Source organism: Squalius cephalus (genome assembly GCF_949319135.1).
Source record: "Squalius cephalus genome assembly, chromosome: 15".
Lineage (NCBI taxonomy): Eukaryota > Metazoa > Chordata > Actinopteri > Cypriniformes > Leuciscidae > Squalius > Squalius cephalus.
Window position 1 is genome coordinate 8964719 of NC_137136.1, and position 72089 is coordinate 9036807.

Sequence of the window (72089 nt, forward strand, 5' to 3'; positions counted from 1 at the left end):
TTTTCCATTGTATACAAAACTAGTTTCAAAATTGCCAGAATTGCTTTTCTAACAACTTCTAAGATAAAAAATAACAACCAGTTCACACACTATGCTAACCGTGTTGGTGAAGCACCTCAGATTAGCAGGTCAGTATCCATGTTGCCCTGCGCTAAACAGTTAGTATAGCAGAGCCCGCCAGTCACAGTCAGGGGCAATTGGGCCTAGGGTTTGTTTTCCCATGAGTCATCTATAAACTCCGCTCAGGTGCGCAGTGCCCTCATCCAGTGTTTTACACACATCGTGTGATGTCATCCACTCACTGGACAGCCAGCGCAGCAAAAATAATATTTAGCCTCAAAAAGTGTTTCTTGGATTGGTTTCTATGGTTACTTAAATATTGTGAAGAGCTGGTGGGACACCCATAACACTATAGAGGACAAAGGTTAAGCTTTACTTCAAATCGTCTGCCAGTGTTGCACTAGACTTTAGGCTCTGGATGATCTTTAAAGGAGCTTTGAAGAAACATAAACGCAGCTGGATATTTTAAAATACATCAATGGAGGAATAAATAAATAACTGATAAAGATCTACCGACCAGAAAATCATAGTGTAAAGTACAGAGAATACTGCTGTAGGGCAGTACTGTCCAACACTGTATATGTGGTGATTGAACATAGTCCATGGTATTTTTCATGGAGGATTACCAGGTTTACCTCTGTACTGAATTTTGTGAGACGGCACAATGGTCTGCAGCGACTCAAGTCCAAGAACTACCCCCTTCTGCTCACCCCTTAAAAATAGCCTTAAACAAGAGGTTCTCTCACTGGGCCAACATCAACATCCAATAAAGCTGAAAGATAAACATGGGGCGGGCTCCATGGCAGAGTAAATTTCATCCCTTGGGAATCGTGGCCAATTCTCCCCCATCTGCTCAAACACAAACCTGCTGGCTTTTACGCCAAACAATTACTCTCGTTAGAAAACATTACCTGGAATTTTTATGTGATTGTCTTCATGCTGCTGGGATCATTATATAATATATCATAGTGACCTTCAGTTTTGATTGGCTTGTATCAGTGACAGGTCCGTTTCTCTTGGAATCGCCCGTTCATATGATTCCCTCCTGCACACTTTTGAGAGAGAGAATGGTTTGAGTTTAAAAACATCAGCAATGTTGCCATCTCACTTTCACAATGTCCTTGACTGTGCACCAAGATAAAGAGAACAATTTTATGCTGGAGCAAGTTCAAGAAGTGGACGAGACGCAGGTGTTGCACTGCAAACAGAGGAACTTTGTTGAGATAAGGCCAACACTTAAATAGGGTATAACATTAGGGTATAAACATTGCAGATAACTAACCATGCATAACTTCTCACACCTTGGATCCGCAATGTATCTGACCTGTAAAAACAATTAGCTCAATAGAGGTTAGTCATTAAAACATGAACCAGTTGTGGCAATGCTATTTTTGTTCAATTATCTGAGAACTAATATATTTAATCAAAGGCAAACGACCAAGTGCAACAACTAAGGAACATGGTTTCGTGTGCATCTGCGTAATTATATTATCTAATCATCTTAACTGATTGGGTTGAACCATGTGAAAACTTCTAGAAGGTCTTCTCCCATCATCTGGACCTTCGGTGTGTTGTTTGAAGTCAAATATCAGGCGAATTGGAGTATTTCGGCCATTCAACACACTCCTCCCTTGTCAACAGATGTTTCAAAGCAAAGAAGCAGCAGGAATCATGTGACACGGGAAGAGTGTGGGAATGAGCTCGAAAAGACAACTAAATGTGTGTGTTTTTTTTGTGCGAAAGTCAATTCGTGCATTACACCAATCTACTGCAGATCTGTCATTATGTGCCAGTGAGCAGATGTTTGGCTTTTTTAATAATGCAGCATCTGGGATTTCTTACAACAGTATATGATACAATAACACAACCATCATTTACACTGAACCCAAAATACTTTGAGAAGTACAACGCATTACATTGAGTCTTTACAAGTGTCTCTTTTAGGCATGTCACAAATTACTGAGCTGTAATTTACAAAAGTGACTTCTCAGAATCAGTTTTATTAGATCGAAACTGCTGGTACAACATGTGTATGTGTATGTGTGTGTGCTACGGACAAGAATGACTCAAATTGTGCAGATTTTTAAGGAAAGGTGCGTTGTTAACTTACAAATTTTGCTTGGCAGACAAGAACAATTATGGAAACCCTAGCATCATGGCTGAAATTTCTGCATGGGTAATGAACACACACAAAAAAAAAAACATTTGCAAGCCCTAATGCATGTTGATATTAAATTATTTTTGATTACCAATCGTAATGATAGCAGTAATAAAGTTCAGCTCAGGTACAGAGGGCTAAATTAGATGATCCGCAAAGAGCGGGTTGGGAGCTAGATGAAAGAAGAATACAGACACACGGGCCTTCCAAATGTTCTCCACCTCCAATAACTCTAATGAAGATCTGGAACTGCCTGTAATCAAATGCACCTGAATCGTGCAGGTTCTAATTCTCTCTGAAGATCATGTTAATATTAAAATCCCTGTTATTAGAGAATGAGGTCCAAAGAATTTACCAGTGCTGCTTAGGGGTAAAACCAGAGTAAACAGTTGTTATTTAGCTCTGGCATACTGAATTGTTTTGCACTGGAATCAACCGTCTAGGAATAAAAACAGCTGGTTTAGAGACTAAAAACAAAATTTCCATGTGGATCAAGGAGATCCTGCAATATTGACTGTTTATGTACTGTAGTTAAATTATAACTGGCATCTTGCCTAAGACAAAGGAAAAGAGGATGAATCAAGAAAAAAAAGTATCTGTTACTGATATGGTTTTGGCTTCAACCCAGGGTGTAGACAGTTATATGGGTAATCCCATTACCCATCTAAACATTAGGCTACAGGCCAGAAGGATCTAGAGCTTTAGCTGTGATTGATTCCCCCTCATCTAACACATATAGGCTCTTAAAGTAAAACAAAACCATTTTCTGAAATCAAGGGCCATTCTGCATCTGTGCTCTAGAGGGATAATTTCACATAAAGACCTGGGCTGCATCCACAATCGCATACTTCCCTATATAGCAGGTGAAAAATAGTATGTGACAAAAGTAGTATGTCCAAATTCACAGTACTCAAAAAAGTACCCGGATGACCTACTTCTTCCGCCGGGATTCTGAAGTGTGAATACGATGGACACTTTACTATCCCACGAGACCACAGGAGAGGATTTATCAATGAAAGTGAAGCGACGTAACTGACGCTAGTAGGTCACATAATGGCGAATGTAGTATGTCCAGACTACATTCATACTACACATACTCATACTATACTGCTCAAAAAAATTAAAGGAACACTTTGAAAAGGATTTGAGGATTTGAAGTCAAGGCTCTAGAATTTACTACAAGAATAATATTAGATTACTTCTCTATTGATATACGGTTATATTAATTTTCATTTCTTTTTTCTTTTTTTTCCCGTAGATTAGAAGACTTTGGAAACAGGATGATTATAGCAAATGTAAGTTTTGAATACTGGAGAAGGGGTAGGATTAAATAAGTTTTTACTTCTTCCAACCCCTTTTCAGACATGTTAAAGAGTGTTAGTGTATATGTGTTTGTGTTTATATGTATGCATTTGTGTATATATGTAAGCGTTTGTATATGTAGGTATGTTTATGTACCTGTATATGTGTGTATGTATATGGGTATGTATGTATGCACGTATGTGGGGGTAGGTGTGGATATATATATGTAGGTACATATGGATATGGATGTGGGTTTCTATGCACATATGTGTATATGTGCTCAATTTCTTGTGCGAGTTAAAGACTGGCTATATATGATAGAAACAAAGTGTATGAACTTGTTAACATGTCTGAAATTAATCTAATAAATAAATAAAAAATAAAACACATCAGATCTCAATGGGGAAAAATATCATGCTGGATATCTATACTAATATGGACTGGGTAATGTGTTATGAACGAAAGGATGCCACATCGTTTGATGGAAATGAAAATGATCAACCTACAGAGGATTGAATTCAAAGACACCCCGGAAATCTAAGTGAAAAAATGATGCAGCAGGCTTGTCAATTTTGCTGAAATTTCATTGCAGCAACTCAAAATGGTACTCAGTAGTTTGTATGGCCCCCACGTGCTTGTATGCATGCCTGACAACGTCGGGGCATGCTCCTAATGAGACGACGGATGGTGTCCTGGGGTATTTCCTCCCAGATCTGGACCAGCGCATCACTGAGCTCCTGGACAGTCTGAGGTGCAACCAGGTGATGTCAGATGGACCGAAACACAATGTCCCAGAGGTGTTCTATTGGACGTAGGTCAGGTGAGCGTGGTGGCCCTTCAATGGTATCATTCCTTCATCCTCCAGGAACTGCCTGCATGCTCTCGCCACATGAGGCTGGGCATTGTTGTGCACCAGGAGGAACCCAGGACCCACTGCACCAGCATAGGGTCTGACAATGGATCCAAGGATTTCATCCCGATACCTAATGGCAGTCAGGGTGCCATTGTCTAGCCTGCAGAGGTCTGTGCATCCCTCCATGGATATGCCTCCCCAGACCATCACTGACCCACCACCAAACCGGTCATGCTGAACGATGTTACAGGCAGCATAACATTCTCCACGGCTTCTCCAGACCCTTTCCTGTCTGTCACGTGCTCAGGGTGAACCTGCTCTCATTTGTGAAAACCACAGGGCACCAGTGGCAGACCTGCCAATTCTGGTGTTCAATGGGAAATGCCAATCGAGCTCCCTGGTGCTGGGCAGTGAGCACAGGGCCCACTAGAGGACGTTGGGCCCTCAGGCCACCCTCATGAAGTCTGTTTCTGATTGTTTGGTCAGAGACATTCACACCAGTGGCCTGCTGGAGGTCATTTTGTAGGGCTCTGGCAGTGCTCATCATGTTCCTCCTCGCACAAAGGAGCAGATACCGGTCCTGCTGATGGGTTAAGGACCTTCTACGGCCCTGTCCAGCACTCCTAGAGTAGCTGTCTGTCTTCCTGGAATCTCCTCCATGCTCTTGAGACTGTGCTGGGAGACACAGCAAACATTCTGGCAATGGCACGTATTGATGAGCCATCCTGAAGGAGCTGGACTGCCTGCGCAACCTCTGTAGGGTCCAGGTATCGCCTCATGCTACCAGTAGTGACACTGACCCTAGCCAAATGCAAAACTGGTGAGTTTTATTTTATATTTTTATATTTAATATTTTTTTGAGCAGTGTATATATAATGTACTTTACGACTAGCAGTCGTAAAGTTATTACTTATTCAAAATAAGTACCTACTCAAGGGAGTATGCGATTTCGGACGCAGCCCTGGTCTCAATAGCCACGTTTTCATCCACATTTTAATGTGAATTTTAAGATATTGAATTGAAATGCTGGATTGAAACACAGGGATGAAATGTCCAAAATGTGTTTCATTAGAAGACGTGAACATAAACTGTGATATAAACACATTTACTGAATACATTCCCAAATATGCATTTAAAAAAGACATATGACTGTGCCTCAAGTCATGTGACTGAATAGCTAAAATCTTAGAGCTTGGTGCACGCGACACTAAGATCATGGGTTAAATTCTTAAACTGAAAAATGAGAAGGAAAAAAGCATCTGCCAAAAGGCATAAATGAAAATGAGAGAAAAAAAAACATTATTCTGGTCATTCTCAAAATGTCAGAGCCAAAGGCTTTCATCAAAAAGGAATGGATATTCTGTTTTATTCGCAAATAGTTTTTTTGATATTCCAATATATAACTTTATGGATATTTGTAACTTGGATGGAAACATTGAGCTTGGTTTCAAAATGGGGTTTTAGACAATATCTGTGCAAATCCTTACCATTTCTTGACATAAAATTGTTTTTCTATGTTTTGAACTCGTTTTATTTTTATGCACTGACATGAGCTTCATTGTTTATGTCTTCTCTTATCACTGCAAAGTCATCAGAAAATGCTGATATTTTCCAAACCCCACTTTGCCTTAGGGTGATTCCAGAATTTTAAAAGACACTGTAGCCACTGACCACACTGGGCTCTCCAGGAAGAATATTGTAGTCTTTGTGTATATGCAATTATTTAAAAAAAAGAAAAAAAAAAAAAGAAAAAAAAAAAAAAGCTTCTCTTTTTTTCACAAAAGTCGCTGGCTGCAGTCAAGCCACAAGTGCGTGCTCCAAACACCATGTCCAATTTCAATTCTTCAGCGTTTTCATTGGGTTATCAAATTAAATCTGCATGCTTCGAGTTGGTCCCGGGCATTGTAAGAGCTATGTGGGATTCTGGACAAGTAAAACAACCAAGACCCTAGAAAAGTGAGATTAGAAGCAGGCCAGTCATGTGCATTTAGAGAAGAGGCAGATCTGAGAGGGCCTAGGGGCATGAAAGAGTAAAAGAGCTATATACCACAGCCCAGAGACAAAGAGGTGGGCCGTGAGCCAGCTGGTTAACTAGTGAGGTAAGGAACAGTGTTAAACTCCTTCACCTGGAACAGCATCTGTAAATATCCAGCTGTGCAAATACATATGTTTTGAGAGTGCTCCAGGCTGGGTGCCTTGCATCAGGGCATGTGTAACACAAACAAACAAATGCAAAGCCATTTAAATGTAATGACTTCTGTGGTGTAATGAAACAAAGCGTGGGAGATACGTTTCAATACTCTTCTTCTGCCCATGACCTGCAGAAACAGATTTACTAAAAGCTGCATCACAGGGTCTAATCTGTTTGTTTTGATTCATTCTTTGCAGGTTCATATTTTAGTTGGTACACCAAAAGATTTTATAGCTTATCTAAAGTAACTTGAAGTTAACGGTTTGGAGTGGCTCCAATGAGTATCAAGATAGTCACATTAATAATAAAAAAAAAAAAAAACACAGCGCAGGGTTTAACAATAAGGATTGCCCACTGGCCCAAGGCCATGTGCCAGAGTTTTGGGCCAGTTCACACATCAGGAAGAATCTGTTGAAAATGGGAACACATTCGGTGTGACGAATGTCTGAAGCCCTTATACATCACGCCATTTATTGGCCAGTAGCGCTTAGCACTGTCCCAAGAACACGTCACGTTTGCTTCATATCAGCGTGCTACGCACTATTTTATCAGATTTCCAAGACGAAGGAAGCTACTTATCGAAGGTAAGAGAACGGCCGGCGTCACAGCGTTCCGTTCCCTACTCAGGGAACCAAGGTTACATACGTAACCGAGACGTTCCCTCTCATAGGTTCACTCAACACTGCGGAAGCAGTTATTATGGGAACAATATACCATAATGCCTTCACATACCTGAGAGTAGCTGGAAGACCGGGGAAAGCGTCCGCTCAAGCAGATAAAACCTTGGAGCCAGGAGCCATCCTCATGTGCAGACCGTATAACTTGATAAAGTTGTACGGAGAGGACCATCCTGCAGCAACACAAATATCCTCCAAAGAAGAGCCTTTAAAAAGAGCCTGAGAAGAAACCATTCCTCTGGTGGAATGAGCACACACAACTGGAGACGAAGCCAATCCATGTGCCTCATAGGCCACAGAAATAGCTTAGATCACCCGATGAGACATTCTCTGTTTGGAGACGGCAGCTTTTTTTTTTTTACCGCCAAAACACACAAACAATTGCTCTGCACACAAACAATTGCAAATGGGTGCACATTGCTCCCGGTCTCCGAATCAGGAGGGGGAAAAGCCTCCAAGACCACTTGCTGGCAACAAAAAGGAGTCAAAGCAACCTTAGGAACATAACCTGGCCTAGATCGCAACAAGACTTTAACCAACCCAGGACAAAATCCATACAAGAGGGCTGATTGAAAGAGCCTGTAGATCCCCTATTCTCTTAACCTTTTCACATGCAAGTTTAAAATATTCTGGCTGACCAACAGAAACAGCCCCCTTAAGCACATGCTCAGCAGATATAGCTGCCACATAAACCTTAAGAGTGGCTGGGGCTGTCCCTGCCGAAAAGCGACTCTGCAAGAACTCCAGTATTGAACCGACAGGGCAATGAACTGGGTCCAGGTCACGTTGCCTGCACCAAGAGGCAAAAAGATTCCACTTAAAAGCATACAGATGCCTCGAGGAAGGGGCCCTAGAGTTAAGATTTAGAATAGTATCTGTAATCTCAGCCGAGAGACCAGAATACATTAACGCGCCCCGCTCAGGGACCACACCCACAGATTCCATAAGTCTGGAAGGGGGTGCCAAATCATACCCTGGGTCTGATCTTAGGGGAACCACCCAAGGAGGACTGACTAACAGACTGAACAGGTCTGAAAAACATATCTGAGTGGGCCAGAACTGGGCCAGCCAACAACAGATGTCCTACTTCATCTGTTCGTACTCTGAGCAGCACCCACTGAGAGTAAACAAAATGGTGGGAAGGCAAAAAGTCTGGTCCTGGGCCACTCCTGAGCCAGAGCATCTATTCCCAGAGGCATGCTCGAAGCAAACACATCCACTTCCGCTCGGCTGAATCTCTGCCATATGAGGATATAGCCTTCACTCTCTGGGTTGCAAGCCCTTTTTCATCGTCAAATGGGCCACAACCGAAAGAAATCGAGTCACGAGGTTCGGGGAGATGTGCTCTGCATGTGCTCCGACTCATAATCACCCCAAGCGTTTGTCTCGTGCGGAGTCTCGGCAACCGCAGAAACGGAATGGCGGGGGTTAGACAAACCTTTTTTCCTCAGAAAGGAGGTGAGCCTCGAGCGCAAAACTTTTGAACACAGACTATCGCATTGTCGACAATCAGATAGGCCGTTAAGCTTGAGCATGCTGAAGGCTGAAGCATTGCACACACCTGTCATGAGTGTCTCCTACTGCGATGAACCTGTCGCACAGGTCGATGCATCTCCTGTAACTCGTGTCCACTTGAGAGTGAAAACTGCTCTGAAATGCAGCAGAAAATTCGCTTCCTGAAGGAATTAAATATGATGAAATAGCATGTAGCACGCTGATATGAAGCATACGTGACATTCTTGGGGTGGTGCTAAGCCCTACTGGCCAAAAAAATGCTGTGATGGTATAAGGGCTTCAGACATTCGTGACACCGAAGGTGTTCCCATAGCAACGGCTTCCACATCGTTGAGTGAACCTATGAAAAGGAACTACTGAACAATAAACTTAATGAATAGACAAAGTGAAAATATAATATATTATAGAAAAACAGAAAAGTTGTCAAAAAACTAAATTACAACAATAATAATCTCTTAGTGTTCTGTGATGGATGCTATTGGTACGAGAGTAATATAAAATAAAACTGGAAAATTTGCAATAAATTTAGTAAATCACACTGAGCTTTAAAAAAGTGTTTTGAGAAACCAGCTTTGTCTTAAAATGTAAATGATCAATGTTCTATGGCCGAGAAACATCACATGTATTTTACCATAGTGAATATCTTTCCAATGCATCATGGCACATAATTTGGAGAGTAAAGGTACGTTTCTAGCTCAATAATAAAAGCTAAGTGCTTTGCAAGCCGCGGTTAAGTAAAAAGAATAACCTATGCATGGCACCCATCTGGCACATGAACACCTTGCATGACATCAGAGGGCCTGGAGCCCTTTTAAATCATGTAATGCCAAGGGTCAGTGCAGATCGCTGGGTAACATAAGCAGGTGGGGATGAGGAATCCCTACCACAAACCGCAATGCCACAGAGGGTCAGCTTATATGGCATCACCATTACGCTACTTCAAAGAAGGGATAGGGAGCGTTTGGCTCCTGAAGCTGGTTTGGGCTGGGAAAGCAGAAGGACCATCTCCCCAAGAGGACCATCACCATACCCCATCGCAATGGCAGTAAGTTCCATTAGCTCAGCGCTGCATAAGTCACAAAAACCTTAGGAGTTTGCAAAGACACATCAATAGACTTGTTTCTTTGATAGACTCTGGACTCTTTGATGAAGCTAGTCTCTAATATGACTATATAAGACTCACATCTACACTCTCAGACAAAAAGGTACAAAATTTGTCACTGCGGCACTCCTTTATCAAAAAGGTACCATTTAGGTACTAACATGTACACTTTAGGTACTTTTTAATGGATTATAGTATGTATTTATTATAAATGATTATTCTGTACAGATCATTATTTGTTTTAAATTCATGTGCCCTCATAATCTTTAATCAAAATAACTTCCCCTCCCTCTTGCAGCAACATTTCTTCTCTTCTCTAATGACGTGTTTACTGACGCCACAAGGGCGGGAAAACCTGTCACTCACATGAGATCACGGCAATAGCAAATCACAACGATCAATTCAATCAATTCCCAGTGGATGAGATAAAGTTCTGCTCTACATTTTATCTAGTTCGAAAAGCCATCTCACTCAGATATACATTACAATAGGGAAGAAAAGACTATCACAACTTCCATTTCATGACGACTTTAAAGTAGCAATATGCACCATTTAGGGGTAAATAAGGTATAAAGGTAATTTTTTTCTCTCTAAAGGGTACCATCCCAGTGACAGCTTTTGTTCCTTTTTTTTTCCATATAATGATCATATAACACCAATTTTATCATCACTACATTGGTTACCTATAAAGTTCCGTATAAATTACAAGGTATTGCTACTGACATATAAAGCCCTAAACGGCTTAGCTCCAGTTTATTTAACGGATCTTCTATCGCCCTATAATCCATCGCGCTCTTTAAGATCACTAAATTCGAGGCTTTTGGTCATACCTAGGATATCCAGATCAACCAAAGGAGGGAGATCATTTTCACATTTAGCTCCAAAACTCTGGAATAGCCTTCCTGATACTGTTCGTTGCTCAGACTCGCTCTCCCAGTTTAAAACTAGATTAAAGACGCATCTCTTCAGCCAGGCATTTATATAATATTTTTAATCTTATAGTTAAATCCGGTCTCTAGTTCATAAACGCCAGAGGAGAACTGGCCCCCGACTGAGCCTGGGTTCTCCCAAGGTTTTTTTTTCTCCATTAGGTCACCTGATGGAGTTTTTCGGTTCCTTGCCACTGTTGCCTTTGGCTTGGTCAGTTGGGGATACTTAATTTAATTAATCAATCAACAATACTATTGATCAGCATTACCAAACGTGGACGTTTTACACTAGAAACAAACACTGATGTACTATTTTATTTAATACTGTGAAGCTGCTTTGATACAATCTGTATTGTGAAAAGCGCTATATAAATAAAGTTGACTTGACTTGACTTTCTTGAGAGTATACCTCCTCAAATTGTTAGCCAGATGACAACATACTCTTTTGATTGAAGAACTATAGGATACTCCTTTTCCATTGAAATGGTCCAGAAGCCGATGCTTAACCAAGGAATCTAGGAATCTCTCTCATTAAAGAGGGATATAAACAAGTCACAACTAACTCTTCATTATGACCAAAGTTGAGACAATGTATACGTAACCCTACTTTATATCCATAAATGCCCATAAATGCCCAACAGATTCTATATAGCATTGAACATCAAATATAATAATAATAATAACAATACACCCCCAACACTTAATGGCCGTTCTGGACATATGGATCTATATGGACTGTGAGAAATGTCTTTAAATGTTAAAAGTTATATTTACATGTGTGATATCCATTTTTAACAGCATTCAGAGAAACAGACAATTTAAGTATTTAGTGTGAAAAAAAAAAAATTGTCTACATGTTGGATATATTCTCATTGTTGTCCTCGTCTGGTCATGCATGACAAGGCTAATCATGATCGCTTTCCCAGTTTGCTCCTGTCAAAGAGACATACTACATCTCAAAGAGCATGATGATGAAAAAGTAGAAGAATAAACAGCACTGTTCCCACTGTGAGGATGTAGATGGGTGAGGATGAACAGGATGAAGATGACACATGAAAGATGAAGATAAGAGAGGTGGATTCAGAGGTCTGGAGAACATTCTAGACTGTTATCAACAGGCAACTCTTCTCAAAACTCGAAGGCGGGCAGAAAGAACAAACACTACACTGATCAATCCCTGGCAGCCCAATTAATTCTGACAGAAGGATTAGAGGAGAGTGACTCCCATGTCCCGTGATCATTGGTGGGATACAACCGAAAAGTGAGACCCAAACATTTACTTTCCTGTGGTCCTGGGGTCAGGTCAGGCCCTATGGTCCCACACAACATGGAGCAAGATGCATGGAGCAAATGCAAGCACAGAACTGACCGACACCTGAAGAGAACAATTATATAGAAACTACTACTGTTCAAAATTTTTTTTGTGAATGAAATTAATACTTTTATTCAGCAAGGATCAAATTAATCGATCAAAAGCGAAATCAGAGATACATTGCTACAACAGATGTCCATTTCAAATAAATGCTGTTCTTTTTTTACTTTCTATTCTTTAAAGAATCCTGAAAAAAAGTATCAAGGTTTCCACAAAAATATTTACAACATTGATAATAATAAAAAAAAGTATTTCTTGATCACCAAATCAGTAAATAAGAATGATTTCTGAAGGATCATGTGACACTGAAGACTGCGTAATGATGCTGATGTATCACATGATGTATCAAATGTGCTGATTCAATTCAGCTTTACCATCACAGGAATAAATTACATTTAAGACATTAAAAAAGAAACAATATTACTGTTTTTATTGTATTTTGGATCAAATAAATCCAGTCTTGGTGAGCAAGAGACTTCTTTCAAAAACATTTAAAAATCTTATCGACCCTAAACTTTTGAACATGTCAGAAAAACTAAAAAAGGACTATTTTCATAGATACTGATTTACCGAAGTATTTTCTTATAGGTCAGTTAGATAGTAGCGATTAAATTTGAAATGAAAATTACAAGATGTCCATTTGATACTGAGTCAACACAGGAGAGCGAAATATCATCCGAGCAAACTTTCCTGCTAAAAACCTGCTTTCGTGAGCAGCCACTGATAATGGTCCCAATGTTGTCAGTGGCCGAGAGCCAGATATCTTGTTGCTTTACAGAGCGAGGAAAGAAACACTGCACGGTTACTCAACCATGTGCTACCCAAGTTAAGCGGTACAAATTGTTTATTAACAGGTATTAAGTCATAATATGATCCAAAGAGATGAGGGACACATGTGTTACTTTAGATATCTGGCCTAGATACTGTCTATCATTCATGGTTCACACAAATTTTAAAAAGCAAAAGTTCAACAGTCATGAAGAAAAAATTATCATGGATCACAGCCTAATAACGGGCCCAACTTGAGGGAATATATATTCCATTGTACACATAAAAAGTCGTAAGGAAATAATAGAAGTTAAATGTTCATCTTCACCAGTCCCAAATTTGTAGTGTGCTTCACACCATAGATCATACATACTAAAGTCTTTAAGTAAATTTAAGGTCACAGGGTCAATGCTGTAGAACAAACAAAGGGTTGTGGTGGGGAGCTCCTGTTATCCACGTTATCCACGTGTGCTCTTTAACAGTTTCTGTAACAAAGAGAAGAAATATAATTACTTAGAGCAGGGGTCGTCACCGGAGGGGGAAATCACAGAGGGGTAATCATTGGCACGAGATAAATAGCCTGTTTATTTGTTTTATTTATACATTTTAAAAAGGACATTTGCACCTGTATGTCAATCTAATTCTTGCAGTAATCCTTCCTCGGTTCTTAGCTATGAGCTGAATGGAAAGCCAAACACTATCAAAGGGTGATGAAACTGAAATATTCAACAAACTTCAGCATCACAACCCTTTGATCAATTTGGGCAGCACTGCACTTTCAGTGGGTAATGCAAGTAAACCAAAGTGCTTTGCATGGTTGATAGCCTAGGGTCTGTTCAGCTTTTTGCTTTCTGGAAAATACTTGGAAGTTATCAGTATTTGAGTGTTCATATATATTCATGTATGTATCTATGTAAATCAAATGTAGATCAAATATTATATATCATTAATATTAAATGTATTTTAAGATATACGATGAACTGAAATATATGTAATTGTGTTTATGGATTTAATAGATTTACACTGTGAAACTACTAAAAATGCACTTCATGTACAGAGAGTTGCTGACCCCTGATTTAGAGAAACTACTAATAGCCTATATCGTGTGGTAACACCCAGTTTCTCAGTCATGCCCCCATTTTTTTCCTCAAAATCCCACTTTCCATGGCAGAGCTCAACATTACACACCTGTTTTCAAAGGCGGCCATGCTGAACCAGTCTGCGCCTGAACTCTGCAAAGCGTGTAATTCCTAACATGTTTAGTTGTGACAGGCCATCATGACTTAGTCTTGATTTGGAACAAGCATCGAATTTTTCATGCCCCTGCTGTTCAAGTGCATCTGTACAAGGAGCACTCTGCACACAATTACATCTTAATCAAATAAGCTGCCTTCCCTCGTGAAAATAAACGCAGCACGATGACTCAAAATTGGCCGGATCTCTGTTCAGTGTTATTGTGACTCATTTGATGTGGTGCCCTGTTCAAATCTATAGCGCTGGAGAACAAATATCCATCAAAGGGGCGGTTGCAAGATGATGTAGCCGAATACCGGCTGCAATATGAGCAAGTTCATTTGCTGCCTTAATTCCTTTTTCAGGTCATGAAAGGCCTGAACTTCAAAACAATAGATGAATAAATAAATAGAAATTACAGGAGATTCAGCTGGGCCTAATCTATAGTAAAACACTATATCTAAACTAAATCCAACAGCAATCAACACGTCAACTCTGCCAAAGCATGGACTGCATTCACGATCAAACACATGCGTTCATTCCTGAAAACTGAGTAAAAAAAAAAAAAAAAAAAATTGTTTAATCACTTTAGTGTGAATGTCACTAAGAACATCTACAGGTCAAAACAATGTGTCAGTGGAAAAAATCGTAACGGTCCTAAAATTAGACCTGAATTCTTTATGGAAAATATAATTTGTTCTCTTTTTTTTTACCTGTAATTGAACTGGTGAGTGGGAGTGTGTTTTTCTGCTATTTTGTACTGATTTTGTTTAAAACTAAATTCCATGCACTCCAGCATGGTGTTTAAAGTTATATTTGAATCTATCGTAATCAGCACAGGGGTGCACACAGCTGCCAATTTCTTCCCATTTGTAAGCGTTGATGTGAACTCTAACAAATAGTCTGCAATGGGAATGGTAGACTAGACCTGGAGATAAGCTGCCATTCACATAATGTATCTCTTGGCAGTTCACTAATGACCAAATTGATTGCTGTAACACATACTGTTGAGAAGATCAATAGGGCGGCCACGGGTGACATCTGCTAACAATGCAGCCTGATTAAATTAATATGCATTGGAAACCTAACCCAGCCAAATCTTAGGTACCCACTGTGCTTGTTAGAGAACATCACTGCCTCAACACATTGTTGGACCTCAGGCTAAAATAAATCAACTGAAGAATAAAGGAGGGAAGTTAGAAGTACACTTTGTTTGATAGCTCAACGGCGCAGAGACCAGAGATAAAAGTCACTTAAACGCAACTAAATGTTTACATAAGAGACCTACACTCACAGAACAAGGGTTCAAGACCAAATATGTGGATAGTCCTCAATCTAAGTAGCATATTTTGTGCATAAGACCATGTTCAATAGATCTGGGGGAAAGTAAAGATACAGTATATGCACAAAAAATAAAAAATAAACTATTTTAACATCATTTAACAGTGTTGCCTTGCATTCAACAATGAAAAAAATGGCAATAAATACTACAAAAATGCTTTACAAAATAAATGATATAATAATAATAATAATAATTCATACAAAAATAAAATAAAAATGTGGTAATAAAATCTACAGTATAAATGTATAATCAAAACAAAATATCTGTCCATATAGAACCCGGCTACAAAAAGTGAATGCATCTTATAGGGCTCTTAATTAGCTAATTTATTATGGTGGTGCTGGATACCTTTGCAACAGCTCTGACGTGGTGAACTTTGATGGTTGCTGATTTCTCCTCAAAGGCCTTCACCTTGGACTCCTCTGCTAGACGATGCAGGACAATCAGGAGGTTGAGCTGGGCCTGTGGACACAAGGGAAAGTAAATTAATTTGTTATTTAGCTGACACTTATGTAAAGTAAATTACAGTACACTAAGGCCCTGTCCCAAATGGCACCCTAAGCATGGCCGTCTTCCTACGAGTCTGCACTTTCGTGACGTAGCGGCGCTTTGACTGTCGGGAAGATGTCTGTTGCAAAGCTCGCATCAGTGCGGGCTTGGCAAAAGTGCGCATATTGACCGCAAAGGAAGCGCTCGTGAACACGCTTCTGAAACTTAAAATGACAAATGGGACACCCTACATACATATAATACACCCTAAAGGCTGTATTATGCACCAAGAAACCCTGCGAACACGTATCATTTTCAAAACCTTGCACTTTGAAACCTGTTTTTAGACGTTTTCAGGCCCCAAAAACGTCATTGTCGTGTAAACGAAAGGCCAAAAATCATACAAAGTTTTCCGTTTTCAGTTGAAAACTGTCGTGTAAACATAACCTAAGTGTCTTTCTCAGGGACCACAGCATGTGAATGGAAAACACAAAGAACAATTGTTAAAGCTCCAATATGTAGGAATTTTGTAATAAAATTTCCAAAAATAACTTGCACAGGGTGATATATTTCCTCCAGTTGTGTACTTACAATATCTCAAAAGTCTCCAAAGATTTTTTATTTCAGAGAAATTCCGATTTTAAATAACTGGCCGTCCCGGAAAAGAAATGTCGCGCCTCAGTGACGCAATCCTTTTTCCGGTGTGGACCATGTGATAGGATATTCCACCACACCGGATTTTTTTTTTTTTTTTTTTTACAACAACTTTATTGAGGTTTTTTTCTTATCACAATAAACAATAAAGACGTCTGACAAAGAATAAAAAAAAAGAATAAAATAAAAAATATGACCCACCACACCGGAATATCGCATGGTCAAATGCGGAAGTGGTGGTTAAAGCGTTATAGCCATAGACTGTATGGTTATAGCTGTTATGGATCACGATTACTCTTTGGCGAGTATTGAAGTGCCAACAAAACGAAAGCGTCCATATTCTGATACACGCAGACTGTGTGACAAACGAAGGAATAAAACCTGGATAAATATCGGCCAGGCGTTTTCGAGATGGAGAGAGCTGCGCGTCAATCTTGGACTTGACAAAGACTCTGCTCTCGCGAGTGTATTGAGACAGGTAAGACATGCAACTGTCAATAATAGCACTTATAAACAAAGTTATATTGCTCTTTGTACTTTGGTAAGGCTTTTTATCACGTGTGGTGACCGAGATTATGGCAGTACAATTAAATACAATCGGATATGATGTTAAAAATATATATTTAGTCATTACTTGCAAATGTTCGTTCAAATTTACTTTTAGATATTGGTTTGAACACGTTAAACAACACGGCATTAACCATAAAAACGTAAAACTGCACAACATTAACCAAACAAATCATTTGACAAATAGCTGTATGTTGTAACGGGATAATATAGCATAACATTTCACGGTCCTTGCAGTTCATTAATTATGATGACATAAAATAATACGATCAGACATACAGGTAATACAAAAACGAATAAATTACCTCATCCGTGATCATGATTCATTAATTCCATGTAGATATATCGCTAGATGGTGAAAACGCATTAAAAACGACATCTCCCATCGTCACCTCCTTCATAGCGTCATCAAGCTTCGCCTTTGTTATTGTTGGAAACTGCGCCCTCTTGTGGTCAAATACCAAAGTCACATACTGGAGCTTTAATAGCAAATGAACTGTTAATTAAATAATGGTTTAATTTGTTAAGATGTATGAAATAATGTTTGCAGAATTTCCAAACTGAAAATTATTGCACAAATGGCCTTTATATCTCAAAATAAACATCCAAAGACAGAAAACATATCAGTTTCCTTTAACCAAAAACGCTACTAAAACTAAACTCACTTGTAAAAGAGATTGTAATCTCAATGTGATTTTCTTCCCTGGTAAAATAAAGGTAAATAAATAAAATAAATAAAATAAGCCAGAACTAAAAAAAAAAAAAAAAAGGAACCACAATGCTTGAGTGGACAACCATGTAGCCTAATCATTTCAAGAGGCTCTTAGTGACTTGCCACACAAAAGGCCAAATGCTTGGAATCAAGAGGACCATTCGATGTTTTGAGCGACTCAAGTGAACATCATGCTCTGTTGTTCCACCAGGTGTAGTATGCTGCAGCTTTCCCTATACATGTGCATGGATCCACAGATAAGTACCACAGTAAAGGAGGATTATGTTACAGGAACTGCTAGGCAGGTCCAACAGGAGAAGGAGGGTGTCCAAGAAAGATAAATCTTCCAGCCCTCCCCAAAGACAAGGGCCCTTGTGCAACCTTGTCGGATTAGACCAGGAAATTGTTTCATTTTCAGCACTTCATCTGTTTTAGCGCATCTTGTCACGAGATGCTGAAAGGTGGATTGATTTCTTGTGGATTGATTTCAGATCAGCCTTGAGCTCAAATTGGGTTTACATATTTTAAATCAGCCCTACTTGCACTGGAACATGTGCTAACATGACAACATTGTATATAAATTACTCTATATACAACAATATGATCCAAAGAACTAAACACAAAGAAATATAATGTCACTTAATCTAGTTCAACGTAGAGGTGTCTTCATTGTGTACTGTAGCTTGCTTGTGTCAATGTACAGGTGTGTCCTTCCATTGCTAGGGTTATTTGGCATCATTAAAAGTTATTGGTGGTCACTGGTTCTGAATCACATAGAAGCCATGTATATAAATATTCACTGTATACATAATAAGATCACATGGCCCTGCTTTTGAGTGTACATCACAATTTGCCATTACAATCTCCCAAATGTCACTGTGTCCAGTCTTCGAATGCTCATATTGTTTAGCATTTCATTTCCTTTGCATGACAACATAGCCTAATCTCTTCTAAAAAGCCAATAACAATTTTCATTTTATGACCGATAACCAATAAATGGCTGATATTATAAATTTTTACTACTTTATTTTAAAAAGCACAATAAAACGTAAAGTATTTTTTAATGTGAATTTAGACAACACAACTTGTTACATTTCATGTTGCCATTTGCCTTTAAGTTACAACTGAACTGACTGAAGGCATATTAAAACAGGGCATTAAACATACAATGTCATTAATACATATCCAATATCTGCCTATAATATATAGGACTCTCCAAATGACCCTTAGAATTCAACTGACTGTTTTTGCTACTGTACCTTTAAGACTTCTAACATTATAATATTGATGTTTTCTGGCCTGTTTTTACAGCTTAGCTTTCATAAACTGACTGAGTATACTGGGGAAGGAGCTTTATAATAACAAAATAATAGAAAGATATTCATAATAACAACGAGAAACCTATTTCCTGCACCGTGGTCTGAGTACTGACTACAAACTGCTACAGAGAAAGTTCTGTATATCATCTCCTGCACTTTCGCTCTGTCTCAGAAACACGCACACACAAACGTAACCAGTGACCAGATCCGCTGAACCATATCCAGCTAGTTTTCTTAATGATTTCAGCTGAAAAAAGGCAGCACTCCTTGTGCATCTACACGACAGCCATTTGGATGTAATTTAAATCTATTAATACCTCATTTTCATAATTGTGGGTCATCTCTGGGGCGTCTGAATACTTCTCCAACAGCTGGTCTTGAGAGAGTTTTCGAGAAGGAAACTGAGAAGCCCAGGTTTCCCCTGTGCCAGAGGCTTTGCCAAAACAAAACGGCCGAGCTGAACTGATTACAGAAGAGGCCGTTTCTACTAACTCACGCAGACACGGAAAGCACATGGAATCCTCACCGAGGGCAAAGGAGTGCAGAGAAAACCAGTCTGAACAGAGTCCTTAGAGTGTGCAGAGCAGAAGTCACACTATCCAAATGCGATCTGTCCAAAAAATGTCATCTTATTCTTGTGTGTAAAAAAACATTATAAGAACAAGATGAATCTGGATTTACAGTTCCTGAAGGACATTTCTTTGCTTATACGGCACAACAGCAAACAAATAGTGTTAAAGCTTCAAGTAAGCATAAGTTTTAAGGCTATAGCCTAGTCCACACTGCCCCAATAAACACCAGAAAAGTTAACACTCTGATCCAACAAAACCAAAAACTATTAGTGTTTATTACACTTTAAGCTCTGATTCTGTTTTGGTTGTGAAAATTATTAGTACTTTTAAAGATTAGCCTACTGTAAATGAGCATCCACAATTCAATCTAATATTGCCAATATTTTTTTTTATTCCAAATTAAAATGCACGACTATTAGATAATTAATAAATAGGCTATAACAAAGAAAAGTCCAATCTTAAGGTTAAAATAAAAACTAAAAATAGCACACCTACAGTGAAAACATTTTGAATGAAGTCTGTATGTTACGTGGTGTGAGAAGAAAAATGGCGGAGCACAAATTCAAACTATTCACCTGACCAGATTCAACAGACTAATATTTGCATTATCAGCTCTTAAATAAACACTTTTGAATAACCTGCAACCACAAACTTCAGCTCATTCGCTCTCAGGAACACATCATCCAATTACAGTACACAAGCCAGGCACAACATCTAATGACTTGGTGTGAAAACGCCAGGAGCTCTTGGCCTGGGCCTCCAAAACAGACCCATGATTTTCTCCACTTTCCCAGAGATCCTTAACACCAGGGAGAAAACGTTGCTGTCGGGGAACAAAAGTGGGTCTAAAATTTGGGGGGTGGTCTGGAAAAAGAAAACAGACACTTTCAAAGCTTCCTTGCAGGATGCAGCTGATTATTTTTTGTGTTCAATCAACCATCAAATGCAGCACAGGCTATCTCAGTTCGGCATGGGGAACAAAGTGCTGTCTAAGCCACTGCTCCACCCGGCAGGACGCACTTATAAACAGGAGAGATGAAATAGTATGTCCGGGATAATCTCTCAAGCTGTTTCGGTGCTGATCTGATGCAGGAGACAGAAAACATGAGTCTAAGCACATTTGATAGGGCACAGAATAATAAGGAAAAAGCCATCAAGGTGATTGTCATGGTCCTGGAAATCTGGATCTGATGTTTCTGAGGAAAGTGAAACCGTATTCCTGTTTTTGTTTTACAGTTCAAATCAGTGGGTGTAAACACCTCTGTTTCTAATTTGACATTTTGACATCTACTCTAACAGCTTATTTAAGTTAACTAAGGCCTAAAATTGCCTCTGTAAACTATATAAATACCTGCAAAACACATTATTCTGTTTTCTACAGAATGATTGTTTTGCATATGACTTCAATTTCAGTCTGTTCCTCAGAAACACACCAAGCTGTTAAATGACTTCACGAGACATAGAATATATTATAGATATAGACTAAGATTTTAATTAAGTAAACACTTGAAGGATTCAATGTTCAAACACTGAAGGATTCATCAGACAAATTTAAAGGCTTCATCCGAAATCATCACATACTTCCCTACTATTTAGTAGGCGAAAAACAGTGTATGACAAGTCGAGTATGTCCAAATTCACAGTCCTCGTGAAAGAGTAGCAAAAAGTACCTGGATGACCTAGATGATTTCCAGCATGATTCTGAAGTAGTGTTGTCAAAAGACCCGGTACTTCGGTACCAAGTCGGTACTAATTTTTTTTTAAACGTCACGGTACCAGGTTTTCTCAAACCCGGTACTTGATGCGCGTGCATGCCCGAAGCGCGTGCAGTTGCGTCCTCTTCATAAAAGCGCTGATGGCGATCGGCGGTGCTGCTGATGTGGTGCTCATGTTTTTGCGCGTGCAGATACGTTATTTCAAATGGCGCGCGGCAAGCGCGCTCATAATAGAAGCGGCGCGCTCGCTTTTCTATGTGCGTTCATGGATGCATAGCAACGACAGACGCCACGGGAGTACAAACGCTTGTGCGAACTGCGCTCTGCATGACGACGAGGAAGTGTGGCATAGGCTTATTAATTGATTTCTATCCCTTGCATTAGCTTTACTACTAGATATATTTATGGAGATGAGAAATAAAAAGCCGTCATTAATATCAGTCCGTCAGAAAAGCAGTTCTAGTTTTATTCTTGGCTGGATAACTCTTAGCAGGTTTAAAAAGCCCTTTTAAAGTTAAATATGAATACAGTTTTGGATTAAATAAAAGTATAGTCAAGTCAAATAAAACATTTTATCTCCTGTATAGTTTGGTAATGCTACAATAAGATACCATTCATTAACATCACTTAATGCGTTATCTAACATAACACATTGAGTGAACAATATATTTTTACAACATGAATTAATGTTTGTGAATGTTATTTAATACAAACACTTGATTGGTCATGTTTGTTCACTTCATTCATTGTGCATTAAATAATGTTAACAGAAATAATGTTAACTTTTGATTTTAAAAATGTATTTTTAAATTAACTCCTAAAGGAGAATAATTGTGACAGTATATAACTATTGTTTTTTTGTTAGGTCATTTTATCTAATGTTATCTAACAAATGGAATCTTATTGTAAAGTGTTTTTAATACTACAGTTTCCATCTTTGTAACTGTGATATACACTTTAATATAATTATGTAAATTTAATCTAAATTAAAGGGTTAGTTCACCCAAAAATGAAAATTCTGTCAGTAATTACTCACCCTCATGTTGTTCCAACCGCGTAAGACCTTCGTTCATCTTCAGAACACAAATTAAGATATTTTTGATGAAATCTGAGAGCTGATCACTTCTCCATAGGCTTCTAGGTGACCGAAACTTGCTGGCCCAGAAAAGTTATTAAAGAGATCGTTAAAATAGTCCAAGTGACTCCAGTGGCTCAATCTTAAGTATATCAAGCGACGAGAATACTTTTTGTGCGCAAAAACAAACAAAAATAACGACTTTATTCCACTATTCATTTCCTTCTCTCTGGGCCTCGTAGTGTTTTTGCGCAGCGCGTCTGTGTTGCACGTCATCACGCATCACACACATGACCAGCTTCGGCCAATTGTGAGCCTACGTGGTGACGTACAACACAGACGCACTACGCAAAAACACTACGTGAACAAAGTAGAGGCCCAGAGAGAAGGAAATGAATAGTGGAATAAAGTCGTTATTTTTGTTTGTTTTTGCGCACAAAAAGTATTCTCGTCGCTTTATAAACTTAAGATTGAGCCACTGGAGTCACTTGGACTATATTAACGATCTCTTTAATACATTTTCTGGGCCAGCAAGTTTCGGTCACCTAGAAGCCTATGGAGGAGTGATCAGCTCTCAGATTTCATCAAAAATATCTTAATTTGTGTTCCGAAGATGAACGAAGGTCTTACGCGGTTGGAACAACATGAGAGTGAGTAATTACTGACAGAATTTTCATTTTTGGGTGAACTAACCCTTTAAGCTTTGGTACCGAAATTGGTACCGAGAACCGTGGATTTTCACTGGTATCGGTACCGAATACTGAAATTTTGGTACCGTGACAACACTATTCTGAAGTGCACATATGATGGAGACTTTACTATCCCATGAGGCCACAGGATGTGTAGGTCTGGATTACATTCATACTATTTAGAACATAGGCCTACTTTTTTTTTTAGAAGTTATAAAGTAATTACTTATTCAAAACAAGTAATTACTCAGTATGCAATTGTGGACACATACAGCCAAACTGTCTAGTTTGTGAGTCTTTTGGTGTGAGTCATTAAATTAATTGGTTTGTAAAAGTAATTTGTTTGTGAATCAGACTACACTGAATTTTGAGTGAATCCAGCAAAAAAAAAAAAAAGAAAGGGATTCAATATCAGTGGTGGAAATACTTGTAGGTCTACAATCAGAGAACCAAGACTAAACGGCTTCATCAGAAAGCCAAAAACACAATCATAGCTTGACCAACAATTACAAGTAGATGTACAAAGCAAAATGTGAAGGGCCTTATTAGGTACTTTGTCATTAAAAGCACAGGAAACCAGATCAAACCAGGACATATTCATAGGACGGCAAAAAAAGGAGCCTTTCTTTAATTTTTTCCTGAATTTTCCTTTTAGTTTAATGGCTGGATTAGACCCCTGTAAAGCAGAGCACCTTTCAGGCGGCTTTAACATCCCCACCTCCAGTCTCCATAAAGTGAGACCAGCTGCAATGGACCTTTAATTAGGACCCTGTTAGTGCACGGACATCCTACACACACACACACACACACACACACACACACACACACACACACACACAGAGTACAATCAACCATGTACAGTGCCTCTCAACTTAAAAACAACGGATAAGCAAAGCAATTCCCCTATTCCCACGAAAAACACTAGGCAAACTTGCCGAGAGGCAAACCTCAATCAACCTAAACCACCAGACTCCCCTTTTGAAAATAGAAGTTCCTTTTAATCATCATGAGCTATGAAGTGGTCAGTATCAAGCAATCAAAGAGGCGGCATGCGACATTGCTATACATCTATTGCATGTAACAACATTTACAGTGGCCACTTCACGTGATGATGCATAAAACAAATTGGTTTCATCAGTGCTGTTCGGATATAAAACGTTAAACAAATGTAAACATCTGGGGCCAAGTTCCTTCAAATAAAACCAGCTTCAAAAGTCACAACATGGTGGTTTGGATTTAATGGCTTGTCTGCCCATTTGTGGTTTCCTGATCCTAGAATTAGATCTTTTGCTAAGTGACAAGAAATGTACACTGGTGGCATACAAGTCATTACTGTCAGAGACATGGTCTTGCAGTTACTGCACATGCTCTGACATATGGAGCTCATGGAGACAATGTGAGAATGAATATGGCTAGCATAATTCACCAGTCCCACTCCACATAATAATAATAATAAATATAGCAATAAAAACTAGCAAAAAGATTATTAGTAGTAGGCCTAGTACATAAAAACCAAACAAAAATCATTAAAAACTAAGGGAAAAATAACTTATGTAGCTTATTATCTGCTTAAAGGAGAACTCCGGCCATTTTTTTTGTCAATCGATTGTCGATTCACGCGCGTGATCATAGGTAACTAAACCTATGCGCGTGAACTCGACAATCGACTACTGTGGACTTCGACCGAAAACAGGAAGAAAATACAGGTATGTGCGCTGGCTGAATTAACATCACTTTTATTCATATCTTTCACATCTACTGCAGTCAGATTCACCCGTGTTCACTCAGGAATCACTCACATGGCTGGGCACTTTAATGACACATCAAGGATGTTAAGAGGCTAAAAGCAGGTTTAAAACTTGCCCCATTGAAGTCAACAGGGTGCAAATTTTAAAAAGAGGATAACACGGTGTAGGCAACACTGATTTTTGTCGTTGTTCTCTGTACTGACAGCACTCCAAATTTACAAAAAAATGAGCTCAATGTTAAAATTGACCGGAGTTCTCCTTTAAAGAGTTCAGGTGTATTGACTATGAAAGTTACGATCTGCATGCGGCTGCATGGAAGAGAGCAAGTGCTTCCTGATACAAATGAGCAATAAAATGAATCAGACTACTGTTGCATTAAACATTTAAATTCACCTCCATATGAAAAGCACTAATTTGGAAAATGCTACTTTATGATCTTTGCCATAATGAGGTCTACAAAAAGACAACATGAAAGGAGCCCACGAAGCCACATTTACATCAGCTGTATTCCTTTCATTAACTCACCCATGCTCTAAGCTATATATAAAATGTTTGTTTCAAATCAATAAGGGGTTTACCTACTAATGTCTTGTAAAGTGTACAGGCAGATCTGAGAGAGAAAACCTAATAAATTTGCGACCTCACATTACTGCATTATAATGCTCACCAGTCACCACTTACATCACATCTGACCAGATCTTGCTCTTTTAACAGAACATAACTCTCAAAAGAAAAAAATATTGTAACGTGTAAACGTTAATTGTAAAATGCAGGATATTTTTAGTCTTTCAAAATACTAAATTACCTGCTTAATGACAACATATCTGATTCTTAAAACCTACGGAGCTCCCTACCTAGACAGCATTTCTGGGCTTCTAGGGCGTTTGAAACGTTCCGAGCTTCCTAAAATGCTGCCTACGTAGGCAGCTTACTAGATTTTGAAACACAGACCAAGACAGCATGTACATACACACAACTCAATATATATGACATATCCTACATACGAAACAAGCAATATTCTGACTACACAACAACTGCAAACCAGTACACGTCATTTGGCACTCATTTGATTAATCTGAAAGTATATTGTCACGCGAATGTGACGCGCGTTTGTACGGAGGAAATTGGTGTGTTTCATTTTCATCAACTCACCATCAAGTCCGCGTTTTTTCCTATCCGTATACTAGCATTCTTCTTCATATGGAGCTTCAGCGCTGCCCTCGGTGCTTTCTTTGACATGTTTTGGCTGCTTGAAAGCGTTAGTTTACGGATTTGAAGATCGAAAGTAAAGCAAGCGTCTGTTTGTGTTTATTGTATTCAAAAAACCGCGCGTTTCACTACCGGCTCCTGATGATGACGTAGAAAGAGCTCAATGGCCCCTCTCGCCAGCACGTGCTTTGTGCGTGTTTACATGGACCAGAGGGAGAAATTGTAATATAAAAAAAAAGTCAGACACTTTTTATTTTATTCATCTGATTCTGCTTTTTGCCTAATGATTTACTCAAGTGTAAATTTAGAGTCAGTCTTGTTTTAACCTTTTTGTTAAGGAGATCTTTTAATTCCCTCAGTAGGTATTATAATATTTAATTTGCAACAATAATGCCATTATTTTATAACTCAAATAATTGCAAATTACTGTATTGCCATAGCTTAAACCAAAACAATGACATAAAAAAATGCCAGTAATGGTAATAAATGAAATAATAGCCTGCCAAGAAATTAACAATTAAAATGCAATACAATACAGGAGAATAAAACAAACATTTAACAAGATGCTTTTGTAGATCAGACTTTTATTTCCTTTCTTTTTTTGGGTGTAGGCTACTTTTTTGTCCCTTGAGCTCAAAGAATGTAAAACAGCTGCAAAGCATTTGTTGAATTAAAAATAAATTAATATATAAGATGGAGCTGAACCGTTGCCAGAACTTTGAGTCCATTTTAATGGCAATGTTTTATGGTTTCTATTAATTGCTCTGGGCTTTGGCATTTGGCTGAGTTGAAAATGAAAGAGAATAGCCCCAGGCTTTATTCATCTTATTCACTAATAAAATGTATCAGCTCGACCCACTCATTTTTTCCCCCATTCTCACTACACGTTTGTAATACAACTGTGAAAGCACGGCCATTTCTCCCCTTTAATGGAGCAAAAATGTGTTTTTAAAACATATCTGCATTTCTGATTCATTTATCTGCTTAAGATCTTTCTTAACTGATAAATTGTGATACAAAACAACTGAGCTGTTAAGAAACAATGTGGTTTCTGTAATTGAAAACTTATTTTTAAGTGTTTATTGCATGTATATATATATATTAATTTTACTCTAACCTCAGAATGCCACTAAAACAACATAATTTGTAAGCGTGGGAGTGCAGAAAAACAAGGAGTGGAGCAACACTTCAAAGGACTGATTAGTGGTAGTTCTTGTCCTGGTATTTCATGTGGGTTTCATTTACAGATTCTAAGAATCTTTTGGATCGAGACATTTTCATACACAATCAGATATTTTCAGCTGGAGGGTTCTTGTAATTACATGCATAAGTGCACAAGTAATTTCACCCAGAACTAAATGAAAATATCTTAACTTAATACTTGCCATATTTTGATACGAGAATACAATTTGTTTTTTGATTTTGTTCCCAAGTACTTAAAACACATTGAGAATGAGAAGTATGTACAGTAAAATAGTGGCATTGGTTCACACTGGCTAAATAGAGACACATCGTCAACCTCAAAACTATTTTTCAAAAGGAGGAAAATATATACACCCTGGGCTTGATAACACCCGCCAACCGTGGCATGTAATGCAGTAACTCCTTCTAGCCACTTTGGTGAGTTGAAATTTATACATTTTTCAATTGTAGTCTTTTAAAAAGGCATCTGAAACAAGTGCAATGTAGTGTTGACAAATTCAGATTTTTCAAAACATATTGACATCTGTAACGCTTCCAATAATCATTTTCCACAGAATATACATAATACCAGCTGTGGTTTCTCGCTCTCATCTCTCCGACAGTGAGTTGACACACAAACCGCCTCCCCTCACTCACTCAAATATTGTTGATGTTACAGGGCTCAAACTCAAAGCGCGTGCACAAAGCCGCCTCTCAGTTCTTTTTCACTGCTTATTGCATTGAAACAGTCAAATACACACAAACAATGTCAAAATGCCGGTCTTGGAGTGTATTCAATTAAACACAGTCAGTTATGTTTTAAATGAGCGTAAACAGTTAATAAAGAAAACGTGTGTAACAGTGTAATGGATCCGTGCGTCAGGTCTTAAAGTGACAGCGGCCTAATATATCTGCTGCCAAATTATGAGAAAACATAAAAAATATCTAAATGGCAGTTTTTCCCAATTTGGTCAAAATTGTGGCCAGCGAAAATGCTGAGTGCTTGTAACTTTGGAAAACCACTAGCCACAGTGGCTGGTGAGCCCTGCATGTCTAACACCACTATACATATAAACATAACAGATCCATTTTGGTATGTTTCTACTTTTTTATGTCTATTACAAATAATTATGCACTAAGAACAATGCTCTTTAGGCATAGCATCTAATCAGCATCTAAACAGATTTTTCCACTTCCTGTTTTGATGGAATGTGCTGGCAGTCTCCGCCAAAGCTTCATGCATCATTTACTCGAGACCACTGCTGTGGCAACTCTTGGAAATAAAGCTTTATCACACTCATCTTCACACACAGCTACTAACACCACCATATTTTATTCTACCAGGCCCAACCATCCCATTTCCTACATTCATCTTGTGAAGCCGAGTCTCATTCACAGAAAGCAGCAGTTATGGAGGTGATAAGCTTTCATTCAGTTTCCTCCTCCACACTGCAGCCTTTGTTAGGTGAGAGTATGGACCGCAGACACATGTTTCAAAGGCTGACAGACATAATGCTACACAAACGCAGACTGTCACTGGTGAAATACTTCAGTTTTAGATGTGTGCTCTAATCACTCCCAACCACTTAAGAAGCCACAGATTTATAATATTATGTGGATTATTATGTGGATATCACCGTTTTGGTAAATCAAGCAAAGTGGACAGATAGATCAAGGGGTCTAAGAAGGGGCCGTATATTAGAACAAGTGAATTACCTTCTCCAAACATTGTCCCAATGTGCATCTAATTTATCAGCTCTTCAGTCAGTGATAGGAACCCATTGAAATGCTACCTAAGAAGGTTAATTTGTGTTGCGCTCTGTTCGGTATTAGAATAAAGCACACAGCAGGTCAACAGAAGAAGTAATGGGGGTCATGAAATTGTTTTATCATAGCTGATAAATGTAGCAACCAGGTGCTCAAAAAAAGTTCTACTGAATCCAGTGTTTGAAGTTTTGCCACAATGCGTAATTTAAACCAGAGTAAATGGATTATAAATCTTCAGACAGCCTTTATGTACTTTGTTGCAAGACTTTGATAAAGAACAAGCTTTTTAAAACAGGTGTTCTACAGATATTACTTTAAGATAACATATGATCTGCACAGATATATTCTGAACAAGCATTTAAACACTATAATATCTAAACATCTAAAGCTTTTTTACTGAAATGGATGTTAGCGCACAGATCCAAACAATTGTGCATCAAAGTTTAGGCTTCAACATTGTTGATAAGGGACCAATCAGATATGGACCTCCAGCATTGATTTGTAACTTAAAACAGGTGCTTAAATGCTGCAGTACGTCACACATATTTGCAGGAGAAACGTGTTAAGGGTTTTCTCAGCTCCTGCTGAATGTCATAACACCTTGGGAAATATGCTCCACATACGGATTTGTGAACAGGTGCAAAATAAGGATTTCAATATGTTATCATTGTGCCCTGTGCTTATTTCATATTTAAATACATTTTATATATCAATAATGAAATATTTTATTGAAATGCATACTCTTCATTCTTTTGGCAGACAATTTTATCCAAAACAACTTACAGCACATTCAAGCTATACATTTCATTAGTATGCACATTGCTCGGAATGTGTTATTAAAGTCCGCGTGAACCGGAAGTTGCAAACGACTTTTCTCCAGTGTTGTGACGCATTTCCCAGTGAAACGGAATATTGAACAGAGGGCAGGGTTTTACTCTAGCGCTCCTCCTCTCCATCTCTGCTCATAACAGACTAACGGTTTGAGGGGAGTGGTTAAGCGTTTCCCAAACCAATTCCTCAAACCTACGTCATCAGAGAAGGTCCTCCAATGCAGAGGGGAGGGGCATTTTCAGATTTTGATTAAAGATTACGAAGCCAAAAAATTTTTTTGTGTGGATTGACTTGCATGGATGAATTGTTCACCTCAAAACGATCAATTTAGGCAAACAAAGTAAATATGGTCAATTTTGATTTCATGTGGACTTTAACAAAGAAACACACAGAGCCCTTATGACCGCATTTAAACATCTAATATCTTAAACTTAACACTTTAAAATAGTTCTATTTAAAACATGTGTCTGCTTGTCCTAAGAGATGAAAGGAACATCCTCCTCATGGAAGATGATGGGATTAATAACATTTGTCAACATTGTGGGCAACTGAAACTCATTCCATATGATTAAAGCAAATCACATGTTGGCATGTTTAACTGTGGCACAGGTGGAGAGAACTCTGAAGATGCTACCATGGAAAATCTTAGTATTGGCTAATACATTTCCTGCAGCATCATGGGAGTCTTTGATTCCTGGCTGTATTAGATCATGGGTGTATGTTTCTTGGACAGAAACTGCGTTTATGGCGTTTTTCTCCACAGGAGGTCTGTGAAGGTATTTTCAGCATTTTTTTTTTTTTTTTTTTTTTTTTTTGCAAGTATGATCAGTCAGTCATGGATCCCTGAACTCTGGAATTCTGCAAGTAAAACTTCAAAGGGATGACTCTGGATATAAACTCATATTCCATGGGGTAAAAGAGAAGGGCAGATATATTTTCATAAGTCAATTTCAACAGAAAATTTTCATCTGCTTGGAAAATATCATGTTCTGCAACTCACATTATATAAGATCTAAAGATTTTTTTATTTATTTAGCAAGGACACATTATTTTCAACAGCAAATTTCCACTTTTAATCATGTGACACTGAAGACTGGAGTAATGATGCTGAAAATTCAGCTTTGCCATCACATAAATATATTTAATTTGAAAATATATTAAATGACTGATTTTTACTGTATTTTGGATCAAATAAATGTGGCCTTGGTGAACATAAGAGACTGAACATGAGGGCAAAAAAACGAAGAAAATCATCTTTTTCATACACTTGCTCTGTAATGAGATGAATAACTTATTATGCTTCCAGGGATACTTCATTCTGATTGCTCAATCCCTTCATTCTACTACTGGAAGGAACTTACATGTTAGTGTTCTCTTCATGTGGACAATATCTCTTCTGTTCTGAGACCAGTGGTGTTGATTCAGCATGAATCACATCCCTGGAGAAGAAAAAAGGTTAGAGGGAGTTTCATAACTCAACATTTTTCTCACTGGCTTCCTGTCTTTGTTTAAATTATGAACCTGCATGTGAAATATATGTCAGCATTATGCATCTGATAGTAATGCTGTGGGTGTGGGTGTTTTCAACAGTTTTTCTAAAAGCAACAGAATGGGAATGAAAACAGCATCAACATTTCATGGGTATTTTTAGCCAATCACCTGAGCAGTAAATGCCACATGACTGATCACTCTGGAACTGCAGGATGATGTCATGACAATACTGATTGGCTGCTTTGTTTACTTCCTGCCTGGTCTATGTATGTCTCCTACTTCTACGTTATGCCATTAAAATAACTACATGGCCTAGTTGCAAACCCAATCTATCAAGTCAGAGCTTATTTAACCATCATTTTCTCGTGAGGAGTTCACGAGAGTTTGAGTCTGAGAGGCCTTTTGAAATGCAACCACTTGTGGAAGTGAGATTTTGAGAGTGAGTGTGAGTTAAAGTAGAAAGCGTGCGCGCTGTTTGCGTTCCCCCTTTATGTTTATGTCCACTGCGGTACAGTGCATGACGACATGCCAGACTGAAGTCGTGTGAACGGGGGACACTGGAACTCCCTGCATACCGTGACAAATAACAACAAGATCATGGATTAAACAGGCCGCAAAACACAAGCAACCCATTCTGATTGAAGAAAAACAAAGAGACTATCAGAGAATGGACCATTTGTTATGGGAATGAAGCAGCAGTTATGTTAAAGAATGCTGGCAATGTATCAGGGATTCTTCAATGGATTCAAATGGATTTTGGTATATAGTGCAACATAGAACTTTCCTGATTTGTCAGAATTTTACATTTTAAATATATTTTTTAAGCATTCCCTTAATCATCTTCAGAGACAAAAAGTTCCCCTAATTGATGAATCACCCATTAACAGATCAATATTGTGCTGTCTGGGAATTCAAGCCAGACATGCTAGAGAAAAGCACAGTGTTTGCAGTGGTTTTCCCACATCTACGCTTCTACTGACCTTTCATCCATCTCTTTTAACTCATTCTTTTTCTCTCTCCTTCTTCGCTGTGTATCTTTACAGTGATTTACACTCCTGTCTCACTTCATATGGTTTGTTATCTGATGACATTCCTAGGAGTCAGAGACACAGTGAATATTCCAACTAGCTTACTGTCTTATCAGAACATCACAAGCTCCCACCACTGTATAACAGTGTTTCAACATACAGTGCTTGCTAGGCCTCAACCACTAGAAACAGTCAATACAGGCTATTTTTTAATATAATTTCCTTATTTACGCAGACCCAATCCTGTATTATATTCTCTCTTCCTGGAAGTAAAAAAAGGAGTGAAAAATTGCATGAACCTCTGTTTTAATTCTGACAAAGGAATTGCATGTACCCCCCCTTAAATGCTGTGCAGGGGGAAAGTCACATGCATTTGACAAAGGAAAACATAAACAGGCATAACTGCTCAAGCAAACCCAAAGCCGCACAATATCTGTCAAGCAGAGGAGGTCAAAGGTCAAGAGAGGTGTGATCAGAGCAAACAGCATATAAAATTGATTTACGGCACCTTTTCAGAGTGTACTCAACTATATAAAACTGTCTAAACTTGAGTTACCACCCCTGTGCAATGAACACCCACAAACATCCACAAATACACATTTGCTCGCTGTTCTCCCTTCTCTGGTCCTCCCTGAACTCAGGAGACCAGGGAAAGATCATGAGCACTTGGACTGAAAACTATTCCAGAAAAAAAAAAAGATAAAAAATTAAGGTCATAAAGCCCTATTCACATTTTAATCACTTTTTTTCAGATGGTTCTTTTTAATGAATCGGTTCAAATTAATCAATTAATGAACTGGGTGGGTTACTGAAGTTACTCAAGATACAGGAGTTTTGTTGTAATAAATGCTGATTTCATTTATTTACCCTAATGTTGTTCTAAACCCATATGACTTTCTTCTACTGTACTGTTGTGAAAGGACGCAAAATAAACATAGAGCTATCATGTTAAATACGACCCCGTATTTATATTTCTGTTTATATTCACATATGTGACCCTGGACCACAAAACCAGCCACATGGGTCCATTTTTTGAAATTAAGATTCATACATCTTCTGAAAGCTGAATAAATAAGATTTCCATTGATGTATGGTTTGTTAGTTGTATCTCGACCAAATACTGTCCTATCCTATTTGAAAATCTGGAATCTGAGGGTGCAAAAAAATCGAAAGATTGAGAAAATCACCTTTAAAATTGTCCATTTATGTTCGCGATTGTGCTGCATTCACTCACAAAAGTAAATGTTTTATATATTTACGGTAGGAAATTTACAAAATATCTTCATGGAACATGATCTTTACTTAATATCTTAATGATTTTTGGCATAAAAGAAAAATCGATAATTTTGACCCATACAATGTATTGTTGGCTATTGCCACAAATATACCCATGCGACTTGTGACTGGTTTTGTGATCCAGGGTCACATATTGTGTAAACAACTGTTCAAAAGTTTGGGGTGAGGTTTTTGGGGTTTTTTTGTAGAAAATTTATACTTTCAGCAAGGATGCATTAAATTGATCAAAAGTGAAAATAAAAACATTTAAAATGTTACAAAAGAGGTAGTATTTAGTATGACAGTATATTTAAACAGTAGTGATAGTATTTCCAATTATGTTCTTTTTACAGCATCAAATGGAATCAGAAACAGAGTCAGTTAAATTCCCATTCCTAATAAGCAGGATTCCTTTCTTTGATGATGTTTGTGGTGTGTGTGTGTGTGTGTGTGTGTGTGTGTGTGTGTGTGTGTGTGTGTGTGTGTGTGTGTGTGTGTGTGTGTGTGTATCCGGTCGGCTGTGCCATGCTCCGGAGTCTTGTGTAAAAGCGCGTCTCTCTGTTCTGAGGGGTCAGTGCTCAGGGAGTGCAAAGCTTATGCTATCAGGCCGATGCTGCACCGAGACCCTCAGATAACAATGCAGCCACACTCTTCCCTCCCATCAACAAGCCCTGTCTGAATCCAATTAACCACAGGGCACCAGGGTGAGGGGGCACAGAGGGTGGGAGCACACACCCTTACACAGACAAACACACATACAGAAGAGCATTCAAACTAGAGATGGCCAATTCAGTTATTTTACTTACTTGAGTAATCAAAAAATAAATCAACCGAGTATTTGAGTACTATTTGCGTCCTGCTGTTTAAAAAAAAGGTTGTTACAATTTATTTCGATAGTTCACTTTAGACATTCTACTAATACTAACTATAAGTAACTTTACAACTACATGTCAACTACCTTTCTACTAGTACTATAATTAACTTTGCAACTACATGCAAACTAACTATCAGAGTATTAGTAAACTGTTAGGATAGGGTTAGGGTTTGTATGTAGTCATGTACAGTACTTACAATGTTAATTATAGTCAGTAATCTGTTGGAGTGCATTAAAATAAAGTGTTAGCAGATATTAAGCAGATTGTCTCAAAAACACTAATGATTGGTAGTTGACATAGTTGTAAAGTTACTTATAGTTAGTACCAGTAGAAAGTTGGGATGTAGTTGTAAAGTTACTTATATAGTCCTAGTAGAATGTCTAAAGTGGACTATCGAAATAAAGTGTTACCATATGTTATGAGACTATGTTGGCAAAGACACATCACAATATCCAACCAGGCTAATGTGCAAATCTTTGCAGTCTCCTTGACTTTGGTAAACCATGCTGTAAAAAAACGCATCCACCAGTCTGGTTCTGTGAGCCATGAGATCTCCCACTGACAAGAATGCATGTGCAGTGATGCATGGCGCCCTCTGTTAGCTTAACGGTTTGTTTTACTCTCAGGTTCACTGACCTCAGCCTGTGAACATATGAGTGTACAGAGCTAAGATGCCTCTCATGACTGGAGTCCCCCCCACCCTCTCTCCTTTACTGGTGTCTTAGGGTATTTCCTCATCCGAAATGTTTCCATTGTGCTAGATCTTATCTTTACCGACCATCGGACACCAGAAGTTTAGCGTTCGACTTGCGCTTTTTTTCCCTATGTAAGTATGCTTCTCACAGTCCAACAGACGCAAAACAGAGTGATCACCCATGGGTTTAAATCAGCATGGCTAATAAATCCTCCCTCTTGGTAATTCATTCTCTGACTTGCCACAAGGGAAGTGAAATTAAGCAGACGCAAGTAGTTTTTCATGAGAGCTACTGATTCTGACACCACTCCACTCTGGTGCGACTGCAAGTGCTATATCTGGATGAGCCTGTGTCAACTATGGAGAACTAAATTATTTCAGACACAGATGCAAGAAACACCCCCGGACTACAAATCAAGCAGTTTTTGTCAAACTCATCTGAAACGAATTATTTCCGTCTTTGAACCTTTTATGCTTTCATCCTACCAAGCAAAAAGTATTAGCAATGCTGATGGGCATAAATAATTTTTTGTACAAAAGTAATCATGGTCTTCCTTGACGTGTCATGCAATTATCATGGTAGGCTATATGAAAATGGTAATGATTCAGTACCATATCAGATGATACATATTATATTTCACTTTAATGTGGTACTGTTAATAGGCTATAATATGCTTTGCAAGACCAACAAAATAATCTGAATATGAGATCAGATGCACACTCGACGTGATTTATACTGCAAATAAAATAATTTGCTAAATTTATATTTGCATTAAAAATATCGACATCTTATGACAAAATAAAATAAAACTGCATAAGATTTTAAGTATTGGTTACTTTACCTCAGTAGATTGCTAAATACATCACCGTCTAAAAATTTAGCAATGATGCATTTATTTGCTCAAAAGTTAATTTTACTTATTATTAATAAAAAAATCCTAATACAGTACATACAATACTGTGCAAAAGTCTTAGGCACATTAGTTTTTTCACCCAAAAAAGGTTTTAAGCCAGTTATTTATATATTTTGCTGTTGTGTGTAAGTAAGAAACATCAGGTTTCTTCAAGTGTCTTGGAGACGTTGCCGCTGTTCTTCTGGATTTAGTCTGTCTCAGTTTTTTCTGTTTCTTCATGTAATCACAGACGGACTCGATGATGGTGAGATCAGATCTCCGTGTGGATCATATCGGCTGTTGTCAGACTCGTTGAGCATACAAATATCTCACTGGATTATAACAATTAATGGCAAAAGGAATGTTTGGAAATGTAAACTGATATTTCCTACTGACACCCTACAGCAAAATATAGAAATAACTGGCTTAAAACCACTTTTTTAGGTGAAAATACTAATGTGCCTAAGATTTTTGCACATTACTGAATATCATGGTTTTCACAAAAATATAATATACTTATTATACACTCACCTAAAGGATTATTAGGAACACCATACTAATACTGTGTTTGACCCCCTTTCGCCTTCAGAACTGCCTTAATTCTACGTGGCATTGATTCAACAAGGTGCTGAAAGCATTCTTTAGAAATGTTGGCCCATATTGATAGGATAGCATCTTGCAGTTGATGGAGATTTGTGGGATGCACATCCAGGGCACGAAGCTCCCGTTCCACCACATCCCAAAGATGCTCTATTGGGTTGAGATCTGGTGACTGTGGGGGCCATTTTAGTACAGTGAACTCATTGTCATGTTCAAGAAACCAATTTGAAATGATTCGAGCTTTGTGACATGGTGCATTATCCTGCTGGAAGTAGCCATCAGAGGATGGGTACATGGTGGTCATAAAGGGATGGACATGGTCAGAAACAATGCTCAGGTAGGCCGTGGCATTTAAACGATGCCCAATTGGCACTAAGGGGCCTAAAGTGTGCCAAGAAAACATCCCCCACACCATTACACCACCACCACCAGCCTGCACAGTGGTAACAAGGCATGATGGATCCATGTTCTCATTCTGTTTACGCCAAATTCTGACTCTACCATCTGAATGTCTCAACAGAAATCGAGACTCATCAGACCAGGCAACATTTTTCCAGTCTTCAACTGTCCAATTTTGGTGAGCTCGTGCAAATTGTAGCCTCTTTTTCCTATTTGTAGTGGAGATGAGTGGTACCCGGTGGGGTCTTCTGCTGTTGTAGCCCATCCGCCTCAAGGTTGTGCGTGTTGTGGCTTCACAAATGCTTTGCTGCATACCTCAGTTGTAACGAGTGGTTATTTCAGTCAAAGTTGCTCTTCTATCAGCTTGAATCAGTCTGCCCATTCTCCTCTGACCTCTAGCATCAACAAGGCATTTTCGCCCACAGGACTGCCGCATACTGGATGTTTTTCCCTTTTCACACCATTCTTTGTAAACCCTAGAAATGGTTGTGCGTGAAAATCCCAGTAACTGAGCAGATTGTGAAATACTCAGACCGGCCCGTCTGGCACCAACAACCATGCCACGCTCAAAATTGCTTAAATCACCTTTCTTTCCCATTCTGACATTCAGTTTGGAGTTCAGGAGATTGTCTTGACCAGGACCACACCCCTAAATGCATTGAAGCAACTGCCATGTGATTGGTTGATTAGATAATTGCATTAATGAGAAATTGAACAGGTGTTCCTAATAATCCTTTAGGTGAGTGTATAAGTAATAATAAGAAATATTTCTTGAGCACAAAATCTGCATATTAGAATGATTTCTGAAGAATCATGTGACACTGAAGACTGGAGTAATGATGCTGAAAAATCATTAGATTTTAAAATATATTAAAACAGAAAACAGTTTGTGACCATAAAAGCCAATTCACACCACACAGACAAAAGCCAACAAACAAGTTGGCCGTTGGATTTAGAATTCTGAAAAATAGCTGTCATGTTTACACTGCCTCAACAGACATGACACTGATTGAACATGTTCAGTCGGGTGAAAACAAACCCCGACCAACACCAACAGATGATCCAACATAATGATCCAACAAAATCCAACAAACCTGACTGGTGATTGTCTGTGCGGTGTGAATTGCCCTTAAGAGACTTTTTTAGAAAACATTAAATTATCTTACTGACCCCAAACTTTTGAACGGTAGTGTATATGCAAGAATAACACAATTTGCCCTCCCCTGCAGCTCTCAAATCACATTTATGTGATTATGAGATCATAAATGTCATTATGTGACATTTATGTGATTTGAATACATGCATATTACAATTTAGCACATCACAATTGGTCACAAGACAAAAGAGAACCAATCATCACCACTGATGTCAAATCTGTGATGACAAGCCTGGATGTGACATTTGAATATAAATGATATTTGAGATCTGCAGCAGAGGAGAAAATGTGAATAACAGCTAAAAATTCATACCATATCACTTCAGAACATGTGGAATATACTGTTATAGTACTTCTGTGGTCATTTCTTGAACATGAGAGTCTCGTTATCGTTTACTTTTTTTTATACGCAAAACAGCTCCATCTACATTCCACTAACTTTCGCATTTAGTATTCCACAGGAAAAAAGAAAGTCATACAGGTTTGGAACAACATGAGGTTGAGTAAATAATGACTTAATTTTCCTTTTTGAGTGAACTTTAAAGCTACAGTCCGTAGTTTTTCCTCTGTCGCCATCTCTGTTCGAAATCTGCAATTGCAGTTATTCGCGGAATTATCAACTTTACGTGGGTTGTGCCTCGGCACGGCACAGCGCGGATGAATCCAATGTTTTGAGGAGAATGTGCGGCTGTCAGTCACCGCGCCGGTGTGGATACTGTCATTCAGAATCAAAGATTCTACTTTTTGGAAGTATGACCAACATATGAATTTTCACCAGAAAATGTCATTTGAACGAGTAAGTCCACTTTTGTTCTGACCAACTAAGGGAAAAAAAGCATTGCAGTAAATTGCGCTGATTAAATCTAACGATCGCTTATCATTATCACGTCAAACCGTGCAAATTATACTCAAATTGTTAATGTTAACAACATCAGCATTGCGTGACTACATTTAATGTGTATTAGGGCTACCTGTAGTTCAGTTTCCATTTCTGTGCAGTCTAATTTCCAATTGTCATACCAACAAATTAATGTTCCTTAGAACTGGTTCTTACCTGTCCAGCAGAAAAAAAGCCATCTCTGTGTCTGTTTTGAACCCCTTCAAAACACGGAGTTCACCTCACCTTTCAAAAGCCCTTCCGATATTTATCCTTGTTTTCGCATGGGCCCGGTTGCAGTCTCTTTTTGTCTGTAGCCACTCCGAAGTCCGAAGTCTTTTGTATTTTACAACGGGTGAATCTTCAGTTGTCACTGGTGATTGTCGTTTGAACCTTTCTGAATCCGTCATCTAATTGATAAGTTTAATTATCAAGTGCTGTGAGAAAAGGCTATAAATCTCCACCTCCAACATCCTCGCACGCAATCTAGCCTATTAGCCGAGACTCCTTCTTTATGTGTACAGATGTGACGTAATGACGCAAAGACATGCTCGAATTTCCCACGGAAATCCACCAGTACCACTGGAATTAAAAACATTATTACAAGCTTACCGTTTTGAATCGAGCTAAGGCAAGCAGATCGTTTTGAACACTGGCTGGTTATGTACTTGCTCAAAAAATTAGTTTGGATAATTTTTAACCCAAAAAAGTTACGGACTGCAGCTTTAAGGACACACCTGAGTACCAAAACGTGCCTGTTCCAACTTTCATTAAATGGGGCTCAAAATATGACATCTGTTCTAATAAAGATGTTTCGTGTATGGCGCTGCGTGGTTCTGTACCCAAATTAAATGAGGAGATTCCTGGAGCTCTGTCCCACTGATCCACACTTGTGTCCCCATGGGGGAAAGGTGATCCCGGGGATTAGGCTGGTGTTGGTTCAGGCTGGTCCGGGAGAGACAGACAGGGGCTGTCACCCTGCCAGAGCCTCGAGTCATTCAGAGGTGAATGCTGCTGGAAAAGAGGATGAGGAGGAGAAGAGGACAGACACAAGAGGAGGTGAGGGTCATAGAGGTCGCAGCAGGGAATTATGGGTGATGAGTAACAGAGAGACCAGATTCATGTGGTCATTAATTCCAGATGGAAATAGGATAGGACTCGGAGAGTGACACAAAACTGCAAAGAGAAAGAATAAAATGTTATCACTTTGCAGTTTAAGTGGGTGACACGTTACCCCATTCTCCTCCAAAATAATATGCATACAATTGCATTTCTCTTACTGAAGATATAGTTCATGTCTAGCTTCAGCATCTTAAATAAATATACAGTCAAAAGCTTGTACACCCCTACTCACTCTATTTTCCACTCTTTAGAATAGTAGTAAAGTCAATACAACTTTTACATAACAAAATGGAATTATAAGGGAATTATGTAAAACATTTAAATAATATAAAAAATGAAATACATATACTTATTGAATAATAAATAACAAAATGGAATTATAAAGAATTCTGTAGTTTAAAAAATCTAATTACAATGAAATATTAATAAATTATATAAAAATAAAATAAATTTTAAATTTTAATAATAAATAACAAAATGGAATTATAAGGGAATTCTGTAGTTTAAAAAATGTAATTACTTTTAAATATTAATAAATAATATTTAAAAATAAAATACATTTAAATATTTAATAATAAAATAAAAAATAAAATCTGTTAGGCCTATATATATAGAACAGCATTGAAGTTTGCATGTACACTTCAACTCACCTAAAAAATAAATACATAGGCACCATTTAAGTCTACAAATCTACTTTCAAGTAATCATGAGAAAAATCTAAAGGTTTTAAAATCATAAAAAAATGAATTCAGTCAAGCCCAAACCTGACTGGTATTGTAAATATAGATCAATATTTGATGATGCTGGATCTTTGTCAGGTGCATGGCCTATTCTGTTTCAGAAAAGGGCCCCTGTGACCCTATCAGAGGGGGACAGAAGCCATCAGCACTTCGATGCACTAACAAAGAGCTCCCTTTGCCAAGCCAAATAGGTGTGCGTGGTTGATGCGGTATTACCTCATGCAGAGTCACTTATCTGTCTTCTGCTTGATGACCTTGTGCTGACCTACAGAAGTATCTTTTTCACCTGTCTGCACATGAACTGTTGCCATTGGCTATAGTTGCTTTGATTCACACTGGCTCCTCTGGTTTGGCTGTAGAGCATCCTACAACAAGAGTATCCGTTAGTACAGCAATATTTAGAGACAGACCCGTTTAAAATAACTAAGCTGGAAAATGTTCTTGACCCTCCGACTCCCTCCTGTGGCCATGTCAGGGCTAGAGGTGCCTGTCTGATCAGTGAAGATTTTTTTTTCAAAATTCTATTACAAATTAAAACATTAAAATGTATTCATGTCACCAAACGCTGCATATATAGGGCCAACACTCATTAATTCACTCACTCACACTCAACACTCACAATTCATTAACATGACATATAGGCTGAATAAGAATAAGAAAATTTGAATAGAAAAATCATAGCCTGAGTAAATCAATTGAACTCTTGACATGGTTAAGTTTTGCTTGATATGAAAGTTTATTATTCGCAACCTCATAGCAACACCCTAACAACTACCCAAACAACATTAAAACGGCGTAAGCTGCATCCCATTTCTGAGGCTGTATCCTTCGAAGACTCCATTGGAAGCCCAATGGCGCAACAACGGCTGTCCCATTTTAAAGGCTCCTTCAAAAGTGGCCTCAAAATGCATCCTTCATTTCCCGGGCAATGAAGGATACAACAGGTTGATCCCAGAATTCATTGCGCGTTATTTAACAACGCTTGGTCCAAACTTCGCGGCCTTCGAAGGATGCAGCCTCTGAATTGGGACACAGCTATAGTAACACCCTAGTAACATCCCTACAATTCCCTAGCAGCCTCTCAGAAAGCCTTAGCAACCTCCAAGCTATGTGGTAGAAACCATAACATGCTACACCCTAGCAACATAACATGCTACTAATTGTTAATAAAACATGCCAATTAAAATAAATTGGATTTAGAATGTTTTTTCCCTGCAGTTTTCTCTGCCGCCCTATCATAACCAACCTATGTCCTTTTAAGAACCACTTCTCTAAAATATAATGATAGTGGTGCAGGAAACTTCAGCTTTAACTTGAACTTTGTCAATTTCGTGGTCAGTCACTGTGACTTCTGCCTAGGAAGTATGGCAAACCGGAGTTTGCATCACATGCAACAGCTGCAAGTCTATACTTAAGGCAAATTTTGAGAAGCAACAGTATTTTATAGATAAAAGGGCAGGTCACAGTTGCAGAGGTAAGTCGTGAGAAACTGTCCTGGAAAGAGAATCTGGCTGGAGAATTGGTCAGTGCAGGAGGTGACCCTCAAGGTTCACTGACATACAGAGGCTGAACGATTGATGCTGATTGGGCCATGGAACAGGTTGACACCGGGTCTCATCCCGAACAAGAGCCGCTGTAACCAGAGTGCTGAGAAACACACGGCCACAAAGACTTCGGGAGTAGTTTGACTAGTGCACTCAAAACAAGAAAGAAAGAAAAAGGGCCCATAAACGTCTGTGGATCCTCTGATGGAGATGTCCTAGGCATGCTTGGATCTTCAAAGGGTGCAGGTGAGAGAGTCATTGTGCTCCCTGACTTCTCACATTACCCTTTTAGCTCCCAGAGGGGGGCAGGACATCAAAGAGGAGGCTTAAAAAGCCTGTCATTGCTCACCTCCACATACCTGCAGTCCGTAGTCTCCCTCCCGTCCACTCGGGCCAACAGCTGCAACTCAAAGGAAGAGCTCTTAACTGTACTCTGTCAAATCAAACAATGGGGCTCTTCCAGAGGGCTCACCCCTCATCTGAGTGATTGGCACATATAAGGATATGATGGGATCATTCAATTTAGCTGTGACAACTGGATTCAGATGCTTCGAGTGCTGAAGAGCTGCTCATTCAGAGTGGTAATGCATTTTCATAGCACACAAACAACTGTCATATCTCAAAATTTCTTGTCTGAAACCATAGGGCAAAGGTTACGCTGGTTAGAATGGCTTCATCTGTCTATCCTGCTAGTATGCTGTAACTACACCTTCTGGCTGCGAATAGCATATTTCTTTGATAACAGCTATTCAAAAGTAGCCATATGCAAGCAACATTTAATATTGCAATTTATAAATTAGATTTCATTGTATAGATATTTTGGAGGGCTCTTACAAGTGTGAAATATACTGTTTTTTGCATGTCCTTGTGGTGCCATCATCATAAACGCATCACTGCAACTGCAGAGTGTATAGTCACATGACATTTATGCCAAAAATAAAATTCCGGGGTCCTGTACTTGTTGAGCAGCTGCATTCAGGTATAATAGATCACCATGATTGCTGAAATAACAAAAAATCAGCTCATTAAAAAGGGTTTATATAAAAATAAACAAATGGACTATGCAAGTTATTCTGGATGTCAAAATGTAAACAGGCAAGTGTACTTTGAATAACCAGAGTGAAATGAGGGTAATGAGCAAAAATCAGTTAAGTGGGTTTTACTTGAAACACATTTACAACAGATTTTGAAATGATCAAGGTCTCTAATCTCAACAGTCAACACATTGAGTAAGCTGAAAGAATGGCAAAGGAAATAAAAAAATGGTATTGTTAAACATGGTATATATACATACCATATACATGGTAATTAAAAAAAAAAAAAAAATGAGATGGAAGGAAAAATTATTTGACAATGCTTTTGAGTTCTCTCGCAAATGTTTTCCATTCCCCTGAGAAACTTTGCATTCACTCAAAAAACTTTATTTTATTTGAGTTATTTGCGAGCAAACGCAAAGTTTCTTGGGGGAACGCAAAGGTTTTGCGAACGAACACAAAATTTTATTGGGGAATGCAAAAAGTTTGCGAGCAAACGCAAAGTGGGGAATGCAAAAGCTTTCCCCCCATCTCATATTTTTTACAACACCATGTCCTTTTAGGGGCTCCGTAGTCTGTTTGACAACCCCTCTAAAATAAAATAATACAATTTACGTTGTTTACATAGCAGATTGGCTACTTTTGGTAGATCATCTATATTTGGTAACAAAATCTCTTAAATTACTTCTATCAGTGAGTGATACAAACCACAAGTTATTTGGCGATGATGTGGAGACGATAAACATTGCGTAGATGAGAATGGTCTAAAAATAGATATATTGTGCAAAGAGAAAAATGAGGTTCAGGATTAAGCTAAAAGCAATGATCAATGTACGTAGTTATATTTAAGTCTACAACATCAAGATTCCCATGAAGCATATTTCTGTTGTGTCTAATTCCATTTCAGCAGAAACTAAATCTTAATAAAAACACAGCGAATCCCTCAATCGCTTTCATATTGAACAGGCGTAGCTGTTAAAAATGTCAGATTTCATACCTTTGACGTTTTATGGACTAGTATAACGTCTAATTGCCACTTTTCTTTATTCTCTGGCCAGTAAGCCAAAGCTCGTCCAGCACTCTGAAGTTCAGACCAGAGCTCGGAGATGCTAACAAGCTGAAAATCTGTCAGTGCACATTTAAAGCTGGAAACAAATACCAAGAAGAGAAATGGGAAATAACTTTCAGCTAATGTTTAGTACCTAAGTTTTCAAGTATGACTCACTGACATCAATAAATAATCACATATTTTCTAGAGCTTTAATGGTCTCAAGCATAGACGTCATCTGAAGTAGGTGATGAAAATGATACAGATTTACTGCCATGCTTTCAAGCTCCTGACATCATTCAGTATTCAACATATTGTGTTTGATCCTTAGATAGGGTATGACCACATTCTTGACCTTTTGATAATGCGTGATGTACAGGGATTTCAACATCACGAAACATAATGTCCAGTGCATTGCTTGGAGATTCAGTTATGTGTTCCAACATTACGTAGTTGTGGGTATTTGCAATTTTGCTGCATTCAAGGCTAATTCATTTGTTCATATTTCAGTCTTGTTAACAGGATCAAGGGGAAGGGTTTATTACTAACCAGACACAGCACCTGCTTCTTATTACAGGGTAATCATATTTTCCTGTCCATTTCAGCCATTCTGTTGCTCTTCGGACATTAAGTATTGCTGATAAATTGGAAGCACCCGTCTTTTTCTTTTTTCTTTTACAACAGCATGTTCACTAGGGTTAGAAACAAATTCCAGAACTGAATAACGTTCATTTCTGTTACCAGTTCTCCAGTAATGACTCTTATGAACCGGTTCTTTTAAGTCAATCATACTGAGCAACCAGTGTTCGAAAAACACATCCGAAAGCTTTGTCAGCTGACTTGTTGCCTCGCACTTCCTTATCAGTTTAATGACTTTGCAGGACCAAGCATTTTCACGCCAAGGTATCTCACAAAATTAAAAATGCTTTCGGACAGACTTCTGAGGCAGCATAATGGTTTAATGACTAAAAATTAGAGAGAGCTTTGGTGGGAAGCAAATATTTAATTACTACAATACTAAGTTCTCACTAGAAAGTACATCAAAAGTGGAAATCGTAGGTCAAAAAAGTACATTTATACACAAACTGCAAATTTCAGTCACCATCTTTATTTTTTTAACTTAAAGGGATAGTTCACCCAAAAAAGAAAATTGTCATTAATTACTCGCCCTCATGTCATTCCAAACCATTGACAGCCATTTAATTAACACTTTGAAGGCGTAGTGTGACAGCTATTTAATTAACACTGCTTAAAGGAGAACTCCGGTCAATTTTAACATTGAGCTCATTTTTTTGTACATTTGGAGTGCTGTCAATACAGAGAACAACGACAAAAATCGGTGTTGCCTACACCGAGTTATTCTATTTTTAAAATTTGCACCCTGTTGACTTCAATGGGGCAAGTACTAAACCTGCTTTTAGCCTCTTAACATCCTTGATGTGTCATTACAAGTGCACAGAAAATGTGAGTGATTCCTTCTGAGTGAACACGAGTGAATCTGACTGCAGTAGATGTGAAAGATATGTATAAAAATGATGTTATTTAAGCCAGCGCAAATACCTTTGTTTACATCCTGTTTTTCGGTTGAAGTCCAAAGTAGTCGATTGCAGAGTTCACACGCATAGGTTTAATACCTATGATCACGCGCGTGAACTCGGCAATCGACTACTTTGGACTTCAACCGAAAAACAGGATGTAAACAAAGGTATTTGCGCTGGCTTAAATAACATCATTTTTATACATATCTTTCACATCTACTGCAGTCAGACTCACTCGTGTTCACTCAGAAGGAATCACTCACATTTTCTGTGCACTTGTAATGACACATCAAGGATGTTAAGAGGCTAAAAGCAGGTTTAGTACTTGCCCCATTAAAGTCAACAGGGTGCAAATTTTAAAAATAGAATAACTCGGTGTAGGCAACACCGATTTTTGTCGTTGTTCTCTGTATTGACAGCACTTCAAATGTACAAAAAAATGAGCTCAATGTTAAAATTGACCGGAGTTCTCCTTTAATTAACACTGCTTGCTCCCATAAACGCGCGTCAGAGACTGATACGGAAGAGAATAAATGGTTGAATAAAGTCGTTATTTATTTAATTTTTTTTGCCGCACAAAAAGTATTCTCATCACATTCATAAAATTAAGGTTGAACCACTGTAGTCACATGGACTATTTTAACAATGTCTTTACCTTTCTGGGCCTTCAAAGTGTTAATTAAATAGCTGTCAATTGAGCCCCCCCTGAGCTATCGGATTTCATCAAAAATATCTTAATTTGTGTTCCGAAGATGAACGAAAGTCTTACGAGTTTGGAACGACATGAGGTTGAGTAATTAATGACAGAATTTTCATTTTTGGGTTAACTAACCCTTTAACCGTAACAGAGTTGAAGAATCGCGGGATGTCAAAGGATGATCACCGTGATTTTGCCAAGTAAGGCATGTTCCTGGATCAACATTTTGTTTGTCCTATTACATATCTATAAAACCAGAGGGAAATGATAGATGAATAGCACTGATGTAGAAGTAGCTAACCCTGGTTGTAAGCCAGTTTGACAAACTGTAAACTTGTCCCTCTAATCTGATTGGTTGATTGGAATGTAGTTCCAGGATCAACAAAGATGTTGATCCAGGAACATGTTGTAGCCTTGGTAAAATCATGTTCACAATCAAGGGATATCGAAGGATACATCTATGCTGCCTTCAAAAAACGATCAGATGAAGGTATTACAGGAAGTGATGCTAACATTGGATTCGGACTTGCCTTGATGCCTTCCAACCGTGGAATGCATCCTCCGAAGGCAGCATTTTTAGGCAGTCGGATGCAGCCATTTTCCATAACAAATGACTCTAATGAATTGGTTCTTTTAATTGAATCAAATGCATACAGCTTACAACAAAATGTGAGACTTTACCAGAAGTAGAAAAAGTAAATAACATAAAATGAATAATGCAATGACATTGGTTACTTTAACTAGAAGAAACGGAATAATGTGACATGTCAGCTTTGACTCTCCTACCACTGCAGTAGGGTGTGATGTGGGGAACAGCAGGCTGTGATCTGTTGTGTAAATATCAGCGCTGTTCCAAGTGTTGCGGGCGAGGCTCTAGATCTTTACAGCTGCATCTGGGGAAGTATGATGAGGTGCTAAGTGTGTCATAAAGGCAGATCAGCACTCTCTAAATCAGGTGAGGGCTCTTTTATTCTTCAGCTTTCAAAAACCTTCAGCTAACTGCGGCTTAAATAATTACACCGTGCACTGATGTTTAACTGCATCGTCAGGGGTGCTGAAAAATAATATGCTATTATTCGCTTGGTGAATTTCTTCTTTCTTCATAAGCCAAGGAAACTGTTGAAAGAGCGAGCTACTATGATTTACGGGTACTACTTAAGGCTTTACTGCTTATGATGTCAAAACTACTGATTATTTTTCCAACCTAGACTGGAGATTTAAGAAATTTTAATAAAATTAAAATGAAAGAATATTTACCCTCGTCATTCCAAGCAAGTTGTTATTTTTCAGTTTAAAATTAAGGTATAGATTTCATAGTGATTAGGGGCTGTTAAGCTACAATAAAAAATATTATATTATATTAATACCTGAATGTTGTGTAAAATGAGGGGGATATGTAGCCTGGGTTTCCCCATGCTGCCTTGAGCGCAGCGCGATTTTATTCACGCTGCTATTTTCCCCTCAAAAAGGGAACCAATCACAGAACGGGGAGGGAGCAGCAAGACGATGACGACGTCTATGCGACACACCGAAGCAGTTTGTTTATATCTATGGATCCAACATGGCATCAGACGCGAAGTTACCTTTCGATGCAGCCTTAGATAGTGTTCTAAGTAGTTTAGAACGCAAGTTTATTTCGTCTTCTTCCTCGTCGAATTTCTGTCGCTCTACATACGTCATCTGGTATAATTGAAACGATTGGCTATGAGCTACGTACAGGCGCATTTGATAGACATTCGTAGCGCCCAATAAACAGCTCTGGGCATTCGTAAACCACGCCTCAAATACGAGAAAATGAACATGTGGTTCCCAGACCACGTCTCAAAGAGACGAGGTCTGACATTAGCTAGGCTAGGGGATATGTATATATTAATGAAATCAGCAGCTGAAATTATTTTGGAAAATTCTGATATTGGAATAGAATGTTGTTTGCAATTTTGTTCTGAAACAACACCAATGTCAATAGTAACATTCTAAACTGTAAAATTAATAATAATAAAAAAAGTATATTAAAAAAAAATAAGCAATTTTACAGTTAAAAAAATTATAGTTTTTGACAAAAAACAAAGTTTTATAAAATCATAAACTTTTTACCCATTTCGGCCATTAAACTTACAGAAAAGCAAATAATTTAGCAGGAGAAATAGGTTCCCATGTACCCGTTTGGCATTTTTTTGTAACCTGCTTTTTTTGGGACTCTAATGGTGTCTGGTTAAGAATTTTTGATGTCGCTGAGGTCAACTAATGTCCCATGGGGTTCGTTTGGCGGCCATCTTGAAGTGAAGTCAGTGCTAGGGCCGAAAAATGCAGATTTCCATATCTCCTGAACCACGCAACACAAAGACAATTTAACCCACTTTTTCATAAAACTGAAAACCAGGAATCAAATGGAAAGGTTGTTGACATGGTACAGCCACTCTTTATTGGTGAAAAACAGGCAAATAACACATTTTATACAATATAACTTTTGCTATTATGTTGTTGCAACAGTTTCCTGCATTAGTCCTGCTTGTCACAGACCCATGAATGAGGCGTCTAACATTGCAACAGATTTGACGAGTCATAGCTCTGAGCAAGGATTTTGTAGATACATATGGGTTACCACTTTTGAAGAGGCTGGCAGGCTCTGTAAGAAAACACCTCACAATTGGGTGTAAGTTGTACCCCTGGGGGGCAAGAGCTGCCCAATTCTGCCCTATAGATATACTATGGTAAAGGGACGGCCCATGAGACATGGATTGCGCATAAGTGTTTATCCTACTATGTAACTTGCATAAGAATTTTATATTGAACATTACTCTGGATCACAGTGTCAGAGACAGGGGTGGTATCTCAGGATCACCAAGAAGCCATCAAGCCATGCCCTAGTACCCTAGGAACAAGTTCCATAGACTTCCACTGAAAGAGGTCAAAGGGATATCTTTGGATAGAAGTGTCATAGAAACATGAGGGTGGGCTCATTTGACTCGGGGCAGTAAACATCCAATCACAAATCACCTTCAATGCTTCCTAGCCATGCACTAGCAACCATTGTCGAGCACCCTAGCAACCAAACCCAAAGAGGGATAGCTTGAAAACGGGTACATGCATGGGAACCTGTTTCTCCTGCTAGACTAAAACGTTGTGAAACAATTCTTCACAAATGTTGTTTGTGTTCCACATAAATATAACAGTATTTGGATTTGGAATAATAATGGCAGAATTTTTATTTTCGCTCAACTGTTCCTGTATTCACCAAACCTGTAATAATTCAACATTTCTTCATCGTAATCCAACAAGGTGGAATTTTGTAACCATTTAAGACCTGTGGATTTAGAACCAAGGGTGTAAAAACCCCTATAAAATAATTGTTTAGAAAATGGAAACTTGGACCTGTTGGATCTCCACAGATGAGGAAATGAAGTGCATACAGGAAGCCAAATTCAATAAAGCTGAGGTTCAATAACTTTCAAAAGGAAACAGAATGGAAAAGCCTATGATGTTGTCCCCTGATGGCATAACTCTGCATGAGTGTGAACAGCACACCCAGAAAAATTAGGTTCATCTTTCCATCACTATGGTGTTAGCAACCAAGCAACACACACCTTGCCAAGTTAAGCCACATGCTATACTTTATTGCATTTTTAAATGTTCCCGTTTCATTTATTTTCCTCCTGTTTACCTGGAGACATTAAAATTATGAGTTCTGACACGTTTTTGCCTACATTTGAAAGATCTGGTGTGGATTTACAATGTGGTTCCAGACTTTTCGACCCCATTGGATGTATACAAGTCTGTTTTCTTGTGGATATGAATGACACATGGAAAAACTGCACATTGATTAATGGTTTCTTGATGGTCTAAAGGCTGTATAGTGTATATTTCTTTGAACAATCAAAATAAACACATCACGGTCTAGAAATATTGGTAACAAACATGGAAATCGCACATCAAACCCATAACTGAATTTACGCTGAAATACACAAACCATTTCAATACAGAATACTATTTATTGTGTCATGAAAAGATCTGAATCCTATCACACATTCATTTATGCAACCAGTTCCATATTTGGCAATAACCCGCATTTAAAAACCATTAATCATTTCCAAATCAAATAGCCCCCGTGAGAGAAACAGTTCTGAGTGTAATTTTGTCTCACTGAGCAACTGATGACCAAGCTGTGCCGCTTTGTGGTTCATTTGCAGCTGCAGAGCAGAAAAAAGAAGCCTCACGGCAACATTAACTACAATTAAACTAAACCAAGCGCAATTAAAATACACAACTGTCAACGTTTTCAAGTATGTTAATAAAACAAAAGAAACATGGTAAGATCCAAATAGAATAGCTTTCTGAAATTCATGGTACATCCACCTTTTTTCTGAGCCTCTGACACAATATTAATATTAAAATTACAATACATTTTTTTAAAAGTGGGAAGCATCTATCTGGTTGGCTGGAGTTTTTAATCTGGGAAACAAAATTGTGTTTACAAGCTCTCAGATCTCAAAAATAACTGATTGCAGGATTCTTCAAGGTTTATGAAATTTGTGGCATCAAATTTAGAAAGATATTCAAGTGTTTTGATTGACAAAAAATTGACATTTTTTCTCACTTGTATATTCTTCTTTGTTCTCTTTAATGCACTTTACGCGCCCCTATTTGTAATAGAAAAGAGTCAATAGTCACTTTTTATAACACACAGCCTATAAAGAAATTTTCTTCTAGAAACACTTATTCTGATTTAATGGCATACATACGCTTTTTTTTTTTTATAGAAATAAATGGAATGTTAAAATCCTAAAAAAAACCTTCATTTTCAAGTCAGCTGTAAATGATAAGGTCACATTTGAACATTAAGCTCATCCTTATCCACAAAGTTAATTGATCTAGATACAATTTCAGACAGAATATCTATCTTAGAAATGAGCAGGTGCTGAATGAATACTGTACTTTCTTATTTGTTCACACCACATTAACACAAAGTACACATAAAACACTTCAGTAACTGCTAGAAAAGCACACATCCTTAAAAACAAAGGTTTCAAATGGGGATTTTCACAGCGAAGCCAAAGAAACTTTCAGTGAACAGTTCTTAAAGTGAAATCCCATGAAATCAAAATTGAAGTTTTTTGGCTTATAGTATGAATATGTTTGCCTTAGCTATCTATAAGCAGGTGTGCTCCAAAACAATGACAAAAATCGCATTTAGAAGATATAAGCATTCAAAACTAACAGTCTCTCACTTCCACCAATATGGATCAGTGATTTCAATGACATCACTCTACACTTCAGCTTCTCATCAGATTTTATGTCCAATCAAATGCTCTCTAGGATCTGAAGTGTCCCGCCCCCTACATTATAAACAGACGCTGAAGCTGCGGCTAAAATCGGTCACTTGTTCACACATTTACGATTCAGACAGTGTAAATATGCTTTCCATTGGGGTGAATGAAGTCTGGTTTCACGTTATTGTCACGCGAACCCCTGCAGTAAAGCCTGCTATTGTCCAGAGACACAATAGCGCATACGAAAACGTATCGGACGCATTTGATATCTGCACAGAATGCTATATATTAAAGCAATATGGAGGAGAAACTGGTAGCCAGGCAACAGACAAGTGACCAATCCTGACACGCATTCTACCAGCAAGGTTCGGCACAGTTAGCCAACCATGCTGAGAATTCCAGGGGCCAAGAACGGTTTGTAATTGTGCTGTGCCGTCCCAGGCTCAAGTGAAAACATAACTGGAACCGTTGCTTACCGTTCTTAGAACCATTCGACCCGACGGTGGAAAAGACACCAAAAAAGAACCTTTATTTTTGAGAGTGCTCTGTGTGGATGTACACTACATCACCCAAGATCCCCAGCTGCATTAAAACTATACTTTTACTGATGTTCTTCGGATCTAAAATGCATCTGGTTTTGTGTACCCTGCACACAACATCCATAAAACCACAGGGTTCACAGACGACAGGCACTTTCCTGGCTAGGGTTTTCAGGAGCTCCGGGCTGAGGCAGTTATCCAACAGGCCCGTTTAGCTCCTTCACCTGTGGGTCATAGACAGGTGTGATGCTGCCACAGCCAAGGTGAGCCTCCAGGGGCCATGTTTACCTGCACAAATTTGTCTGCCTCGATAGGGGTGATGGTCTTTGAGGAATCATGGGGGAGAAAGCAAGAATTCAGTCTCTTGCGTATTTCCTGGCTTTGGCTAACGCAGACCCACATGTACTGCACATTCCACGGCGCAAGTCAGACGTGAGAGCCTGGTGTTGGCGGCTCGACACCCCCAATTACACACCCTCACGCTGCAATCACATCCTCCCTGTGTGCACTTAAGCAGATCACAGAAATACAAACCTAATGACCCAGTGGGGGGAAAATGAATTTGTAAATACATTATTATCCTGGCAGTGCACTGAGTGTTCATTTGGGATTTTCTCAGTAAATAATAGTAATTGATTATAATATTATTAAAAATATATTTTTGATGATTTGACATTTGTTTTATTTATTTATTTATTTATTTATTTATTTATTTATAAGTCATTCACATTGTTTTTTTTATTATGTATACACTATGTCCAAAAGTCTGTGGTCGGTACAATTTTTTTAATATTTCTAAAATAAGTCTTATGCACACCAAGGCTGAATTTATTTAGTTAATACAGTGAAAACAGTAGTATTGTAAAAATGATTAAAATAACTGGTTTTCTATTCTAATACATTTTAATTTTTTTTATACATTTTCAAAAGTAATTTTTTCCTGAGATGGCAAAGCTGAATTTTCAGCATCATTATTCCAGTCTCCAGTGTTACATGATTCTTCAGAAATTACTCTCATATTCTGATTTAGAAACATTTATTATTATCAAAGTTTAAAAAAAAATTGATTGTCATTTGCATCTTTGCTCAAAAAAAGTATTTTCTTTAAAAAAATAAATAAAAATAAAATAAAAAGCTTAGTTTTGACACAACAAAGACAGAATTTATTTAAAAGTCTGTTTTTGGTCATTTTTGTGTGGTCCACCATTTAATAAAATAATGAATCTATAAAAATAGTAATGAAGAGAATTACCCCCGATTTTCCAATATTGAACCTCTGCTTTCTTCCTCTGTTGAAACCGATCAGACTTGTTTATGCCTATTGGAATGGAAAGAGAAACTAGCAGAGGATGGTGTCATAGTAACCACATTTGCCACTTGGCACCCACTAGTCATTAAAATGTGGTGGGATGAACCCGTTAGAGGTTCCCCTCATTGAGGATAATTATGTCAGGCCATCGTTAAGCCATTTTTCCGCTAACGTCCTGCACAGATGTTTTAGGGACTTTCGACTCCATTAATAGTGTCAGCGACACATTTTTTCAGTGTTTGTCAACCTCGCCTCATAATGGGGGAAAAGGGAAGTTTGTGGTTTACCTCTGAAATTCTAGAGGTAATAAAATGCAGTTTGACCGACGGGATGAAAACAGATTTTTGTTTTTAACGAAATTAGAATGCAAGACTTATGTAAGTTGTAGGTCACGCCAGGTCACGAGGAAGCGGACGCGATAAAGGACGAGATTCTGTGACAGGCCGGTCAGTGACTCTCAATTTCCACTTTTTCAAAGCATGGCGTGCGTTCTAGACTCATCTGGGATTTCTCAAGATGCAAGTCATAATCAAAGCGGGTTTATTGCATCCTAGCCACTCCACTGAAGTGAGAAAAGGTCGGGACAGTAGTGGAATGTCCAGTGGGAGGAAGTGAGATGATAATTTAAGCGGCTGGAATGAGTAGAGCCTTCCTCGCGGTCAAAACAGAACAGCCCACACCAAAGTAGTAAAGAATTTTTTGTCATATATTTATAGAAATGTATGAAAAGTTTAAGAGTCACTGACCATTGCTATCATTTGCAGAGGCTCCTCTTAGCTTTCAAAGGTCAAAACAACCATAGTTACACTCAATAGGTCAAGGTTTGGATGACACTCTTAAAAAAAGGTTCTAAAAGGGGGGTTTGCAATCTTAATCTAAACAACCTTTTTTCACTATAAAGAACCTTTTGTGCAATGGAAAGTTTCCATGCATGTTAAAGGTTCGTCATGGACCTAGATGCCAATAAATAATGTTTATTTTAGGAGTTCGTAACTACAACATTTTGCTGGAAATTCTAATTAGATGTTAAAGGTCCCGTTTTTCGTGTGTTTTTGAAGCTTTGATTGTGTTTACAGTGTGCAATATAACATGTGTTCATGTTTCGCGTGTAAAAAAAACAGTATTTTTCACACAATTTACTTATCTGTATACCGCTGTTTTCACTGTCCTAAGAATGGGCTGATGACTTCGTAACGAGTTCTGATTGTGCCAGCGGTTCCTGTGTTGTGATTCGACAGCAGCTTAGCGCACGTTGCCCGGAAAGGCCACGCCTCTTACCATAACGTGGAGATGCATGCGCATGCGCATAAATCGTAACCATTGATCTCTAAGTACAGCGTCCCTGGGAAGGCCAAACAAAGGTGATTGGACTCCGGGATGAAAAAAACAGCGTCTCGACGACATGGCGACAAACACACTCTACAAACGCAACTCTTCCTCTTCTCCGTGGGAGCGCAACAAGACCACGCCCCCTTTTTTGTGTATTCCTGTGGGCGGAGGTTAGTCAAAAAACTGTTCTAGTGACGTCATTAAAGAAGGAAGTAGAGGGATGTAGTCCAAACCGGCCGTTCACTGTAGGCGACTTCTGTTAAATAAAATATCTCGCTTGGCATTGAACTTTGAGCTTTATAACTTTACAGATATTATTTATACTCTAACAACAACATTACACACTAACTAAAGTTTGAAACATGGGATCACGAAGAACGGGACCTTTAATATATCACCATAGGCGTTGCTTGTGAATATTAATTAGCTTTAGTCTCACATAGCCAGACCTTCAGCTTTCATTGGCCAAGGCCGTCTGACTGACAGCTAAAGCAACCAATCATAGCTTGTTTTGTTCCGCATCATGTTTAGGGGCGTGACAATCTAACATTGATGTCCCTACAATAACAGACCGGTGTGTAAAACCCTTGGATGTATTTTAAAGAGTCTATGCCGTGAACTTCACATACTTTTGAAAATCCAGCATTTAGTTGATCCTGATAAGCGCTCATTGTCACAGTTGTAAACATGGCGGCTTTCTTCTTCCATGAGGGGCTTTGGCATCACAGCGGCTTTGTTTTCAGGTGGGCAGTTCAAGAATGTGACACAAATGTAGAATTCAACCAATCATATAATGACTTTGAAACTCCTGAAATTTTTCCATTTTGTGTGCATTATGCATCAGACTTTCAGCCAACAGTCCGTGGGTGTGACGTCTAAGGCTTAGGCTACCAGAGGGTTAACTAAAGTCTCAGATTCCTTGCTATAATCAGAATATGTTCGAGCATAGTTGCTCCACAACAGATCAAATCCAGACCGAACTTCCCGACCTCAAATGTTGTGGGCGGGGCTAAGTTCGGCTGGCATTCAGGCTACCTCTGCATTGCTTATGTGAAAAAAATATTACTACAAAATTAGCTTTAAAGTAAACATAAAATCAAAATTGATTCACTATGAATGCTTCATTAGTACATGTTATTTTTTTAAAGAAGAAAAATAGCCACTTATTTGGAATAGTCTGGCTTAATTCTGGTATGTAATGCCCACTTTTCAAGATCCAATCAGTTCCTAAACAACTACATTAATTCCAGCCTTATATGTCATGTTGAACATGCTGTTTTACAATGAAATGTCACATGGTGGAAGAAAAATTGGTTGCAAATAGCAGTTCATGTCATCTTTAAATAAATAGTATGTCATGTAAAAATGATCCAAAAAACCAAAACAAAAAACTTGTGTCATTTAGACGGAGAGGGTGAGAATCACAAAACAGCTTAACAAGACACAGCTGAAAACGTAAGGAATCATAGAGCCAGAATAACAAACTCTTAACACCAGAGTTTGTGAGTAAACATTCAAGGGACACAAAATGGCCGAGTTCCAGAGAGAAATTAATGAACACAACAAGCTTAGACTCATCTGTTCCTCTGAAGTGTTTGTTTGTGTAGGCCGGAGGAGGTAAAGTGGAGATGGGAGTGAGGTGGGCCTTGAGAAGATCATCACAGGGAACCTGAAAAAACACAAATCACACAAAAAAAGCACACAATAATATCCTTCACTTTCTGTTTTGCAGGTTGACACAGATATCAACTTTCCTGTAGCTCAAACAGTAGAGCGTTGACGCTTGCAGTTGCAACACTAAGGTCATGGGATCGATTCCCAGGGAAAGCAAGAATTGATAAGAATGTAAATGTCTACCTTGAAACGCAATGTAAGTTGCTTTGGATAAAAGCATCTGCCAAATGCGTAAATGACACAAAACCAAAAGTGTTGATGAAAAAGGACCATGAGCACATGCAAACCATATGAACACACAAAAGCTAAATCCTAACTATGAAAAATTGTTGATTTTTATTTGGTCTTTTGTTCCTCTTTTTCCTAAACATCCTTTGTGCGCGTGTGGGTGAACGAGCAACATATTTGTTTTGCTGCCATATGAACCTAATAAAACTGACTCAAAGATCTCTCAAGGCTCTGCGCTTCTGAGAGCGTTATTGTTTTTGCTGGTTATTAGTTTTATTGGCTGTTCTTGAGCACCCCATTTAAACTGCACAGCTCATTTGAAAACAAAAGGGAAATGTTGGGTATTAGAGTCAATTTAGATATTTTTAAGCACTTATAACTGAAAACGTCCAGTCCTGGCAGGAGCAGGACACTAAGATAAATAATACTAAAGGCACAGTATGCAGTTTTGCCACTAGAGGTCAAAACAATAACAAAGACGTAGCTTGATGACGCTGTGAATGAGCGTGGAATCATGGGAGTTGTCGTCTTTACCTCCATAGCCGAACAAAAGCAATCCGACGGGACTGAAATCAAGTTCATGGATGAGCTAATGTATTCAAGTTTTATTAACGTTACTGCGGTATGAAGCAGGCGGGGCAGAGAGCCTGCACATTTTACGTTGCTGTTTTTACTATGCTTATATGCCGCAGTCGGCCGCTGTGGCTCCTTTAGTTTTATCGTTTATGCTTATTTAATTATTAAAGTTACGTTTAACGTTCACCGCCTCCTCCTCCACTGAATTTGAACTTTGTTACAGTTAACGTTTGATCATTTAAATTCACATGATTTAATTCTAAGGAAATTGAGGATACTGCAGATCTGACGTCAGTGACTGACGGCACAATGACACGGGTCGTTACACTGGTTAAAATAGCTGATTCCTCTTGATTTAAACATTGTTGGAAACATTTGGGATAACATAAGTAGACAAGTCAACAAAATATATAACTTTGTTTAGTGGTTTTTGGATAGTTTAAGCATTTGTTAATCTTAATTTCAACATTTACTAATATATTATTAAAATCAAAAGTTGTATATCTGTTAATATGATTTAATGGATTTGAGCTAACATAAACTAACAATGCATAGTTGTACTTTTATTAACTAACATTAACAAACATGAATAAATACTGTAACAAATGTTTTGCCGATTGTTAATGTTAGTGAATGAATTCACTAACATGACCTAAAGAGACCTTAAAATGTTTCCAATAAATTAGTAAATAAATAAATAAAATGTGAATGTCACAATTGTGATGTTCCTCAAATTTTATCCAAAAATAACATTGGTATGATGTTTTCAGAAATGGCTAAACTATAAATATAAACTATCATTTAAAAGTTCAGTAAGAGGGTTAGATAGATAAGATAGATAGATAGATAGAGATAGATAGAGATAGATAGAGATAGATAGATAGAGATAGATAGATATTTTTGTTTTTTAGGAATTAATGCTTATACTTTGCAAGGATGTATTTTGTTGATCAAAAATTACAGTAAAGATTTTATATATTGTTACAAAAGAAAATCTAATAAAATGCTGTTATGTTGAACTTTTCAATTATCAATTGAGCCTGAACAAAAAAGAAAAAAATAAAATAAAAAAATGTATCACAGTTTTCACAAAACTATTAACTGTTTTCAACACTGATAAAAATAATGTTTCTTGAGCAGCAAATCAGCATATTAGAATGATTTCTGAAGGATCATGTGACACTGAAGAAAGTCATGATGGTGAAAATTCAGCTTTGCATCACAGGAATGAACTAAGTTCTAAAATATATAAATAAAAGTTATTTTAAATCGCAATAATACTTAACAAAATTGCTGTTTTAATGCATTTTTTATCAAGTAAATGCAGCCTTGGAGAGCATTAGAGACTTCTTTTAAAAAACACTTAATCATACGGACCACAAACTTAGTGTTACATTACATTTTAGACATGTTTCCATAAAAAATATTTTTTTTCGCTAACCTGGAATAATGATGATAGGATGGTCTATAGAAATGAAAGGAATTTAAACATTATTTAACTAATGAACACTGAGGCACAATGGGCGCAACTGCTACAACTTGTCCACTAATTTGTTAACTTGTTTGCGGTCTATTTTTCATTCATAACCCTTTATGCAAAAACGAAACAAATGCCAGCTCATCTTGTAATGGAAAGTGGGTTTCGGCCTAGAATAGTTGAAGGCTGTGCAGACAGTTCTGTGGCTTTTCACTTCATCAATCCTCTACAGGGGAGAGTTGAGGAATGGAAGGATGCTTATCTCCTTGATCCATTTCATTTCTGCTTACTCTAAAGAATGCCTGAATGTGGAAAAAAAGACAGAGAAACTAGAAATAGGAATTGTGCCAGAACACAATATCACTGTTTTATAATGTTTGAGATCAGACTCAAGGTTCAGTAATGCAAAATGAAGACGGCAACGACAGCTCACAGCTCTATCCTAATAAAAACATGCATCGAACAGTTTATGACATCACATGTTAAATCTCTGCCCAAGATCTCTTCTTTATTTTCATAGGAGATCTTAATTATGTTGAAGACGGCTCTCTTTGAGGTGAGTTTAAGTCTAAGACAGATTCATTAGTCAGATGTCAACCTGACCTGGTAAAAACTCTTTAAGGGAGTTTAGATAGCAGGCCCAGCGCTCCATCTTCCTCTGCAAACGTCCAGTAGGCACATTACATTTCACCCCTACATCTTCCCACTTCGCAAGCACTCGGAGAAACAGGTATTACGCTAATCCCTGTCGCCAATTTATCTTCGACACATTGCTAATGCTCCAACAAATTCAATCGTGTCTGCAGGGCTCGCTTTAGAGAAGAGGTAGATAAAAAGAAGTGAAGTAAACGTACGTTTTTTTTTTATTGAAACAACATATATTTACATGTAACAATTAAGTTATAAAAAGATCGTATCAAAGTATCAAAACAAAAATACAATTTAAAACCTTTTTTTTCTTCATGTTTTAATCTTCATTTCTTGGGGTGGCTTTGCTGTCCTTTCCGTTCTTCTTTGTGAGACCACTGAAGTATTTCTCTCTGAAAGAGTTGTGACCCTGGTATGAGGTGAAGCGAGGGTCAGCAAGGTGCACTAGTTTGTCCGAATCCTGCAAGAAAGCATTTTAAACAGTTTAGATAAAGAACAGCAGACAGAAAGTGCAGGATTCAAGCAGTTCTTCAATGGCGGGAAGTTGAAATGGTACATATTCATTTTTAAACAACTCAATACTAATGTTTTAACTTCAGAAGAGTGATTTTGTCCATACGAAATCAGGGATATTCCACCAAATATTGATTTCTTAACTAAATCAGTTAAAAATGAATATGAACTTTTTTTCTTTGCATCATTCGAGAACAGTAAAACAGTAATATTGTGAAATATTACTATTCAAAATAATTGTTTTCTAACTAAATGCAGCCTTGGTGAGCATAAGAGACTTTTTTTCAAAAGCATAAAAAAAACTCATGCTTTTGACAGGTACTGTACATTAAAAACTAAAGGCACGCTAAAGAAAAATGGCAGAAACAGGCATAAATGTTTGGCTTAGTACAGCACACTTTTAAGTTTGCACAGTCAAGTGCCTAATGACAGACAGCAGAGTGTTAAGTTCCACAGATTTTCCTGCTCAGAGCGGAGGCCAGGATCTTAAGCAGAACCTGCTGGAGGGAAGCACACTGCGCGCAGGCTAACGAGGTGGCAGAAAGACTGAGCTCAAAGTGATGACTCCAGATCTGGGCCTGCAAACCATCAACGGCACCTTCTACAGCACACTCCCTTCTGCCAGTCAGCAAGGACTCAGTTCAGGTCACACGCGCCGAGCCCTTAGTTTACAACACAACTTGCGCAAGACAGACCACACAAGCCCACAGGAACAGACCCTAGTGTCTGTCGCGGCCTAAGTGGGCTGTAATGTCAATCAGAATTACAGGATGAACAAATGAAGAAAAAAAGCACAGAGAATCTCAAGCAAACAGTCACGAAATGTCAAAGTCCTATTTCACTCCACAAATAGAATAGAACAAATAGTCTATTTTTAAGACAATGAAATTTTTTTTTTGCATTATTTTCATGACAATTATGCACATTTATCCCACTCTTAGCACCATACTGTAAAATGAACAATAAAATCTAATGCAAATATATAAAATTTTTAAAAATAAATTATTCTATTAATTCAATCTGTTCATCGCATAAAGCGATCGAGTCTCTTCAGAATAATTTGGACTAAACCGCACAATTCATATGGATTAGTTTTACGATCTCTTTATGAACTTTTTGAAGCGTCAAAGTTTCATTTGCATAGCTGTCTATGGAGGGACAGAGAGCTCTCAGATTCCGTCAAAAAGATCTTCATTTGTGTTCCGAAGTCTTACGGGTTTGGAACGACACGAGGGTGAGTAATTAATGACAGAATTTTCATTTTTGGGTGAACTAACCCTTTAACCAGAAAAACACACAGATCTTTGATGATGTAGATACTTTACAAGGGGAGATGAGGACACACAGATTATGTGTGCCAAAATGCAAAATGTAAAGAGAAACAACAGAGTAAGAGATGGAAACGGAGAGAAAGAGAAGGACACAAGGCAGGAACAGGGCCTCATCTGGACTCAGAGTTGTTTGACAGTACTAGACTAATGCTAGATCTGCTAAGCTCCTGAAAGTTTTGTTTTCCGTTCTAAAAATAAGCTTCACTGGGTAATATTTATCCCATAATGCAACAAGACATGTTCCTTCTGTTTCAAAAAAAGCAACAGAACCCACGTGAAGAGCATTGAGGGAACAGTCTAACACAGCCAATCAAGGACATTAGGATAAACTTACATAAACAACAAGCAGAGGACACTATTCAGATGTTTTTTCAGCTACTGCTGGACATGAGGAGAACTTTGGCAGAGATCTCCATAATCGTACTGAGGGATCTGATGCCAAGATCACATACTTGAGCTTTGGGAAAAGGGCCAGTTTTTCACAGAGGAGACTCATTTGATAGTATTTTTTTTTTTTTTTTGTCTTTCGGGATTGAAGCAAGTTCAGGAGGAAGCCAAGGACAATGCATCTGTAGGTAACATATTCGTTCCAGGTTTGGAGCATAAGTCAGAGGAGACAAATGTCAGTCTGCGTAGATATTCGTGAGTGTGTTTCAGGAAAGCTTTTATGGGAACAATTTGGGGTTTTGAAGTGAAGTGGCTGTCAAATCCAAAGATGGATTATTATGTGTGATACAATGTGTGATTAAGTCATTAAAGCAGCTTAAAAACAGCGAGTCAACCACAGCCAGATGGCAGGTTATTTTCAGAGCATTCAATGCGGCACCATAAAAGACGTAACCGTATTAAACGTATTCAGGGGCACATGCCGACAGTTTGCATAAATCAAGCTCATCTTAAGAGCAAGGGGTCTTCACCCAAAAAAGCCTCGCATACCTCAGGCTCCTTGGTCTTCTCCATGGTGATGAGTCTTCGAGACGTGTGGCTGGACAGAGTTTGTTCGCAGTTGCTGATGAGAGTCAAACAAGGGTGAAGAGGCACCATCTCCTCACAGTACCTGCAGACAACAGTACAGTTTTTAGATCAGCCAGCTGCCCACTTATCAAATGAAACACCTTGATAGTGGTAGGGGATGTCACAACCATCAACTGTTATTTTCAAAATTGCACCACTGCTCACTTGTATCACATGCACTGTATAGCAATGGAAAGGGGGTGATCAGTTAAATGAGTGGCTGTCGTTTTTTTTACATTCACTACTCACTTTGGAAGTTAAACAATGTTGAAGGTTACCAAAATAAACACAGAAGCAATGCATAAATTTAGCCACATTTAAGGCTCTAGCCAATCAAGGACAACATTTGACATCTTGCTATAGCAATTACAATATGTGTCTGTGTTCATTATGAAAAAAACAACAACAACGTAAATATAGCGACAAAATCACAACCACATTTGTTGGGTTACAGACAAAACTTCACTAACTTTCACTTTTACCCCTTGTATTTGTACTTGATTCAGATTCAGATTATTTTATTTAGTGCCATGTCAGCATTCAAAGCTATTTTCATGGCAAAAATTAAATTACAAAAATACAAATATCATATAAATACAATAAAAACCAAACAAACAAAAACAGCAAGTCATATTATACAAGAATTTTTAAATTAACATATATGATAAAAAATATCCAAAACCTTTTCAGGCATAATCTTACTAAATAAGTCCTTAAGTGAGGTAACTTCATAAAAGAGCATTCTGCTTGTATTAAGTCCAGGACAATCTAAAAAAAAAATGTTTTATTTGTACTTGCAAGTGACTTAAATTAACATGAAGCTAGATCGGTTGCGGTTCAGTGAGGGAGTCGATTGTGAACTCAGTACCGTCTCAGAACGAATAACTGACTTAAACATTATTATATTCAAATTGCAAACACATGAGGAGTCTCCATGAAAGACCCACTGGCAGATGAATGTAGGGGTGTGACGGTTAGTATATAACCGTGAGACCGACGGTTATAGTCGAACACCGTTATTAGATCTCTATAACCGCCAAAACCGTGTTATTCAAATATTTTTTACAAACATTTTTTATCATAGAGAATGTTTAAACACTAATTAAAAACAATTGTTAACAGTCTGTGTCATTAATGGTCTACGTCGTTTCCAACTGTATTTGATTCTTTGCCAAGTACCAACGCAAGTTTTGTTTTGTAAATCGTCAGACATAATTTTTACCACTTCATTAAGTTTTTCTTTAGAAAGCCTTTCTTTAAGGCGAATTTCGTTTTGTATAAATTGTATATTCATTTTAATAAATGTTTCATCAACCAATTGCATGTATTTAATAAATAAAAAGCAAATGACAATATAATAACCGTGACATGGAGGCTCCGATGCGCCGCGTTCACTTGCATTGCATTGTGAACTAGAGCGCATCTCGTCGTAAATGAATGAAACTCAGCGTAGGCCTATGCCTCATACATTAGCATTAAATATCTTTGCTGCATCCTTTCTAGAACAGACAAGGGCTTTCTTGCGGCTCGCATCAGCAGAGCATTGCATCGTCCATAGACCGCAAAACAATCAGCGGATGGCGGGCGGGTGCGTTAATTGTGGTTATGGCCTGTCTTGAAAAAGACAATTTTATGGTCGTAGGAGAAGTCACACTGCAGGACTGTGAGCCAAATCTTCTGACACTGCCAGAATTTTGTCTGAGGTCAAATTTGATCGCAACGGTCATTAATCGGCTGTCAGTAAACATGTCAAACTAACGTTGAAAGACTTCAGATTTTAACCTAGGATCAGAGGATTCTTTTAGTATTTGCTAAATTTGTCTCAGACGGCCAAATCATGGCCAAAATCGCACAGTGTGCACCCGGCTTTAGGAAAGTCCTAAGTATTGCAACTAAATTACTTGGTATCTGTCTGATTGGTTTAGAACAAATCTACAAAACTAGATGTCTTAAAGCCAAGAAAGTCATATCAGATTACAGGCTTTTACCTTCGGGTCGGAGATTTAGGATGCCAGTGTTTGTTTTTTGTTTTTTTTCAGTAATACTGAACTGTACATTGCTTGTTTATGTGTGAACGCATACTGAAATGTTGCTGTGTGCAAGAAAAACCGGTGTGCGCTTTAAAGGCCGATTTAAAGAAATAATAACTGACGAAACAACATAAATCGCAAATGGTGACTAGATTGTTACCACATTTTTGTTGCAAATTTTTTCACAATCTGGAGCCATGCTGCAACTATGTGAAACACTGAGAAGATCCAAACTATTCATTGTTCCAAGAGGCTGTGAAGACAGTTAATAGGGACATTAACTCAGCAGGGAGTTGAGCTGGTGGGCTGTTAACATTCACACGCTGACAGACGTGTTCGCACGCACCGACTCCCTTCATTTTTCAGACGATTACGTAAATATGACTAGTGCCTGAAATCAATGAAAAAATCGTTCCGAGGGCTGCTAGCTGTAGCTGAACCTCATCCACACAAAGCCACTGATCCACAAACCATTGCGCACACGCAGTTAGCTCCGTTTCAAACAAATCATAAATTATGTGCCCTCTTTTCAACGGACCTGACAAAGCAAAACAAGGAGCCATACAAAGCATACATATTCTCCATCGTACTGTTTACATGGAGCTACTCCTGTCACCTTGGAGAAATGTCTAACAAATGTCAGCTTTCCAGTAAAGGGCCCTCTGGAGAACTCTGTCCACAGAAATCACCTGACAGAATCACATTTCTGAATATAGGGCAATGAGTCAGAACAGACTAGTGCATTATGGGGTACTAATGACTGACTAACATCCCATGTGGATTACACTCATCTCTGCTTTCTCTTCATGACGTCCATGTCCTGTAAAAGAGATTATTCTTCCGTTTGCAACAATATGCAGTGGTAACAAAACAATTAAAGTAAAGGTCAAAGATGTGTCATTTGACACAAAAGACTCACTTTTCACCATCATGTTGATTCATTCAAAATACATTAGGGTGTTACTCGATCATCCCTCCTTTAACTTTGTTTATTACGAATTAACTGCTGCGTCACCAGAAATTGGGAAATCTTGACATTTACTATGGCAGATGTGTTTTCATCTGGTCTGGGGATGGATTGTGAACTTTCTCCACAGGATGAAGTGGATGAATCGGATACTGAGGGCTGTTTCCACTTCTAACTGTTACAAGGGTAATCAACATCGAAGCCCCAGATTCCAGCGGCAGTCATCCGCTCCTCTGACACCAAATTTATAAACACAAGTGTTGCTATACTAAGGCCAGCTCTGAAGATCGTTCACGACGCCAGCGCCTCCTTGTGGTGGATGTTACTGATTGCTCTCAATTAAATCATTTCTGTCTGTCAGCAAACTCAAACATATTCAGATCAGCAGTCATTATATTGTCTTCTGAACCGTCGGCCAGACATGTAAGAGTTCAGTTCTGTCAAGTTTGGTTCAGACACTTTAGCTTGGTGTCTGTATTCTGATTTTTCCTGTTAGTCTCTTGTGCTCACCAAGGATGTATCTATTTGATCAAAAATACAGTACTATTGTGAAATATTATTAAAAATTAAAAGTACTGTTTTCTATATTAATATATTTTCAATATATTTTTTTCCTATTGAGCAAAGCTGAAATTTCAGCATCATTACTCCAGTCTTCAGTGTGACATGATCCTTCAGAAATCATTAGAATATGCTGATTTGCTGCTCAAGAAACATTTATTATTATTATCAGCGTTGAAAACTGTTGTGCTGCTTAATATTTTGTGGAAACCGTGATACTTTTCAGAACAGCAAAAACATTTATTTTAAATCAAATCTTTTGTAACAGTAGCATTATAAATGCCCTTACCGTCACTTTTGATCAATTTAACACATCCTTGGTGAATAAAAATAAATATCTATCTATCTATATATATATAGAGAGAGAGATTTATTTTTATTTTTTATTACTAACCCAACATTTTTGAATGGCAGTGTGAATCAAAAAAGTATTTTGTTAACATTTTGCCAGACACACTTTGAAATGAATGAAAACATAAATAAAAAATAATTGTGTGATGCATGATTTTTATCGGAACAGATGACGCAAGCTAAATTCATGATTGTTGGCATCAGCAATCCTGAGGGAGTGAATCCCGTAACTACATGATGTAAAATCTGTCTACAAGTGAGATGGAGGTGAGGTAAAGGTGTAGATCACAAGCAGCGGGTCCCTCCTTTGAGTCACTACTCTTCCCGGGCCCTGTAATCAGTGGATAGCACGATCTGTGGACACTGCTGTTTGTGGTCAGTGGAAAATACCCCACGGCTTCACACCTGCTCCAATGCTGGGCTGACCGCAGGACAACAAGCCTGAGCAGGTTTAACACCCTGCACTGAAACAGGGGGCTTGAACTACTGATATGCTCTGAGCTCATATTTACAGACATAAGAAGGTACAAGATATCCCCCTAGTGACTGATTCAGTACACAAATGCTATACCTGATGTAGACAGTGCATGGGACCATTCAGCCAGATTAGATTTTACTTACTCTGGTCTGTAGATTGGTAGCCAGTAGACGAGACGTCCACCTAAAACCAAGTGGTGGGCTGCAAAATTCAAGAGGTCGGCAAAGATATCACTCAGATGATAAGCCATTGAAACAGGGACGTGATTCTCTCCAGAGCTGCATTGGGATATGAAACAAAAAAATAATCAACAGAAGAAACTCAAGAGTGATAGTTCACCAAAAAATAAAAAGTCCTTCATTTACTTGCAGTCAAGTTTCTTCCATGGAACAGAAAACAAACAAAAAATCTAGATACATTTTTGAATGTGCTGGTCGCTGTTTTTCATGCAATAAATCGGGACAGAAGGTTTCAAGCTTCAAAAAGAACACAAGAACCTTAAAAGTACTATATACTCATTAAGTAATCCATGGTATTTATACACTATTTGTGATCTATCTCAAAGAACATCTCAGTCACCAATCACACATCACTCATGAAGTCTTAAAAACATAAATTTAAAATTTGGTCTGTTGTGTCCTTTTTGAAATATCTAGTTCTTATGCAAATGCAATGAACGGAAAAGGGTGACTGATACATTGTACATTGCCTTTTGTGTTTCAAGCCAAAAAAGACAATCACATTTATTTGAAACAACATAAGAACTAGTTTCCAATACACAGAAGCATCCTTACATTAAACTCAACATCAATGATCATTTTCCATTGATAATCAACTCAAAGATAATCAAATGTCTCAAATTTTAACCTGAATTAATATTAGTAATTAGTATATGTTCTAACTGTCATACAAAATGTTCTAATTACCATTCAAAAGTTGCTTTGGTTATTATTATTTTTTGCAATTAAATCAATCAAAAGTGACAATAAAGACATGCATACTGTTTCAAAAGATTTCTATTTCAAATAAATGCTGACACTAAAGACTGGAGTAATGATGCTGAAAACTTAGCTTTGCCATCATAGGAATAAATTACATTCAATGTATTTTTTTAATCAAATAAATAAAATGAGCATAAGAGACTTTTTCAAAATGAATTAAAAAAACCTTATCGACCCCAGACTTTTGAATGGTAGTGTAATTGCATAGTCTTGTACTATTTGTTGAGCTAGTAGTGAGGCAGTAGGCTTATTTGATGACTGGCTCACATCTAAAGAGTGTTTCAAGTGGTTCTATTAAAAATGCAGGTGGATAAATGTGATATGCTTACAAATCCTCAGGAGGTTTGATGATATCTTTATTAGATCCCGTTCTCCTCGTGGACTCACGAATACCATATGGAGCTGCGTAAGGGAAACGAAATACACTTGAAGCTTCAAAACAACAGTTAACGCTAACAAATAAAAACAAAACAAATGTGACTTAATGGTGAAGTGTGTCATTTCTACGCCACTAAACGTATGTGAATAAAAATCCAGCTTAAGCTACAGTAGTAGCGGTGTTTTGGAACCTGGTAGCTGGTTTTTAGCTTTCAGGTATACCATAGTATTTTAACATAAAAAAGGACACAATTCACCTTTAAAGGCCTTCAGTTTGTAGGAACATACGGTCTGTAACAATGCAATCAAACAGTGGGTTTTTCCTCCAAACCGCTTTGGAAGCATCGGACACCATGACATCCACGTAGAGACTCTCATTCCCATACTGCCGCAGGTTTGCTCTGATGTTCTCATCTGGTCCTCTCCATTTCTGATCCTTCCTGCTGGCTTTTCCTGCAACAGATTTAAATGCTCAAAGGTGCACACTCACAGCAAACTTACTGACTAAACCTACATTGTGTGGAAAACTAGAAGGAAAAAATGATAGTGATGTCTTTTAAAAAACGTACCAATTCCATGGATAGTGTTATAATCGATGTCTGTTCCACATACATAAGCCCCAAAGTGTGAACACGCTACCAGAAGACTACCTGAAAAACAAGAGGAACACAATGATCATGAGAGAATTAAATAAGTGGTCTCTGAAATATATCTGGCTGTAGATCTTTATATATGCATGACACTTTAAAAGTACGGCCTATAAGGATTTCCAGCCATCCAGAGAGTTTTCAACTAAATAAGCACATCTGGCCGGCAGATCTCAGTGCATGTGGTGACAATAGACTTATGATAAAGCCTGGCAACATCATGGCACGCTACAATTTCACAGTGAGCCTCGCTTCGGGAAAAACCCTGAGAAAGAGAGAAATGCAGCCCCATGCTGTTTAGAAAGCCAGCAATCCTTCGTTTGACTAATGACGCTTTAAATTGGTCCTTTCAAAGTCAAAAGAAAGAGTAAAAGTGGGCCAACTGAGATGGGAAAGTGAGAATTCTTGTGAGCCATCACAAAAGATTATAGAAAAACCTGCTCCTGGATCCTGTTAGACGCAAATAAGAAACAGAATATGATGTCACACATCCTCAATCATCCAGACAAGCTGTCAGATGTGATTTCACTCAGAATGAGACAAACACCTGCTTCAGTTTGGCCCAAAATGAAGAGTCAAAACTTTTCTGATTAACAACCTGCCAAACAAACAATCTACAAGACTAAATGATTAATTTGCAGAACAAAGATATCTGATTTTATAAATGTGTTGGATGAGAAACTTATACAGTCACTGACAACTAGTATATGAAGTAAAAGAACCTTCATGTAGTAAATAAATAATTAAATAGTACTTAATTGATCAAATAATTCTTCCACCAAATGATACAGTTCATTAACTGTAGGCTCTTTAGGAGTGACAAGCAACATAACGAAGCAAAAAATATATTATTCTGGAAAATATTCAATTTATGATGCCTTGGTTAATATAGAATTTAAGCGATGGTAAGTTAAGATATTAATAAATTAATACAGCGAGGATCTATTAAATTGATCAAGTGACAGTAAAGTAATTGATATTACAATAAAATTCTATTTGAATTTGTTTTCAACACTGATGATAAGAAAAGATCAGGATATTAAAGGATCATGTGACAATGAAGACTGGAGTAATGCTGAAAATTCAGCTTTACCCTCACAGGAATAAATGGCATTTTAAAATACATTAAAATAGAAAACAGTTATTTTAAACTATAATGATATTTCACAGCATGAGTGTTTTTCTGTGTTTTGATCAAATGAATGGTGAGCATAATAGACTTCAAAGCCTTCTATCTGCACAGACTTTTCCTCACCTGTTCCGACAAAAGGATCGTAAACCAAATCATCAGCCTTTACTTTGGCATGATTGGCCATGATGAAAGAGAGGCCAGCGTCCATACTAGTGTTCCCAATGAAATGTCTCTTCTTCACACTGTGAGAGCGAATTAATTCTCTCTGACCATCTGCAATCTGAAGAGAAAACCTATTTAACATTTAAGAGGTGATACAGTATGTTACATCTTATTTCAAGAGCATCATTCAGCTTTAGTATCTAGGGCACAAATCAAGCATTTTACAAATCCATACAATCGGCAAACGTCAAGCCTTGCACACATCACTAAAGAAACATTCTGAAACATTATATATCTGGGAAGAGCTGCTCACCCATCTCCCAAAGTACAAATGGAAAGGATCCTCTGGGATGTCATTAGGATCAGAGCCATAATCCTCCAGCAAACAGAAAATATGTTCTGGATCCTTTAGATTGACCTTCCCTTTAAACGGCAGGAAGTCTAGAGCCTGTGTCAAAAATAATTAAGACATTAAAAAAATTGCAATTGAAGCGGTTACTAAATTAACACTAATTATGGATTGTATGCCACAGAATTAAGCAAAGCGTACAAATATGTAAAATACAGTAAAATACTTACATCAATCTTATTGATTCTGTCCTTAAACTCTAACGTTTTGTTGAAAGTGTAGACGTTGATCTTATAAGTTGAATTCTGTTGTAGATATGGAGCCTGTGAAGAATTCATACAAGAGACAGTTTATTCATAGATACACTCTGTAAATCTCAAGGACACATTGTACTTTACTGTGAGGGAAACATGAACAAACCATGCTTTCTGCTGGATACGCCAACAATGACCTCTTCAACTCGTCTGTTGTTCTTCCATGACCCCAAAGTTCAAATGCAGACCTTGAAATTTAAATCAATATTAAACTTTACATAAATACAGCAATTTAATAAATGTCACTGTATTTTTTTTTTATCATGGCTTATTTTAGTAACACTTTACAATAAGGTTTAATTTGATAAAGTCAATGAATGCGTTAGCTAACATAAACTAACAATGAGCATTATACTTTTTGCAGTATTTATTAATCTTTGTTAATAAAAATACAATTGTTCACTCTTTGTTTATGCAGGCTCACGGTGCCTTAAAGGTTCACCCAAAAATAAAAAATTCTGTCCTCATTTACTCACCCTCATGTTGTTCCAAACATGTATGAATTTATTTCTTCTGCTTAACACAAAAGAAGATATTTTGAAGAATATGGGTAACCAGACAGTTGATGGGCCCCATTTGACTTCCATAGAATGTAAAAAGAAAATACTACGGAAGTCAATGTGGTCCATCAACTGTTTGGTTACCGACATTCTTCAAAATATCATATTTTGTGTTCAGCAGATGAAAGAAATTCATACATGTTTGGAACAACTTGAGGGTGACAAAATGATGAAAGAATGTTCATATTTGGATGAACTATCCCTTTAACTAA

General features: G+C 38.0%; 2 protein-coding genes across 4 annotated transcripts in view; both read right to left on the bottom strand.

Moving 5' to 3' along the window:
* Window positions 1–12210: 12210 nt before the first annotated feature.
* Window positions 12211–26436, bottom strand: cenpw (centromere protein W). Its single transcript, XM_079893897.1, has 3 exons — window positions 26195–26436; window positions 15851–15964; window positions 12211–13412 (listed from the first exon to the last, which is right to left on the bottom strand). Exons 1-3 carry the CDS (start codon window positions 26279–26281, stop codon window positions 13386–13388), a joined length of 228 nt encoding a protein of 75 aa, XP_079750023.1. The 5' UTR covers window positions 26282–26436; the 3' UTR covers window positions 12211–13385.
* Window positions 26437–58875: 32439 nt separating this feature from the next.
* trmt11 (tRNA methyltransferase 11 homolog) overlaps window positions 58876–72089 on the bottom strand; it is a 14119-nt gene continuing 905 nt past the window's right edge. Inside the window, exons 4-15 of one of the 3 annotated variants that reach the window (XR_013823794.1) lie at window positions 71424–71505; window positions 71234–71326; window positions 70968–71102; window positions 70616–70772; window positions 69283–69363; window positions 69002–69166; window positions 68665–68737; window positions 67478–67612; window positions 62870–62990; window positions 60391–60549; window positions 60045–60253; window positions 59265–59743 (exon numbers count right to left, since the gene is read on the bottom strand). Coding sequence is in view for 2 of the 3 variants with exons in the window: in XM_079895771.1 (XP_079751897.1) it covers window positions 60409–60549; window positions 62870–62990; window positions 67478–67612; window positions 68665–68737; window positions 69002–69166; window positions 69283–69363; window positions 70616–70772; window positions 70968–71102; window positions 71234–71326; window positions 71424–71505 (1183 nt within the window). In the remaining variant the exon portion in view is untranslated. Of the gene's footprint in view, window positions 60550–62869; window positions 62991–67477; window positions 67613–68664; window positions 68738–69001; window positions 69167–69282; window positions 69364–70615; window positions 70773–70967; window positions 71103–71233; window positions 71327–71423; window positions 71506–72089 lie in introns of all 3 variants that reach the window. The other 2 variants (XM_079895772.1, XM_079895771.1) reach the window with 2 other exon arrangements.

Coding starts and splice junctions, on each gene's coding strand:
- cenpw (XM_079893897.1), bottom strand. CDS start 26,281: ATGTCAAAGAAAGCACCGAGGGCAGCGCTGAAGCTCCATATGAAGAAG. Junction 15,965..26,194: donor GAAAAAACGCGGACTTGATG/GTGAGTTGATGA, acceptor TTGTGTCCACAG/GCCCAGCTCAACCTCCTGAT. Junction 13,413..15,850: donor ACGTCAGAGCTGTTGCAAAG/GTATCCAGCACC, acceptor TCTTTGTTACAG/AAACTGTTAAAGAGCACACG.